Here is a 72089-nt window from a genome sequence, read left to right as displayed (position 1 = left end):
TGTAGCTGAGGCCCTGGTCCGAGGAGCTGCTTTTTGAGTGAATGCAGAGGGAATTTATGCAGGCAGGAAAGAGACAACAATACAGGTCAGAAAAATAAAGATGAGAAGGCAGGAAAGAAAAATGCAAGCCACACCTGAATCACAAAATGGAAGGTTAGAAATAGATTCCTAGTCCTGGTCTGCACAACAAACCTCCCCCGAGGCAATCATTTAATTCTTCCAATTTCATTTTTCTCACTGGTGTACAACTTGCCTAATAGGAACTCGATGAACAACTTACTGTTCCTCAAAGTACGCTGAAGCTACAAAGTACTTATTAATAAAGATGAGACTGCAATATACCGAAGGAGGACAGAAAAGAGCAAGAGAAGAGAAATTTAAAAGAATAATTAGAATAACGTGGAAAAGCTTTTCAGATGACTGGAGCTATGGTGCAGCAATAAAAGAAAAGCCAGCTAAAATAGATTCGAGAAAATGTGACAGCAAAATCCTCCCAGCCAAAACTGTCCACCAGAAATGACCACTAACAGGTTTGTAGATAACCCATTTGCAACCTTTTGGTCTTTATTACTCATAATAAATGGTAACTTTCCTAACCCTAATTTATTTTCAAGAACAGCAGATTAGTATGAGGGGAAGACTATCAGAATTTACTATCTGAATTTTCCAGATAATAATCTCTGCTTGTGTTAAATTGTCACTGAAAGAGGAGCAGAAAAGGAACCACAATCATTTGCTTTTAACCCTGTTGGGAGTATATAGAAACTAACAGATAGGTGCTAGAATACTGTATCTTCATAACATCTGTTTTTTTCTTTGCAAATAAATCCAGTCAAATAAAAAAGTAACCTTATTTATTTCACCCTACAGAATTATCTGCATATAGAATTATTCAAGATAAGGGGAAAATTATTGGTTGTCTATCTAGCAAGTTAAATCCGATTAAAATACTGTATTTTAAGCAGATCTGTTCCTACACACATTTATTTCAGGGGAATTTAATTCACTTTGAGAGGGAATTAAGCTAAAAGAACAAGACTTGCTGAACTCTCGGTGACAGTCTCCAGATGAGGCTATGCTCTGTCTTACGATTACTTTTCAAATTTGCCTAGGCCTTAAAAGTCACCTTCCTTTGCCTAATGCTGCACACACAACACTCACTTGCTGAGGCCATTTACAGGGCTGTTTATTCAGTTCCTGCCAACCCCTATATAGGTGTGGCATGTATTAAAGTCCTCAAGTTTAAATATGTATACATACACGTGCATACATACATATACACACACAGCTTCCTGTATTTTACCATGAAAAATACAACACAATCTAAAATCCATACTCCTACACTCAAACTTAAATTAAATTTAAAAGGAAAACAGCAAATATTTCACATTGTAACTTCCTCTGATGTTGCGAGGTAAGAGATGTTGAAAGGAACAGTACTGCCTGTGTTAAAGAAAAAAAAAAAAAACTGAAATCTGTGGAAAACAACAAAAAAGATATACCGGCCATTATCCAAGTCAATGTCTGTTGCCAACAGGGGCATAGCGCTCATCAGCCCTACACAAAGGTCTGCTGCGTTATGTGTGTGACATCTTGCAGGTGCTGTGATGTTCTGTACTCAGCTGGTCAGCACTGCATTGCCTGGAAAATAGAACTCCAGTCTGTTCTCAGGCCAGGGAAGAAAAGCTGTTCTGATCAGACCCAATGGCAGAGGCGTGACAGACTTGGACATTTTCAATGGTGGCATAAGAACTAACTTTCAAATATGACTTTCAGCAGCAGTTTTACCCCCAAATGAAGTGAAACAGAACAGAAAAATAAAAAAGAAAAAAAGAAAAAACACAATAAACAAAATCATAAAAAAGTAATTTTGAGCTTGAATACAACTGTACTCTAGAAAATATCAATGCATTATGAATGAATCAAAAGCAAGTGAAGGATGTACAACACAGCTGTTAGTCCTTCCAAAGAGCAGGGAATTGCTGCCAGTCACCACCACCGACCATGGGCCTGGCAGCATCGTGCTCGCATGCCACCACCAGTGCCCCCAGTCTCCCTCCGTCTCTTACAAGCACGTGGCTTGTCCATTAGCTGGGGAATGTGTGTGTGTCTGTCCATATCTATATATCTGCATCCATCTACACCTTTTTATGTATGCACACACTCACTCTCTTGTAATGACAGCCTGCCGCTCAGAAGGGCTGTGCCTGACGGCTGGATTAGCCATGCTCTGTACAACTTTCCACGGATGATCCCTGAAATGTTTGCTGCTGTCATGGTCCCAAAGTCTACGTTCATCAGGACTTTAATTTATTTGGTTTATGGTGTACACCTCTGCAATGTATTACATAGAGATACTACCCCCTGAACGAAAGACACCTTTTGCAAACAACAGTTTCAAATTAATTCAACCCCCCCCACACACACCTTTTTTCCCCTAATACCTGCAGAAGTAGGACAAGGTAGCACCTTCAATCTTTTTATTTTAAGAATTATTTCTGAGAGCATTTTTCTTCCTTCACATAGCCATGAAACTTTGGGACCCTGCAGCACAGCATAATTTATTCTAAAAATAAGTAAGCTTCACAAAATAAACCAAACCACGTAAGAACACCCATGGTGAGCTATGAGCACATTACAAAAAGCGCAAAGGGACCACGTGGAACACAGCAGCTCTAGAGTATTCTGGGCACATTTTTATCCTTACTAAGCAGATAAAAGATGACTCTCAGTTTTTAAATCTCTAAAGGATGAAAAGAAATTCATCTTGGATTAGGGTGAACACCATGTATGAAGAGACAGACAACAGATTTCTCTGTGAAAGTCATTTTTCTCATGAAATTATTCTGGCTGTTCTGTGGGTTCTTGTTAACTTTTATGATTCACAACTGCTTTAAACACTTGCATTATTAACCTGTGGGATCAGTAAGAAGGAATTTACAACTTCCCCTTCGGCAAGGAGAAAAAAAGGACCTACCAACATACACATAAAGGCTTTATGGGTTTTATATTTATTTATTTGCTTAGGTTAGGGGAGCATCCTCCTATGGGCAAAGCATGAAAAATTACCAGGTCAATCTTTAAGTAACATACAAGATAATGCAGACACTGTACCAGATGATAAAGTGAACATTGAACTGCTAAACTAAAAGCTAATCACATACCTTTTAAAATGCAACTGGACTGCAAACTCCATGTGTATCTTTGCCTGTGGATAAGAGGAAAATGTTATTTAGAATATAAATGCATTCCCTGAAGTGCAAGATGAAAGTGCCCAAACCTACTATTCCTGCAGCTGTGACCTCACTACAAGGTCACACAGTTTAAATGCCAATGTAAAGGGCTCATGATGCAGGTCCTGCCTCATTGATGCCATGTCCACAGGTTGAATGTGGAGTTCAGACTGTCATCTGACATCGAGAATGATTGTCTAAGGGTATTGAAAAATCTCATTTAGGGCTGATGCAGACAGAAGGAAGCTATACAATGGCTCTGTTTTATAGCTAAGCAAAGGATTTCCCTCAGAAGCTGTCAAGTCTGCTTCTTTTACAAGTACTAAATTCATATGGATTAAATTATTTTTATTTTCAATACAGAAAAGATGTTCCTGGACTTCCACGTTACAAGGAACTGATTAAACCCTTTGGATGGCAGCGTATGTGATAGTACAGCACACAGAGGCCAATTTAGAAACAGCCAAAGAACTCCAGGAAAAAATACCATTAAAAAGATCCCTAATCCCGGAATGTTTATCAGTATCATTTTAAATTCACAACTAGACATGGCAGAGAATAAGTAAGCATCTATGTATCATCATTTTCATCTATCATGGAAAGATTTCAGAGCCTGGAAGGAGGATTGTTTTTATTTTTTTCCTTTTCAGGAGTAGTATGTATGGCTAGTAGGTACTGAAGAGTACAAAATTCAACTACTTACAGAGGAGCTGCTGTACAAAGGGTTTGAGAACACTGATGACCTTGGGAAAACCACGTTGGCTAGTTTTTACAGCTAAGGGATGACTGCTTTTTGCTCACCGCCATGCAGAAATCTCACTGAACTTCCAGAAAAAGCAAACTTGCAAATATCCCATGTGTGATCCCACTGCACTTCTCCCCTTTTTTGCGTCTTGGTTTAAATCCGTAAGGAAAGAGGACAGATTGAAGACAAGTCTGCCTTGCTAGGATTGCATACAGAATAATTTCTTCAGCTACCAGTCCAGACCAGTGTCTGCTAGTGTCTTATCTAACTTAAAACAAAAAGGACTAAAAAGGTTAAAAAAAAAAAAAAAATCCTGGAAAGAAAAAAAAAAAAAAGCGAGTATTGCTACAGTTCTGGTAGATTGCTTCCCCTGTAGCTAGAAAAGTTCTGTTAGAGAGAGTCCAAAGGAGGTCATGAGGAGGACCAGAGGGCTGAAGCCCTATGAAGACAGGCTGAGGGAGCTGGGGCTGTTCAGCCTGGAGAAGAGAAGGCCCCAGGGAGACCTCACAGCAGCCTGCCAGTGCCTGAAAGCAGCTGAAGGAAAGCTGGGGAGGGACTCTTTGGCAGGGGTGTGGTGATAGGACAAGAGTAATGGCTTCCATCCAGAAGAAGGTGGATTTAGATTAGACATCAGGAAGAAATTCTTCACTCAGAGGGCAGTGAGGCCCAGGCCCAGGCCACCCAGAGGAGCTGTGGCTGCCCCATCCCTGACAGTGCCCAAGGCCAGGCTGGATGGGGCTGGGGCAGCCTGGGCTGGTGGGAGGTGTCCCTGTCCATGGCAGGGGGTTGGGGCTGGGGGGGCTTTGTGGTCCCTTCCAACCCAAACCATTCTGTGATTCTGCATTACCATTCTTTCCTACACATCAGATACCTGGAACGCACGCACCTCTTTTTGCTCTAACACTGTGAGTAGGCTCAGATAATATTTCAGACTGTTATTATTATAGAACCTTATTCCTGCAGCTGTTTATACACCATTACAGTTAGCATTCCCAGTCAGCTTGGCCAGGAGGAGGACAAGAAAAGAAGCAGGCTTTCACGTTAGTCTTGGTATCCTAACCACAGCTAATCAGCTCAGGTATGTTATCACCTGAGATGATCCCATTTGCAAAGCTCTAGTATCACGGTCTTTGGATCCCTCAAGTTTCCTTCCTTTTGTTTCTTTCTATGCATTAAAAAATACTCATCCAAAAAATTCTACTTTCTTTCGTTTAAGAAAGCCAGACCTTCTCATCTTCTCTGCAAAACTTTCCTATTTGCTCATCCCTTCAGTCTTTTAGCCTAAAGGGAGCAAAAAAACAGTGTGGTGAGGAAAATACTTCAGTCCTGCCCTGACAAGAGAGCAAGTGCAGACAGACTTGAAAAGCCTTAGTGCAGCAACAGGCTCCTTCACAGCTCTGTGTAGGAACTGCAAAGTAAACAGGGAATCAAAAAGCATTTTCCTCTTATCTCAAAACAGTAAGCGATACCAGCTGCTCCTCTTTGCAAAAGCAGTGAATGAATTTCCATTTCTGATGGTCTTCGGGGTTGTCAGCCACACTCTTGCTCCTTGGAGAAGTAGGTGACACTATTCTGTTGCACAGAGATGGGAGGATTGACCTTAGTCTATCTGTTTAGATATGAACCTTAACTGCTCAGTTTGACATTGGTTTATATAAATCATATTTTTTGCCTCCCATACTGACCTAAATCCTGCAATGTTTGGTTTACAAACATGCCAGGGGGAAACTGGTTTTGCCCTTGCCCTATATTTCCCTTTCTTTTCCTAGTTTAACATCTCTAATATATTTCCTTTTTTACCCTTATTATAAAAACTACTTTTTCAAGTAAAATAGTTTAATCATTTGCTGGAATTTATAAGCTTGGTGTATGTGCGTGTGTCATATAACACTGTTTAAAAGGTCAGCATTGAATTAATTTAATTTTACTAAATAATTTGTTTTTCAAAAACATCTAAAATGTTGCTGCTTTGATTAATGTTTATAAGACTATTTTTTAAATAAAAATTCAGGCTGACAAAGAAAACTTTTATTGCTGCAGTTCACTATTTATAAAATAAAGAAAAAGTCACTTACCTCTTCTGACATTCATTTTCATTCCACTGGCTTTTGTTCCCATCAGACTATTCCCTCCGCACACCTGCTCTCTATCTCCATTTGTCTGATTAATTATCCTCAATTCTTCTCCACAGGCTTTGACAACCTCCTCTTCCTTCTCCAGCTTCATACTATTTTTTTATGTGTGTGGTTTGTATGCCTTAAATCTCCACCCTAGATATACTGTCTCCTCTCAAAATGGAACATAACACAGAAGCCACCAATAAACAGCCTTACATAAAGTAACAATAAATAGCAGAACATCTTGGCTATATACCAATTTTTGGAGAATTTATAAATTAAGCAGTTGTGAGACTAGAGGCTGGCTGATGGGTTTAGGTTTCTATGTGATACGTAGTCCCATGGACAAACAGCCATCATAATCAAAGAGGTCTTTAAGACTGCATTATACATACTATCTCCTTTTAGGTAATGCAGTTAGAAATATTCATTGTTTCAGAATCTAATACAAAGGCTAAGCAGTATTTTCTGTACCTGGAAGTATCACAGAGGTGCTTCTCACTTTATTTTTTTTTTACATATCAGAGCTGCCTGGTGGTGTATGCTATAATTAATTCTTACCAGAATTTCCATAATTATTCTTCTCTTGCCCTGCTTTCAGTTTGTTCAATCTTGCTGAAAAATCCTGCTGTTAAACAAAAATATACCTGTGCTTCATCATTCACGTAGCATTTATTATGTAAAGTTTTATTAGTCAATTTTTATTAGTAAACAGTTTCAAAGCAGATGCATAATCTTCACTGAGTGTCTGAGTGTTTCTTGGGAAGCGTAAGAGATGGTCCACCATTGAAAGTGCATCTGTGGTACCTAGTTTTGTTTTCAGTGTCCTTCTCTGCCCAGAAATCAAGTAACCTTTCCAAGTCTTTCAGTTCTGTACTCTAAAAGGTCAACAAACTCTTGAGTATTTTTGAAATCAGAGCAGTCTCACTATTCTGTCTTCACTTTCACATCGGACTGACATGGGTTTGAGCGTGAGTCTGGCATCAGTATTTTAGAAACTGCTCAGAGAGTATGTTTGGCAGCACACAGAGCCAGAACTGTAACAGGCGTTACTCACCTGCGTGAGACACCGTTTGTCCTCGTTGTCAAAGAGGGGGAGAAGAGAAGGTAGGAAAATACTTACCAGTAACATTACACAGTCATTCATAAGCAATAGCATAGTCTTACGTTCTCACCAGCAATCATTTTCTTTCACACACATCTAAACCAACCTGCACTTACAAGATGCCAATTTGATTCTTTTGCCCTGGGGGTTTTGGCTATCTTTATAACTGATCCATCCTTTACATGTAACAGAGAGAATCAAGTCATATACAGAGGTATGGGGAGGTGTGGGTGTCCTGACAAAGATCTGGCCTCACACGTCCCACCTCCAGGTTGTTTCCCCCTCCCCCCCAGGCACGTTATTACTGTCTATGAGTCATTTCATTAATCTGGAGAGAAGGCTAGAAAACAAGTGAATAAACACCCTGCTTCACAACCTTCTGTCTGCACTGTTTACTTCTTTGCTAATGAATGAACAGCTAAAAAACAGAATTATCCTAATTGGGGACATTCAAAGGGACATTATCTCCTCTTTGTCAGTAGCTGCTGCCTGGGTTGGCCAGTAATTACACTACATAGTCAGAAGATAATCTCAAAATGTTCACTTCCAATAACAGTGTAAAGATGACAAAATCCAGGAAAGCAGTGGGAAGTAAAATTCAGGCTCTTAGTCAAAAAAGAGAGCACAGGAGTCTTTTACGTGGCTACACCTTTCCTATAAAAAATGATTTAAAAAAGCAACATGAGAAGCACCAGACACCTCTGATGCCAGACACAGGACCCTGTCTCCAACAGTGCAAGGTCAGAACTCTTCCATGCACCGCGCTGGAACTGAGCACAGGCTCCGAGTTTCGCAGTTCCCTTTGCGCATGGATAGGGCTCTTCATTTATCACAAATAAGGCAGGCAAGTGTCCGAAACGTCCTACTCCCCCCTTTATAAATTTTACAGCTGTCAGAGTGATCCTATCTCTGGTGACACAAATAAAGATAGAAGATGAAGGACTAAATGAGAAACAAATTACTGTAGCCTCAGTTTTGCCCTCCAGTGCAGGAAACACAGGAACTCAAGGTCTAACTTCTGCCATCACTGAAGCCTGGGCTTACCTCCCCTTGCAGCACTAGAGTTGCTGAGTCTGACACTGCTGCAGGAACAGACATAGATGAACTGATGCTCAGTGCAGCCCATACTTTGTCCCACCTCCTTTTGGATTCGCATTTCTTGCCTCCCATGAAAGCGTATAAGGAGTTACACCTTAGGACTGTTATTTGAAACACTGTAAGATATTTAATAAATCCCTGTCAACTTTCAAGGATAGAAATATTGCACAGTTTCTTCATAAACAGTATTTAGTGCCTACAGAAAGCATTCTAAATAACATTCAGGTTACTATGAACGATTTTTAAAATAAAGCATGACAGCAAGTCTGCTTTGTGCATTTTACGTACATTTTCCCCTCTGTCGTTACATACACTCAGATTTTGGAATTTAGTCTAGCATTTATCCTTCTGCATTTCAGTGCATAGTGGAACACACTCCTCTCTGATCTCTTTTCAAAGAGAATCTATTAATTTCTATATCAAGGAGGGCTGATGTTCATCTCCTGAGCTGAACATACAGTCCAGCAGAAAAATAAATTAATCACTTGGCCATTATTTGATGACTTCGTTTCCTGCTTCCATCATACAACAGGACAGCAGCTTGTATGTATCTCTGTCACGTGAGGTATTTTTGCAATGACTGTTCACATATGAGATTTTCTCTGCCAACTGTCATACAAATGGAGGTGACTGCCTAAAATATGTCTGAACACTTGTTAGAGAGGCTGACATGTACCTCCCTGTGTCTCTCTAGGTGAGACCATGTTATCCATGCTGCCTGGGATGGACAGAAAGACTGGACATCATTGGTCTATGGCATTGCCACAACACATTGGCTTGTGTTGCCTTGGCTCCTTGATCCTTATGAAGATGGGCAGGCAGCCCCCAGGGCTGGTCCAAGCCCTGAAAGCAAACATGCTGGCATCTCTGTGGCTGGCAGTGGTGCAGATCAAGAGTTAATATTTCACAGGGCTCTTCAATAACTTCTGACACACAAATCATCGCAACGCTAGGGTTGAGCAAATAAAATAGGTTTACAGAGAGTTAGGGAAAGGCTATCTCAATAGAACTCAGTCTTATAAACCTAACTGAATCAAGAACCACAGGAACAAACACAAGTTTGCTCCAGAATCCCAGTTAAAACTGGCCAGCCAAATGCTAACCACCCCACCACAGTCTGTTTTCCCCCTTGTTTGCCACACAGAGCAGAGGACACGTGGGGAGGGCTGTCAGTAACCCTGGCTGGAGGAGCATGTCCACACATCACTGCGAGTGCAAGAGGTCCAGCCCTCAGGGCAGGCATACTGCGTGCTCCTACTCACCATTAATGCTACAGGACAGGCTCTCATCGTGTGCTAATCCTTCTTTCCTACAACACGTGTACTGGGACGTGCTATGCCAGGCAGCTTCTCACAAAACTGAAGTTTCCTACAGCACTGAAGTACAGGTACTGAGCCACACATACAGACAACTAATTCTGTGTCCTTTCAGATGTCCTTCCACACCTCATTTACATGTGTAGAACAACACAGGCAGTTCCAGCCAGAGCTCTCCCCACTGCTCCTCTCCTCATCTTTGGATGAAGCAATGTCCAGTGGCAGATGGGAAAGAGATGTCAGGGACAAGAAACTGCTGCATTTACTGGCAGCGAGAACCGTATTTTAACAATGCTGCGCGATGGAAAAAAAGTGAACCTGACAATGAAAGTTCAGACTGAATTTTTAGGAGCTTTGTACATCTACACATGTACAAATATATATTTGATTTGTACTTCTAAATTGAAATCATTTGGGCCACAATACTTGAAATACTTTCATGTGCGTTTAACTTTAGGACATATAACTTCAAAGATGTAAGCATACAAAATCAACCTTGACATGGAAATCTGTGGCAAACAAACAGAAGACCAGCATGTCTTAAAAAAAAAAATCACTTTGGCAGAACAGTATTTGTGATTAATAGAAATTTGAATTAAATTTCTTCTTTCATGTATGCAGTAGTTAATTCTAATAAAGCAAGCTCAAGGCCTTCAGTTGCCTGGACAGGACTAATTAGATTTGTCCACATTATTACTTCAACATATTCCATCATACATAACCACAAATATCAACTTTCTTTTTAAGCTTTCAGTGGAAATAATTTTCTCAAGTTGTAAACAAAATCTACCCCGAAGGGAGACACACAGTTTCAGGAATCCTACAAAGCAAAGTTTCAGGCTCAAAAAAATGCTTTAAAATTAATTTGTGTAGTACAAAAACAAATGAACAAAACTAAAACCAACCAACCGAACAAAAAACCCACCTCCACCATCTAAGTTTCATATAGAAATGAAACAACTCTATTAGACTGAAGTTATGTGAAGAAGGTTTGAGCAGGTGTGTGTGTGGCTAGACATGCTCTGAAAGCAAGCAATATTAACAAACTAATCTCTTATTATTACTGAGATCCTGTTAGCCAGGCATATAATTGACATAACTTGAGATGAAATGGCCTCAAGTGACGCCTTATGACATGGAGTCATGGACTTCTGGAGTTAATGACTGCTAACCAGAAAGCTGTTCCAGGATCCTTGAGGAACAGCTTAGAAACTGACTCTGTGCAAGAATGACAAATTAATTGAGAAAACATTTGATAGCTCTACCTAGTGCCAGCTAAGGTTAGAGCTAGATGCAGAGAATCTATTACGAAACAAGGAGGCAGCCGTAGCTGAGTCACTTTATATCAGGAAATTCAATTCCTTCCTACTCCTCAGATTTTAAATATCCTATAGCAAAAAGCTCTATAGGATTTTTTTTTTAAGGTATAGAGAAGAAACCAAAATACTGCAGTCAAGTCTCTCTAAAGGAAGTACCCATGACTTCCAAAATGCATAAAATATATCCAACAAAATTAAGAAGAATAAAAACAAGGGATTTAAAATTAAGATAGCTAGACTGCCCCATTTTGCTCTTTGTGGTTAAATGAAGTATTACACACAAAGACTTAAATGTCAGGAGGAGGAAATAAGTATTTCTGCTTTAAGTGGCTACTTCTCAGTGAGATAATGTATGACCAACACCAAGAGATTTAAGAACAATGGTTCTGTGACCCAGGACACTAGAATGGTGCTTTACAGAGCTGACTGAAAAAGTTTAAATCCCATGGGAAATGGGATTTGAAATGAACAGAATTTCCTACGAAATTAAAATGTTTATTCCAAATAAAGCTGAGGTTAAAACATCCTGTACAGGAACTGAAAAGGCTGCTGGCACTACTTGCACCCTGACATCCACTACAGCACTGTGGGTGTGAGAAACAGTGATGGAAGGAGCACATCGACCTCTGCAGGAATTCTCAGCGAGGGGAGTGTGGCACAGCTGCATGCCACACCATGATGGAAGGGAATTCTATGACCCTGAAGGAAGACCAGCATCCTTTTGGGTTACCTCTAAAGTAGGAGCCCATAGATATTGTAGAGTGTACCCACAGCCCACTTGCAAACTGGAAGAAAACGTACTCAGTTTGAGTTGGGGTCATTTCTTTGGTGAAGTCTTCTATTATCTTCCAACAGAGGGATACTTTTCCCACTACTGTCCAGTGCTTGGGACTTTGCTCCTTGCCATTTTACATACAATGTAGATTCTTATTTCCTGCTAGGTAATGGGATTCCTTCAAAATCTTCCAATACTTTACAGTACCACAAAAAGTTCCCAAGCAAGAGAAGAGGTGGTAGAACTGTATTTGAGCCAAAAAGGAAAAAAAACACTGCATCATGGAACCTGTTAACCTTCAGACAACTACTTAGAATTTTTACTCAAGACAAAAGCCAAACACACAGTGATAGTGTGAAAGACAGAAAGACACAAATCTCTGAAAGCAAAAAAAGAAAGCTTACCTCATGTTGACATGCTTTCTGCAAGCAGATAAGGCACTCACTCAGGCAACTTTGGGAGAGCAGAACTTAATCTGCAAAGCATGTTCCTTCAGTTATCAGTTGCTCTAAAAGGAGAGCCATTTATTTGGTATACTAACAGCATTTGCCCAAATGTCTCACTCATCAAACCAAGTCTTGCTTTGAACTACCTCAATAAATAAATAAATAAATAATCTGTATTGTATATTTATATTTTTCTGAAATTTCTGTTTCTGAATTCAGGAATTGCTCTGGGCTGGAGCAACAGCTAGTATCCTAACTAGAATTTCCTTGATCATTACTTAAGCAGTAGCATTTTTATTTTAAAAACCTCAGTCCTCCTCCCCCACCAGTATTTCTCTTCTAACACATTCCATTCTAATTTTAGTCTTTTGAGAAGTTTCTTTTCCAGATCAACCCACTCTTTTTCACATTTAAATAATTTTCAGTTTTTCAAAAGAGCTCAGCTTTAGCAGGTGTTTCAGTAGCTAAGCAATAAGAAATGTCTCTTGAGAATATCTTCCATGTTTCCCAAATAGATTAGCCTGGAAATTTCAGGAGAACAACATTGGGCAAAATATCCATTCCATTTAACTCCAAAACCAGATTAAAATTCTTAAGATGAAAAAAGCAAAAAGACATCCCGCAAAAGAAGCACTCATGCTCTCTGTTAACAAATAAAGAAGGTGTGATATGAACATCTAACACTAGCAATACCAGTAATTAACGTGAATGCAATATAATTCAAAAGAAACAAGTTTTGAAGTTTAAAATGGAAGAAAATTATTAAACTTCTTTCTGATTTATTCAGCTTCAGTGCAGTCCCAGGATCAATAATGCTACAGGGTTTGCAACCATAGACCAAGGAAGTACATTCCAGTGGCTAAAGGAAAAAAACACAGCACTTTACTAGTAATTTGGGCCTGTAGACTCACACAGCTAAAACATGTTTATTATCATATCTTGAAGTTGAACTGAAGCAAGATCAAGATACCTGTATACTACCTTCAAGAACCTCCTTAGACTAAAGACAGTCTGGCCCTTTGTATCACCTCCAGCTATTTGAAGGATGCATTTTTACACTTTTGATTCTTGGAAGCTAAAAATGCTGCAGCACACTTCAGCAATTGCTTCTCTGCAGTCTCAAGCAGTACAGAGAAACCCACTGACAATGATGCCTCTGTGCCTTTACGCAGTAAGAGCAGGCCTATGAGATCTTAGCATCTGAATATTGAAAGAAAGTTAATGCTAGGCATCACTTACAGATTTATCAATATAGGTGTTCATCTGCAGTCACAGGGTTATTTTTGCTGAGCTTCCACATTTCCCTAGAGTACAGAAACATCCTCCTCCTTCTGTGGTAAACCAGGTTCTAATAAAAAGTTGAATCTATCCTGTTATGTCAGTATAGAAGTAGCACCTGCAGTAAAAAAATCAGTTGGAGTATTATACATCAGTAGACGTTTCCTATCTTATTCTTCAACATAACTTATAATTCCCATTTCTACTCCCTTTACCTCATTAAATTCATCTAACCACCCAGACCAAAATAATTCCTATTTTAAAGCTGTACTTAATACTCAAAAAGACTTTCTTTAACCAGTGAAAAGAATTGAGAGAAATATTTCTTCAGCAAATGTTATTATCTAGGATTGTTTTAGCCCCACTTTTCACAATGTGAGACATGTTTAAGTATGTACCTAAAGTAAACTTGACAGCTTGCAAGGTTTTTTATAAAATATTGTTTTCTTTGAGGTTTAGAGGATGTATTATCTATCTTCCAAGTCTGCTTCCAATTAGGCTTTCTAGCAGAGAATAAACTATGTTCATTCCCAACTATGCCAACTCCACTACTAGGGGCAGCCAGGTGAAGAGGGGAAATACTAGAACCTAGGGAAGAAAAAAAAAAAAGAGAATCCTGATATTTCCTGGTATTTTCACACACACACAGAAGCTCACCTCAAAACATGTACTTCTGGAAGAAAGGACTACCCCCCCATATACAATAATTCCCTGTCTGCCTGGACTTTTTCCTTGTGGTTTGTTAGTGAGCATGAAAGGGTGCTGGTGAATGAACCCGGGTGTGGGGGTCTGTCCTCAAGGACAAGTTTTCCTCCATTAAGTACAGAGAACTTCCCATGGCTGGCTTCAACCTCTGGCTGAGATGCAAATACATCAGAGCAGCCGGACATCGCTTAACAGCCCTTAAACACAGGTTTAAAGTTTTATGTGTCCTTATGATTACATTTAAATATTTAAAAGCCTCAGTTCTCTCCTCCTCACTAAACCTTCCTTTTTTTCTCAAAAGCTCTTTTGTCTAAACATGGACCAAACAAAGTCTGAATTGAAAAGAGGACAGGAAATTAGATCAAACTGGGTATGTAGCATTCTCATTATCCCTCCCGTCAGACAAGTCAGAAGCAGTTACATAATTGGGCCTCTAGACTCTAGGCAATGAAGTGTTAAGAGAGAAAAGCAATCCCAGGACAACATGCTGGGCTTGGGCAAATAGAAAACATACAAGTAGGCCAAGAGCTTCCCATTAATGTTAGCTTTTAATTGTACCGTGTCAAGAAAGGTTCATCATATGGCACGTGTGGCCAGAAAGGTTAGAAAGCATGTAGTAAAAGAAATGGAAGAGGGAATAATTTTATCCACGCTCTCAGATGCGCTTGTGCACACATCAGAGGGAGCGAGAGGACGTGTGTGAGAGCAGCACAGTGTGCGGAAGTACAGGAGGCAGCGGCCCATAAGCAATGACTATGAAAAGGATTGGGGGTGGGGAATCCGTGCACGTCCCTTTTTCAGCTTCTGCTGTAAAAAAAAATAAATAGACCTTTTAATCCGCGTTTTCCTTGAAGCCCACTCTATTGACCATTCATTTCTCTCCCTTCCCAGCTCTTTACCTCCTCTATATGGCTGATGAATATGCAAATGAATAATCAGTTTTATAATAGCCTATCCTTTCTAAAAACAGGCCATAAATTCGGACCCCAAGAAGGCCGCTCTAAAGAGACTATTATACTACATGGCTGGGGGAAGAGGCAAGCCCCAGATACCACCACGAGCACACCAGAGCTCTTTATGTCTGTGAATGCAGCTAGAAGACGGGCTCCTCAGAGCAGAGCCGCAGCCAGAAAGGGGAATCTCCTCATGGGCTCACGGCCCGCCTGCCGGGAGCTCTCTGGTACCCCAGAGCCCGGCATCCTGCCCCTGTTCTTGGGGGGCTCTGAGGGAGGCCGGGGGCAGCAGGTGGCGCCTCGGAGCCGGGCCCGCTCCTCAGCGTGCCCAGGCCTCGCTTGGGTGTTTTCGGCCAGAGCAGGTCCCTGGCACGTTTTCGCCCAGTTCTGTCGATTAGGACATGGTTAAAACACGCTGGGAGCTTTACAGAAGGCAGCCGTGCCACCAGCGGATTCTGCTGTGGGACAGCAGTGAGGGCTCTACACGTCGCACATCGGCTGCCTCCCGGCTCCCAGTTTCTTCTGCAAAGAGAGCCCAAATGCAGTACAGTGCTTGCATATGCTTTCGTGGTCAGCATTTTGAGGCCCTCCTCAGGTTCCCCTGGGCTTTACAGTACTCCTGGATGTTGTCATTGCAGGGCAGAATGCAAGAGCTATTAGTCCCAATTTAATGAGGCGGTGGAGTCCTACTGTACAGGGAGTGACAGCTGAAGGTGCTGTGCCCAAGTCCCTCAGTCCCTCACTCCAGCTGCTGAACTGCAGTGTGGTAAAGTTTGGAATCCCACAGGAACTAATCAGGCCCTAATGTGCATTACAGTTCCCCATGGGAAACTGTTCAGGAACAGACATGTCTTCAAGCTGTAAATAAGCAAGAAGGCACCGGCAGGAAGCAGAGAGCTCAAGCTTTGGGCAAGATGGGGAAAAAAAACTTGGGTTACAATAATTTCAATACCATTCTGCCCAAGGCAGCCAGAACCCAACTGCATTTTACATAGATTGCCCTACTAACCTGGATAGAAGGCACCAGTATCACCCTGATGTGGCACAGAGATGGCAAGGCAGACATGCAGACAAGGCAGATGTAGCATCCTCTAAAATTTGGATAAAGGGTCAGAGATTTGGATCTGCTGCTGAACTCTGCTGCTGAACTCTGGGCACATCACAGCTCCCTGTTGCATTATAATTTACAGGAGGTGAATAATATTTGCCTAACTCTTAGGAGTAATATGATAAAAAAAAAAATCAATATGTACAGGACATGCTATAATCATGAAGATACCTAGATAAACATAAAACATTTTAAAAATACATCTTTGCAGAGATTAAAATTTAGAAAAACCCTTGGAATAATAAAAAAAAATGCTTAAAATTAGGTAGCCTTTGAAAGTAGGCATCATTGAACATTTCCTTCTCCCCTTTCCCATCACCTCAAACACAGACAAACTTTGCAAAGCAATATGAACTCTGCAGTATCAAGTAAAACAGGGTTGACAAGAGGAAGGAATGTTGGAACATGATTTATTAAAATCAGTTTATAAAACCCTAGGACCAGTTAACAAAGAATAGAGTACTCATCCAATGCTTTGAAGATGGGAACAGGACTCTCCAGAAAAGGTCTGAATCATCAGACATATATTTGTTGGAGGTAACACGATTTATGTGGCAGTCAGATCTGAAGTTTCAGATCCTCTCTGGATGGAGCCTTGTTTTCCCTCATCTTTTAAGCTGCTTCTTAGTTTATTAACACAACAGCACTGTGTATGCCTACCACAAAGTAGTTTTTGCTTGTGTCACTGGAAGCACATAATTTTCATTCTAAACTTTGTTAATACTTTCACAAACATTTGCTTTACCTCAACTTAAAATATATATATATATATATATTTATATATATAATACAGTGGGAGAAAATACTTTGATTACAAAGTAAAACAAATTAGCAAACCAAGGCTAAAATACCATAAAACAAGAATTAGAATAGGAAAAAAAAAAAAAAGTGGATATCCTTATAGGTAGTTTCCCTTAGGTGGTGGAAATCTTTGGATCCAGAAACACTGTCAAAACACCACAGATAAAGTTGCAATCTTTCCCTCCTTGCTCCCCAGAAACAAACCAACCCCAACACCCCAAAATCTGATACGTTCAGCATGTCTCAGGCACAGGATCTTGAGGTAATTACCAGAAGGGATGCTGGCAGACAGCGGAGTCCACACAGAAAACATGCACTTGCCATTTCTTCCTGAATTTCAGAAGTCTCTCTTCTAGAGCAGTCTCTCATACATAATTGCACGTCCAGTTGTACAACCTAGACATTGTAGATCCAAGAGGAGCAGCAATATTCTCTGCAGGATACTTTTGACTAATTAAATCCTAATTAAAACTCCTTGCATGAAGTACTGTTTAAATTAAGAACATTACTAGAGTGGAATCTGACAGTGGCGTAGACATAACATAACGGTTATGTTTATAAAATGAACATGTTTTTAAATGAGAAACCACGACAAAGCCAAATCTTCACATAGGACTACATGAAGGACTTTGTGAAAATGGAAATGTACGGGTGTTTTTTCCTAAAACAGGAATAACTGCTTACTACTTAGGTGATATTCTGTAACCACAGGAGGTAAGTTTGGAAACACTGACTATTCTTACCTATTCTAGGATGGAAACACTGGCCACATGCATCCAAAGTAGACCTGCACCTGCGCTACTCGTATAAAGAGCAGTGACATTCGTCTCCTTTTTCAGTACTCACGTTTGAACTCCTAAAACACTCCAAGCAGAACACTTGACATTTTTATATTCCCTAGCTTAAAATGATAGCAGAAGTCACTCTTCTACATGGCTATCAAAGCCTCAGTGCGGTAGTATGTATGCTGTGACTGTTTCCTGTTCTCTCCACTCCTCCAACACACTTAAAGCCAAAACAAAACCTGATAACATTTCTGGTATTGCTACACCTTCCCTAGCGATATGCAACCGAATCATGTCATAAATTAGCCTTTAAAAGCAAAGCCCTGATTCAAGTTACAAAAATGTAATCTTTCCCTCTGCTCCCTCTTTGCAGGATAACTTCTTTGCAGTCTATGTGCATTCATGGTACTCAGTCAACTGAGTTGATTGTACTCATTTTAAATTGTTCCTTTTAACGCTTTTACCCTCCACCCACAGGTCCTCCGCTTCTCTTCTCATTGATTATTGCACCCTGGGGCTGCAGAAGAGGTGCTTGCCTGCTTCTGCTTCTTACGGCGTTTGTTCAGAAGGCGGTTGTTGGATGTTTTCAAGTCTTTAATTTTCACCTGATCATAGTCCACTCTCATGGTAGCCAAAGCGCTGGTCATCTCCTCCTGGAAACCAAGCAATTAATTTATTGAACACCCCAAGGCAGAGAGAGCACAGCCATCCCACACTAGTGCCAGGTGATTAATGTACAGAAAAGAACCCTCTGTTATGCTACAGCCAGGAATAGTCAAGCCCTTTCTGCTGCAGTGGACTATGACTAAAGGCTTCGTTCTACTCAGGGATTCATTCAGGAGGAACTATTCACAGCGTTTCACATGTGGGCAACACAGGACCACACTCCTCTGGCCCGATTTCCACCATGTCCCTGTGCCCAGCATTTCTTACTGTCTGGCTCTGGGCCTTCACCAGCAGCTAAATCTGGGCTTCTTGTAACAGAGTGAGAGCACTGTTTTTCTTGCTCTGTCACCAAGCTAGGTTAGCAGGAAGTAGAATAAAGAGTCCACACAAAGTTATGTAAAAGTGTGCACTTCAAATTCACATGCTTCCTTAGTTTGAATTAGCGTTTAAGTTCAGACAAATCTTAAACTTTTTAATAAGGCTGTGAGTGAACATCTGCTTAGGTCAATGGATGCCTGTGCATTTAGTTCAGGAAAGGAAAAAGGATTAAATATTATGGGAATGCTAGCGGCCCAAGGGAATACCTCTGGGACAAGTGTAAGAAGCTCTCAGAAACATGGAAATGAAGAAGGCTAAGTGAAAATAGATATCTGATTCCTTTGACTTGGAAGGTGCATGTTGCCTAGGTCCTGTCAAATTTTATCTTAACATAGTTTAACAGCTGCGACTGCACATTGGTAATTTAAATAAAACGAGTGATTAGTAGAATACCTTAAAGGAATGTTGCAATTATCAAAATGCCAAGGATTATAAGTGCACAAAGTTCAGAACTAATTGTGAAAAAATATGCCAACCTGATAAAGGCCAGCAGGAAAGAGTTAAGGCTTGCAAATAACTTTTAGTCTGCCCTATAGTTTCACTTTGCAGGAAGCATTCAACTGTCATCAATACAACGAGTAGGTGAGGCACTTGGTTAGATTAAGGGAAAGACAGGTACATTTTTCTTTTTTCCTCCTCCTTACTAAAACTGTCACAACAAGACAAGGCTAAGGTTATTTAATGTTGTTTTATTATACAAGAACAGAGTAGAAAAACAGAATGCAGCTCACCTCCCTCTCCATCCTGTCCCCCTTAATTTTCAACATATCCTTTACTTCACCATAACAAACTCCAAACTCCCTCAAGACTGTCCGTTCTCCTCTGTGCTACATACAGAGGCTCAGCAGGTAGCATCATCAATACCTTTGACCATAAACATTTAGTTTGTTGATACTTTGCACAGCTGTAAGACTGTCAGATGAAGCTCAGATAGCATTTTTCTTTTTTAAACAGTTATCGTATACACTACTGTTTTAACCAGGACTGTTTAAGCTTAACGCGGTTGTTTACAAAAAACAGCCATAATCTCCATGGACATAAGCATCCACAAAGAAAAGAGCTCATCTAATCTCTTATGTGATTGACTTCAAGAAATCTGAACTACAGTTGACTCACTTTAACTTCATCCCAGTGGTCTTTATCCTCTTGCAGGACCCGTGCAGTATGGAGCGGAGTTGGTGGCACTGCCATTGATCTCTGAGAAAAGGGAAAAATACCAAAAGTAGTGTTCTGAAAAATCAGCTTTGGAAAGTGACTGTTTGCTCTTCTGTGTGTATGGAGGGCATAAAGCTTTATCTATCTTCCTTCAGTGGCCCCCATTATTCATGCTTCCTATCACTCCATAAACCAGTGCATAAAAGCTGTCCTGTGTAGAGAAGGACTACAGTCCCTGTACAACAGTATCTTTAAAGAAGAAAAGGAGAGAGAAATCAATGCTGAATTTACTTCACTCTGCTCCCTTCCAGTCCAACCAATATCCCTGGGTTAGATAATTTTTTACGAACACTTTAGATTTTTAACAATTGTCATTTCACTGTTCGTTAATCATTGTTTCAAAGTAGTTATTTTGACCTTTTTCTTCTAGGAATTTGCAGTAGGAGAAATTTTCTTGGAAATACGTTAACTGAAATTACCAGTTCATCAGATCATAAATGTGCTCAGAAGAAGGAAGTGTACTATTTTTCAGAGTAAAGACTGATTCAATATTCTGGCACAGTTCAGAAGACGGGAGTGCATTGCTCAAGACGCTCTTCGACATAAAATTGAGATCTACGTTCACCTGACATGAAAGATTGGTAGATATTTTAAATTAGAGTAAGGTACAATTTCTAAAGCACAGTTCCCTAGCTAAATTCAGCAAGAAATGTATTTCTTGCCAGTCCATAAGCCAAACCATAATTTCATTCCGATAGTCTACATTCCTTATGTTTTCTATCCAAACTTGTTGTCTACTGCTGTGGCATCCTAGACTGGAGGTAGCTGCCTGCCAGCAGAGTCTAAGGAGATCTCTGTATATGTCACTGTAACAAACATTACTTTGGAAGCAGTGCTTATACTCCACTAAGCTAACAGCACCACTGTACCAAGTTCTGCAGCAGTTACAGAAGGGGAAGCAGAACTCACGACTCCCACCTCCTCTGGAAAAGTACCCCAGCTTTATCAGGTACAGACGGGAAAAGGGAAATGGAAAGGTAGCAGACTAGCTCTTGTGGCGTCCCTGAGCAGGTGCTGAAGGTACACTACTAGCTGCTGTCAGCTACTTCTTATTGAATAAATGGTAGCTACAAGCTAACTAGAGGATTATGTTCTTCACCTGAACTGACACTTTTTGCATAAGCTACAGTATTATAAACAATGAAGGACACATATTTTGCACAGGCCTCAACTAAAAGGAAAAAAAATAGAGAAACACAAAGACTCTGCTTCTTATGAGAGGCATCTCCCTACTCATGTTCCTACTTAGGGTTACAGGAAAAGAAAAGGAAGAACACCGACATTAGCTGTGCTGGTCTTTCCCTCTCTGGCCCTCTGCCTCATGGGAACAATAGGTTCAGCAGAAAAAATGCTCATCTGCTGCTCCTAGTGCATTCTTCCACGATTCTAGCACAGCTCTTGGGTGCAGCAGTCTATAGACCTTGTCTTTAATCTCCACCTCATTAATTGGTTATATGAATATTTCAAGTAACATGTGTTGCTGTAGGTGGTAGCTTCCTTAGATATTAGGCACTCGTTCTGTGAAATTCATTGCCTGCTGACTTCTGGAACACCTCCTTTTCTTTGGTCTTCAAACACTTAAGCTAGAGGTATTTACTCTGAACAGCAATTACATTTTTATTCAGTTAAAAAAAAACACTTAGGAACATTGCCTAGGTTCTGTTCCAGTTTTACAGACTCTTAGTAACCTTAATTTCTCAGCTTCCACAACTCTAAATGAAGATACCTAACTCCTTCAGCAGGATGTTATAAAGCTATGTTACTGGATGATTCTAGGGGCTTTCAGATCTTCAAGCAGGCATTATAGAAATGCTGACTATTAGTCATGCCTCTGTTTCTGCCCCTTCTTCTGAGAAACAGCATAGAAAAAAGCACAGAGAAAGCATTATGGGAGAACAGAGCATTCTACAGTACAAGTGATTTTGTTCCTGGCCAATGATGTTTTGGGCAGTAAGAAACAACACAGGTCCTCTTTTCAGGCACAAATGTGAGAAGTATAAGCTATTATTTTGAGTGAAACCTAGAGCAGAGATGATATTCTGAAACAGCCTGATAACCCATAGGATTCTTGTCTCTTCTTTGAAATATTGCATTATGAACTGGTCCTCACCCTCCAACCCCCACTTTATTTACTTATTTATTTATTTAGAAGGAAAAGGAAACTCAGCCAAGTTGCAGAATGAAACCTGAACTGGGACCATTAATAGCTCTGTGTACCACCTTATCTGGTAATCTCTCACAGGGCACTAAGCCGAAACCCTTGCTCCTCTCCCAGGCGCTTCCAAACTCTGCCAAGGATGAGAATTCCCACTAAGCATAGGACTGTGTTCACACTAACACAGCTATGTACAATGGTGCCTGAGACCACTAATAATAGCTCTCTTTAAATCCTGCACTGATGAGGTAAGTACAGTTTATTTTTATATATTTTAAATGGAGTAACACATGCATGTGCTTCAGACAACAGCAACTGCCTGCTTTCAGAAGATATAGCTATATTCTGCTTAAAAGGATGCTACTGTGGGTGTCTCTCTTTGCGTGTCCTCTGGTAACACCAAGAAAAATTGTGGTTCTACAGGCAAATGCCTCTCTGTGAAGGGCACAGTAGGTTAATTAAGTTATTAGCTGTAATCATCATCTTTCTCTTGATGTACTACGTGGAGCTACACATTAAGTTCTGCATGCAGGAATTCATCTTGCTTCCTTGTAAAAAGCTATATGAAACTCACGTTAATCCAAGGGTGATTCATAAACTGAGAAACTGTCATCCTCTCTGTTGGGTCGGTCTTCAGTAAGTGGCGAATCAGTTGTTTGGCTGAAAAACAGGACCAACATGGTGTGTTGTAGTCTACTACTGTGCTCCCCCAAATCCTTGAGAACACAAAGACCTGCTGAATGAAGAAAGATAATTTTGCAGAACTCAGAACACCTAACTATTGCTGCTCCCAAGTTAAGAAGCCATGTATAGTGTGGGAGGTTATTTTGCTTAAAGAGGCAGAACATGAAAACATCCAAAACAAAAAAAGGCAAGAGGGAAAGATAAAGGACTGGAGATCCTACTTCAATCTACTGTGCTCTCTACTTCACAAACCCAACTGTTCTGAGAGCAAGAAATTGAGAAAAAGGGCAACACAGGAGCAGAAAGCTACCTGTCTAAAAGATGGCAACAAGCCTAGCTGAATGAATGCATGAATTGATGTTTTGAGGAGTAATAGAAGACAAAACCTAGCACAAGCCATGAAAACAAAGGCAATAAATTCTGACAACTGAGAGGCCACTAAAAGGACAAAAAAGTTAAAGAAATGGTTTACATAAACAAGCTTTGCAGCAGCTTTCTGTGAACATGGCATTGACCAAAGTGAGAAGTACTACGTAACTGAGATGAGAGATGATCAGAGTTTGAATGTGAGTTTCAGTAATGTGAATGGACAGGAAACACCACACCCAAGGGACATTATTCAGAAATACTTAAACATAACTTCCTGAGGAAAACACAGACAAAATTTTAAATAAGTTCTTTTAGCAACACTGTATGACAGACGACTAAATGTTTCTAAGGAGATGCAACAGATAAAAGTTTTGACTTTAGTTTGATGGAGGCCACAAAGGAGGTGTACAGTAAAGATTACCTGGAGTCTAAAATCTACGAGGTAAACAAACAAAATAATAAAAATAAGAAATAAAAAAAAAAAAAAAAAAAAGAGGAAACCATGAACAGAGTCCATTAAGATGATTAGATGATTATAGGAAACTAGTGGGAAATTCAGAGGTAGTCTCCATAGATGATGCAATGAAGAAACGATCAGAAAAGGGAAACCATGACAGAACAGTAGGGAGGAGTAGGAGGGCAAAAAGAGGCAAATTACTGACACTGTCTGGTCAGCCTGAAAGAATGCCCATTAGCTACCTAACCTTAGCAGGTTCAAAGGTAGAGGGCATCTATCTTCACCCAGGCAAGCATATGGAAACCCTACACATTTTCAAAGTGAATGTTCTCTGATCAAGCTCCCCTAGGATTCTAATAACTGCTGTAAAATACGAACAAGTCTAAAGAGTGACTCATCATTAAGCCAGACACCCATAACTAAAACATCTTTCTTACTAATGTGAAGTAGTTCACGCTGTATACACAGCCATGGGATCCAATGAGGGGTTACAATACCACAGATTACAGTGCTATCCAATGGTAATTTGTTACTGCTTTAGCAGCAGACCATAACGGGATATTAAAAGTAGCAACATAAAGGGCTTGTTAGATGAAGATGTGCTCAGAGATTGCTGACCCTTCACTCTAAGACAATGTGCAGATGAGACTTACGGGTTATGAGACTGTCAAAATAACAGAGAATCAAAACCATCCACTTTCAGGACACTGGTTTGAGCCCATCCAGGTCACAGCTGAGCAGCAGCAGCTTTTGGTCAATGACTGATACAAAGCAAATTGTTGACCTTCATTTAAGTGGTGGCTGGCAAGTTTCCTTATCACAAAAAGCTAGAATGAAAAGTTGCCATCCTTGCTGGCTGTATCACCAGGCAGGGCAAAGACTGAATGAGTTCTTAAAAGAGTTTGCCTTTCTTCCAACTCAGCTTGCATTGCAGCTGCCCTGACAGTCTCCTTTCTCATGATTAAATACTTTTGTTTCTTGAGGGTTTAATCCGGGCTTTCACTAGCACTTGTTGGAATTTGAAAGAAAGTTTTCAGTAGTTATTTGCTTTCTATAGCACTTAGCTTGCTGGCTAGTATCCGAGTTCCCATTCCTTCTCTGTATCACCTTACAACAAAAGTAAAAAATAGAAATAAACATCAAATCAGGATTTTAAAAATAGTCTTACGTAAACACTCCTTCACTGTACAACACCATGCACATATTTATCAGAAACACTGAGCATTGGTACCTTCTTCTGATACTTCAGCCCATTCTGGATTAGGAAACCCATACTGCCCCATCCGAATTCTTCTCTTCATCCCTGGAGAAATAGCTTGTCCGGTGTTTGAGTAGAATGGAGGGAAGCCACACAGGCTGTAAGAATGGACAAAATAAGTCTTACAACTAGAAAAAAACTTTAATCTCTTAAGAAGCCCCATGAAAGCTTATACACTTCCGGAGGTTGCATGATCCTAATGATTAATTACTTTTAAGTGCAGATTTAATAAATTTGGCCTTTTTCTGTTGATATGTACTCTTTTCAAATACTTACAGAATATACGTGATGACACCCAGAGACCACATGTCACATGATTTGTCATACTTCTCAGGACCAAGGACTTCTGGAGCTGAAGAAGAAAGAAAAACCAGAAATTAACAGAGAAACAGATATTTTCTCTCATTTTCATCACCTTTTAAGTAGCAGCACACTTCAATAACAAATATGGGAAGCATTAACAAAGCAAAACAAAACAAAAAATACACCATGACTCACTGCAGGAACTGCGTGGTATTTTCTATTGACAAGTTCCTAAATGCATCTCTGTAGCTTTAAAGAGGAGGAATGGAGCTGGCAAAATGCCCTATACTCTTCACCTTAGTGTCTGCTCAAGAGAGTACTAAGATTGCAGAAAAGCAGAAGGAGCTATAGCTAAATGTGTACAGGGAGACACAGTACTAAAAGAGGCCTCAACATATGTTCTAGAAAGCAGAACAGAAAGGACCTACTTGAGCTGTGATAAAATTTTGAACAGTACCTAGGTGGAGTGTCTTTGGCTTTCCTAACTACAGAGCACTGTATTTTTCTTTGGCCTCCAGAGCACTCTATTTTTCATTAAGTAACAAAATTTTACAGAGATACTTTTAAAGGGGATATTCATTGGGACATGCGATCTGGCATGGAGCTTGATTCTGTAAGGAAATGGCTCTATAAACAAATGAGCAATCCTGCTGGTTTAAAGAAAAAGGTGTTGAGAAGGGAAATGTCACCCTGTTTATGTACAAATATAAAGGCAGAAAAACATATATGCGAAAATTCTTTAATATTTTATCACTAATCCCAGTTTAAGAAAACAGAGAAGAAAGCATCAGGAAAAAATATTGCTATCATAGGTTTCTGCTAACAAATGAGTAACAGTATCTTTCATCACAAAAAAAATAACGTAACACCTACATAGATGAAGGGGAAAGAAAATTAAGCCCTTTTTCCTCCAAAGAAATTCCAAGCACAGACTGCCTTGGTCATACCATATGGTGAATGACTATTAACTCAATGACTGAAAAGGACACACTTTAAAGAGTGCACAGAGGACAGTCTAATGTGGCATTCATTACACAGTGCTCTGTCACTGGACAAAATGCAGGCAAAAATTCAGCTGTGATTAAGTCACTTTGGTCCTTTATTATTAATTCATCCATTTGCCATCTTTAAGAAGCCTTACAGCTGAGAAAATACTCTCCTTGTTTTTTTATTGCATTAGTTAAGGTATGGGAAGTTTTTCAAGGAAACACCCAAATAATTATGAAGCTGAGTTCAAGTTGTGGCTTTTATTGCATCATCCAGAGGAAACATAAGGTTTACTTTGGTGTAATCAGAAGCAACACGTTCTCTCTCCTTGATCCTCACTTGCATCCTCTGTTAAGGCTGTTTCCTCTGCAACCCAGGAAGAAAGCAGGAGGAATGGTCTGGAACCAGACTAGGTTTTGGGTTGGGGTAGATCTTATTTTAAATTCTGCAGGCTCCCTCTTTGCATTGTATCCACAAGAGAGGATTTGCCATCCATTCCTACAGCCCATGGACTCTCTATAATGGGAGGGATAAGAAACACAGATGAAACGCATCTTGGATAACTCACCCACATAGTAAGGAGTGTAACAAGGGGTCTGCAGTGCATTTTGTACAGTGGTTTCTTTGGCAAAGCCGAAGTCAGTGAGTTTGAGTACAGCATCCTTCTCTTTAGATGTGTAAAGCAAGTTTTCAGGCTGAAAGACCACAGGGAGAAAGGATAAGCAGAGCAATGAAGAGAAGTCTTTAACAAGATGTACAGTCAAACCATTCCTGCTTGCCTGGATCACCACCAGCATCTCAGTCCTCTCTCACAGTCTATCACACCACACAGAAAGTTCCCTCCCAACAGGCAAGCAGCTTTACTCAGACTAGGGATCAACATCCTTCTCTGCATGGTATTTGTGAGAGTACATGGTGAGGCTCCCATCAGATCCAATGGGCATTGAGTCTGGGTTCCTGAACCTCTTTCTAGTTCACTGCACTTACTAGGATTGTTCCATCTGACCAGCACCATTTGACGTGATGGTACTCTGTAAAACTTCAGGTAGCTGAAGGCTTTCTCGATCCCCTCATCCAGATCATCGATGAAGATATTAAAGAGGACCGGCCCCAGTACCGAGCCCTGGGGGACGCCACTAGTGACCGGCCTCCAACTGGATTTGACTCCATTCACCATGACTCTCTGGGCCCAGCTATCCAGCCAGTTTTTAACCCAACGAAGTGTACGCCAGTCCAAGCCAAGAGCATCTAGTTTCTTGAGGAGAATGCTGTGGGAAACGGTGTCAAAAGCCTTACTGAAATCAAAGTAGACCACATCCACAGCCTTTCCCTCATCCACTGAGCACGTCACTTTGTCACAGAAGGAGATCAGGTTCATCAAGCAGGACCTGCCTTTCATAAACCCATGCTGACTGGGCCTGATCGCCTGGTTGCCTGTCCTGCAAATGCTGCGTGATGGCTCTCAAGATAATCTGCTCCATGAGCTTCCCTGGCACTGAGGTCAAACTAACAGGCCTATAGCTTCCCGGGTCTACCTTCCAGCCCTTCTCGTAGATGGGCGTCACATTGTCCCACATACCTTCACAAGGCTCTTCAGAAACAGAATTTGCACAGAGAAGGTACAAGTTCTCGTGCACAGCATGGGCAACAGCACATTCCCAGAATCTGCAAGCAATTGGACTTGTTTTCTGGTTTCTCATTCATAAGGAATCTATGTACTATTTAATGCTAATACTTAGGGACATCTAGAAGAAGGAAGGGATTGAAAGAAAATGGAATCGAGTACCTATTGAATAATTTGTACCATTTTTAAGTTAGTTCGCTGAGCATAGCTTGTAGGGAGCACTTGGGGCTAAGCAATTCATTTTCTGTGCTGTTTATAGGCAATGGCAAATAGCTCCACAAAAGCGAACAGATTTGTTTTGTCTCTCAGCTGTTCAGCCATTCTCCAGTTCCTACCTCAGGACCATCTCCAGCCCCCAAACGTACTCCTCAGTGACACCACTCAATGTCAGTTCTCCCTCCAGATAAATACACAGAAGCATCCACAGAAACTTCATACACTCAAAGTTGTGGAATCAAGCAGGTGCCTCGGTGCATCACTGCATGGCCTGCTCTTTAGCACACTGCATCTCACACTGCCCTATTGCTGTGCTAGGAATTCCTTGGTGCAGCTATCTTGTCTTTGCTTATGCTGTGTGCTTTACTGAATACAAACAAAACACAATACTATATATATAAAACACAATACCTCATCAAAACTCTACAAGATTTAGGTACAGGCTTTAGTGAGTAAAACACTGTTCCACATGGCAATAACTGAGAAATTCCAATTTTTCCAAATACTTACAAACACTATTAACATGGGTCGGATACAAGGAATTGCATTATTCCTCCCATATATGCAGTTTCTCCTGTTTCTGAAGCACCCCCAACCACCTTTTTTTTTTTTTTTTAATACAAGTATGGTTCTGAAAACAAGTAATAACTGTTAAAGACTGTAGGTAGAGGTGTAGTACCTAGTGTAAGTTTACTTCAGGCAGTGTTATTTTCTTGTTAACTAACTGGATTCCAAGTTGGTAGTACCCATTCAGTTAGCCATCTGATTATCACCTCAATTCTTCTGCATTCTTTACACAACTGGAAGGCATTAGCACACATGAATATTTTGACCTTGGACTAGATGTGAGCTAGTTGTGTACAAATCCCTGCTCACACACTGGCAAAGGAATAGGAACACTTTGATCATCTGATTGCACTCCTAGTTCTAATTTAAACCAACACTACCCGTTAATTTTTCTGCTTTACACTCTTTTCTTCTTGACCACACACCTTCAGGCCTCACCTTGACGTCTCTATGGGCAATGTTCATTGAATGAAGATACTGGATGGCTGTTCCGATGTCTCTCATTATTTCAGAGGCCTCTATAAATACAATTTTAGAGAAAGGTCACATTAACATTCCCACTGTAACTCAGGGACATGCTTGGGAATGCTTATGACTTACAAACAGCTTGCTGGAATACAGGGCTAGCGTCAAGACTAGAAAATCTAAAATTAGCCCTAACAGCTGTGTTTTGGTTTTGCGGGCAACCATACCCCCCAATTCCCTGGCTGCTCAGCCCTCCTCCTGAGCATGCACAGCAATTGAACAGTTGAGACTTCTGCTTTTTATGAGCTTATAAATTTGTGCTTAAATTTGCTCACCAGAAAAGCAGCAAGAGCAGAGCAGGTATGCAAGCAATGTGCAAGACTGTGGAGAAAGGACTCCCAGCCAGGACATATCTCCAGCAGTCCAGTACATGACCTTGGTTATCTTAGACAGAAGCTTAACCTGCAGCTTCTAGTTCCGGAGTAATGGGACAGCTTTTGTAATTTTAGGACAGGTCACACCTTGTTCCTCATTGTCTTTAGAAGTTTTTCCTCAGAAGAAACAAAGTCAACAGTTCTATTCTAAAAAGCCTAGACTACCTGCTATAAAACAAGAGGTTTCCAAAATTTAACATGTACCCCAGTGGTAAATTCTTGGTGGTGGTGAGCTGCCTTGCAAGAGCAGTACTCAAGATCTGGACGAATGCAGGTACACAGGGAGAGGTTTCAGAGCAGGGAGGAGGTTACATTCTCATTGTAGCAAGTGAGCATTGTATTACATCTTCACTAACGGGGAAACAAAGAGCAGCTTTAACCTGCTGCTCTTTTCTGCATAGGTGAAAACCTCAGCTGCAGTAGAAGAGAGAAATTGTTGTACTGTAACCTAGAATTGAGATTGAAATTATGCAGTCTTAGGCAAAAACAATCAGAAAAGCAGAAACAATCATCTCCTTCACAGAAAGCCTTGTACAACCTCCTCCTTCCTGGCCCAGGCCAAGAACCATGGCTCCTAACGGAGAGTTGTGGCAGATATATGACGGGCCAGCAGAGATGAAGAATCACGTGGAACAGGGCTCATTTATCTCAAGAATGAATAAAAGTATATTTCTATTTTAACACTCCCAAATGGTTTCTGAGTAAGTATGGAGAATGTTATACAATGGTATTTAATGCATGTTTTTAGCATAGCAGAATCACTAAGGACAATTGAAACAGTTTCCTCTCTGGAATCTTTTGTTTTAGGGAGAAACAAATAAAGCACCTGAAAATGTTCATTCTCCTACACAATTCTCCTACCACTTTAAAGGATTCATCTGAGGCCAGGAAACACAGGATCAAGGAAAACCTAGCCTCTATATCAGACTTAGAAAACACAGTAATTTACAAGCTCAGGTATACATTTTTCCTCTTCAAATCATTTTGTCAGGATGCTAGTTACATACACTAATGTTTTCCCTCTTGAGCAGAAATAACCTCCTCTGTTGTGAATGGGCAAGGAGAACGACAGTCAAGCACACCTGTGGTACTCTGCAAATAATAAATAGCAATGACAATAAAAATGGTGAGACTATTCTATTACAAGCTCTGTCACTGACTCATAGCAGGTCTTTAAGCATGCACACGGTCCCTATTACAGATGAGCAGGCTTGTTTACCGTGTGGCTAATAACACTTCCTTTCAAGTAGTACTTTAAAACCCTTGAGTAAGAAATGTTTCATCAAACGTGATTTGCTCATTATATTCATCCCCTCACAGTATAGCTGTGCACAGGGACATTACTTGAGGGACAGCCAGAAGAAAAATCACAGTAGGAACTGAGCTGATGTTGTGGTCTGGCAGGAGACCAGGGACAAGAGTAATAGAGGCTGTGGTGGTTCATAAATGAAGAAGCTGAGTGGCTTTGTACAAGGAATTTTCCTCTAAGCTTCCATATCATGCCTAAACTTGGCACAGTCAGCTAACTCCTCATTTACAGGAACCTTTAAAAGTAATTGTTTACTACAGTGTTGGATACAGAGTTAAAAAGCATAAACAAACATACAAAAAAATAAAGCCAAAGAAAAAATCCTGTAAGAGAGAGCTAAGCAAGGGGACAAAGAAAAGGAGAAGCGATCTGTCAAACTTTAATTTTAAACTTGTGATTTTTCACCTCTCTCGGTGAAAGCTTGATCTCCTCTCTCCTGGATCCTGCTAAACAGCTCTCCTCCCTCCAAGCTGAAACAAAGAACACACACACAAAAACAAGAAAACAACTTACATGAGCAAGAAAGACCAAATTAACACCTGACTGTGCATCTGTGAACCATGGCAGGAATGGATTAGAAAAGATTACAGACCGCCTCCTATGCCAATGCTTCCTAAACATCACACTTGTTTGAATCAATGCACAAAACCATTGTGATACAGAATAAGTAGAAAACAAAACAAAACCAAGGAGTTTTGATGCTTGCAATTTAATGCACACTGACATAAGGAACATGACATGCACAGTTGGGAAGTCAGATACCCAGGCACAGGGAGGCTGACAGTAACCTTGTTTTGTGTAAGGGTTAAAGATGAAAAAAAAGAAAGGAGGAAGCAAAGATACCAAAAATGATTATTCATTCATCTCCAGTGAAGACTCTAGTTGTGGTTACAGATCACGGAGAGAGTAGGAGAAGTTGTAGTCAAAACAGTAGCAAAAACAATCCTGTTAGACCATTGGAGTTGCATGTGAAGTCCAATCACAGACAAAGTGCATCATATTTGTAGAGACGTATCTTTCAAGATTGTATTAATTGCTCAGCTTTCCTCAGGATATTTGCAAAGGAGTACAAGGAAAATTTATATTATGCTTAAGGTTCCCCATTCTTCCATTATACAAGTTGAGTGGAGCAGCTATACATTTACCTACCAGTTCTAAAAAGACAACAAAAGGTTTGCTGTGCAAACTAAACTTGTGCTGCTAAGGAAGCTCTCTTCATTCTTACGTAAGCCAACATATTCTCCCTACTCCCTCCACCCCCTCAAAGAGCAATGCTTGGTGGGAGGCTGCTGCTGGTCCATACCATTCCATGACAATGAGGAGGCATCTCTTTCCATGATGTATGTTCTCATAAACATCCAGGATGTGGACAATATGTGGACACCCTGAGGCCCGCCAGTGATATTCTACTTCCTGACGAGCTTTTGGGTTGTCATACAGGAGCTGTAAAGAAATAGGAGAAAGCAACGTCATCACTTTGCATCATTTGACTTTAATTTGGTACCTACATGCAACTAGCCTTCGAGTTCAAAGATGATGACAAGTGCTACTCGGAGCGCATTCTCCAGCCAAAGGATGCCAACCGATCACAGGACTTTTACCAGCTCTTAACTGCCCCACTTCCTAGGCTGAAGAATACAGAAGGTCTCTTGAAGCTGGATGGACCCTGAGTGGCAGCAGGGAGAGATTTTGAGGCTGAGATGGATACAGACCCATCTCATCTCTCTCTGGACGCAGAACTGCAGGTTTTTGCTACTTGTTTGCAGCACTTGCACTGCAGTCAGATGGAGAAAAAGGTGTGTAAAGGGAACTCCTGCAAGGAAAGCAGAAACCTTGTGCAGCCAGGTGGAGATGGAGCAGAGCGGAGCTGGAGCCTCCCACTTTCTGGATGAAACGGAAACTTGTTCAGCAAGTAGGAAAAAATGAGTGTACCATAACTGTAAAAAAGAAAGGGAAGTTCAGGAGGGAGGCAGAGCCTCCTTCCCATAGCTTTGGTTTATAGACTACAAGGTCCACGAGAACATGAAACTAAGTATCCTATGAAAATCCCATCTCCCTTTTGGAGGGAAAAAAAATGTGCTGGGAGAAGATGCAGCCTCAGGACACACCCACTCAGATCAAGAAAAAATTGCCCTAAGCTAGGGAAAGTAATCCTGTCTTCAATTCAGGATTAATTCCTGTCTGGAGCAAAAGTGATTTCCTCTTTATGACCAGTTTTCCTATGCTCAGTTGCCTCCCAGCTTTTGCCTTAAGGATGCCTTTCAGGACATCTCCTTTCAGTGGACCAAGGACAATTAAGCACACCCGTGCATGCCTAAGGGTTAAAGCCTTAGTAGGTAATAGCATTGAGAGGCTGCATGAGATCTTCTTCCACAGAAAAGCATCTCTGGTCCTCTCACTCAGTTCTCTCTGCCAAGGGCAATTACGCTCCCACCTGCCAGGTGCTAGGAGAAAGGGCTTCTAGGTGTGATGCAAATCCTTAAAGTGCAGTGAGATACAAAACAATACGAACTTTCATGCTGACTCTGAATGTGCTTCTTAAGCACTACGCAGATTGCTCACCACATCAGGGTCAGAACGAGACCTTTGACTACGTAGGTCAGTGACCTCGCTCTGTCACATATAAGGTCAGGTTATTTTAAAGGTGTTAATCTCTAGAAGAGAGAGCAGAGCTCATCTTTCCCGAGCCTGGAACCTCATACACAAGGAACGTGTCCCTTCCCATTTGAAGGACTGTGCTGCATCAGACTCTGCAGCCGAGCTTTTGTGCAGTGGCAGCACATCACTGAATCATGCCTTTTCTTCTCTGCCCATTCTCAGTCTCATCTCTCTAGACATCCATAACGCTTGGTGAGAAGCTCTTTACTGCACATTTATATGGATCCCACACAATACGGCTGTGATCTGAGTTTGGTACTTCATACAGAATTGTAATGATGGAGCAGCAACAAAACCGATGCCATATAAAGCACCATCAAAAGCATTGAAAAAGAAATAAAAAACAAGGGAAGAGCAATCACCTCTGATCTGTTCACCTCAGAAAAGGACTACAACTGTGCAGGAACTGTTTTCAAACAGGCAAACAAAACCAGCCACTTCTGCACTATTAGGCTTTAGCCTGGAGCTCTTCTCACTCATGCTTGCTATCAGGTCCCAGTCAAAACACAACCTCACGATAATTGCTGAAAACAAGTATTAACACCTAACCTGTCATTAGGGACCTGTGAATCAGCCCAGGAAAATGAGATTGCTTCTCCATCCGATTGCCACGTTTCCCAAGGCTCAAACGATGTCACAGGCATCTCTTTGGCTATAGGAAAAAGCATGATTTAAAGGTCGGAGGAAGGAGGTCACAAACTGTACTTTCTGTATTGACTCCAACTGAGGCAATCTGCATCATTGGGCAAAAAAGCTTATTCTTCTTCGCTGCTTCCACAAAGCAGACATGACAGCACCGCAGGGAAGGCCTGCGACCCCTCACAAAATGCTGGGGAAGCACTGGGAGACCACTGGACAGAACAAGAGGCTTCTCCTCTCTTCTAGGCCGGGAACAGGATAAGAGTTGCTCTGCTGAGCATCTGTTTTTGTGCTTTTGGGAAGTGCAGAGTGACTGTGGGAGGCACGAAGCTGCCTGAGCAGGGCGGGCAGGAGCCTCAGCACCACGACTGCCCTGGGGTCCCCTCAGCTCCGCTCCGCAGGCGCGGTGGCCCCAGCACGATGCCTGATTTTGAGCACTGCAAGGAGCTCTCGCCAAGTTCACTGTCCTCACAGCCAGCCTACTTCTTCCACAGCTGTGTTGTGCACCCAGAGCACACCCCTTGGAGATCACTCACCATCTGCCTCTTCCTTCCTCTCCCAGCCTGGCGATGGCCTCATTTCCAACACAAGTAACTTCCTAAAAAAAAAGAGGTGGCTCCAGTTTGGACAAAGAGCCCATTAGCAAGTCCAAGAGCACTTGCTTCACTTCTTTCAGCCAGCAGCCCATTCAGCAGCTTTTCCTTCACAGCCACTGTGTTCTAGTTCAGTAGGACTGTCTATCAGCATTTTCCTCTCTGCCCTTCTGAGTTTGGGCTGTTGCCTAGAGGTCTCTTCAAAAGTTCATTAAATTACGTGTGCAACAATAAAGCCCAAACACCCTCGGGATTAACCAGGCTATTCAGAAAAGCATTACGGGGCTTACTGCTTGGATATTACTGGATTAGTGTCACTTCTGAGCAGAACTCTGCAAAAATCCTCTCACTTTTCCCGTGCTATTAATTAGACATAACCATTACCTTTACTAATGTTAACTGCACTATAAGCTTTGTACCTGTGCTTGCACAGTGTGCAGAGATGGTTTCATGTCTGTATTGAGTGCTTATGAAAATTATTTCACTCAATTCTCACTCTTTGAAGAGCTTCTACAAAGCATTTTGATACATAGCACACTGCAGCTTCTCTTCTCTGACTCTACCAGCAAGTTTCCTATGCTCCATAGTGCCAAGCTCAAATGTACTCATGTCAAGATGACACCTGGAGAAGCAGAGAAAGGAAAATGCAAAAATGAAGAGCAGATACTCAAAAAAGTGATACAAACCAAGCAACATCTGATGTATCAATCAACCACTAACCTTTGAATTTCTCCTTCTGAGCCTTAAAAATAAATGAAATCTTACATCTAAAATTGGAAACCATAAGCTATACCTTTTCTGAAGTCTCAGAGTTGAAGACAAACTCTAAAATGAAAGCCAAGCAGGGTTAAAGGCACCAATTTCTACTAAATTTAGATGATGATGATTTAGAAAGTCTGGAATTCTAGCTCTATGCTACAATACTACAGAGGTAATCATCAACAAACCCAGAGTTTCAGAAAGTTTTCCAGCCCTGCTGGTCCATGCCATGGTTGGAGCAAAGAGCAGCTTTACAGAGCAGTACCAGCTCAAGGAGCCTCCAGTCATCCCCCTAAGTTCCCAGGCAGTTCAGCTGAGTCACAGCTTGTCACGACAGGCTGTGGGCAGGATGATGAACCAACCTAATTCCAAATCAAGGCAAACCCCCCAGACATGCCCCAGCTCCCAGATTGTTCATCCAGTGCACAGCAGCTTCTACATAACAGAGCGGGGATGCCCACGTCCAAGGATGGGCAGCACAGCTTGGAGCAGGAGCTGCACAGCACAAAACCGTTCCTGCTGGAGCTCGGCATTACTGACCCGCTGTCTGCAAGAAGCGGATGAAGCCAATATTAAAATTTCTTCACTGGGAGATCACCAAAACCACAGGCTGATGGAAGGCAAGGGAGAACGAGAGCTCTAGAGGGAACTTGTCCAGGAAAAGCCAGCAAGTGAAGGGAAGCGCCCCATGGTGTGCTCCAGCAGTCTGTGGGGACCAGCGGGGACTGGTGGGCACTCTGGGATGCCCTGCCCAGCCAGGACCTTACAGTGGGGATTCCTCAAACCGTGAAGTTGTACCTACAAAACAAAATCACTTTTGAACCACAGCTTGGAAGGCCAGCCCTAGGTAATTTTTCCCTGTGTGGAATTTCTTGACGGGGGAGAAAAGAAAAAAACAGAGACAGAAAAGTGGCACAATATCTCTTCATTGCTTTTCCATTGATTTGGTGTTGTGGGAGCAAGGAAGGATAGCAGGAACCCTCGTACCTTAATAGCCTGATCTACACAGGGAACAGCCTTCTAAGGACTCCCGAGAGCAGCAAGTGATTTTCTGGATGCTGCCACTGTACCAGCAGAGAGAGAAGATATCCATGGGCACCTGCATGAAACAGGCTGAGGACAGGAAGCAATGACATATTGGTGACTTTCTCTTAAATATGCACCAGCAGATTAGGCAGAAATTTTACTATTACACCTGCTCTCTGTTCCCTACACAGGGGACTAAGACCCTTACATGTATCTTTTTACGTATTTTAAATTTCAGCCACTTCTCCTGGTTCCAAACAGTTGTGATGCTTGAATTAAACCACACATGCGCCACACATTCTGTGCTTAAGCAGCACCTTTTACTCACTTGCAACAACTCCAGAATCTGAACTCCTTCAAAAGATGATCTGTTTTATAACCTCCACTCTCTGCTTTTCTCACAGAAAGGATGACCATTATTAACAGGAATGGGATGGGAAGAAACTTTCAGCCTTTGGGATCCTCAAGAGGGAATAGGGATCTGTATGTATTTAACTACAGCTGTATTTTTCTAGCTGGGTGAAGAAAGTTTCTGCTCAGGCATAAGGGGGCAAACGTCTAACTTCTTTTACTTTCTTTCCTCTTTGCATGTTGCTGTTATAAAAAATGCTGAACCCTACAAATAAGCCCTGGAATTTAAATTCACGCCGATGCACAGAAGCTATACCATTTGCTGCAGAGCAGCTCTTCCAGTCATTCTTTATTTGAGAGGGGTTGATGGCAAAAGGAAGCTTGGATAATGTTTCTTTCATCTCTTCCCACCCCTATGCTATGAATTAAAAAAAAAAAAAAAAAGAGTTATCACTATGGCTTTGGATGTTTTGTCTTTTATTATGTCCTGATTTTTTGCATTACATCTATTAATTCAATGTTAATCTTTACCTGTTTTCAGATCTCTCTGTAAGGGATAAAGCCATCCTTTGTGTTAGGACGCAGAAGGAATTGAAATTATCTACTTTTTCTTCTCTATGCATCAGCACTGCCAGTCAGTCAAGCTGCAGCGAGGAGCTCGTGTCTGTTTGCAATGGCAGCCCAGCAAGCAGGGAAATGCACAAATGCAAATCTCAAACAAAGCAACGATTCCTTTTCTTAAAATAATAAAAAACGCCTCACACATTTCTGCTAGAATTATTTGGTGCTGAAGCATCGGTCTGCAGACAAGGAATAAAACCAGGGAAGGCAAAGGTCGCGGGTCATCACCAAACCTTCCTGCTTTTATTCCAAATCCAGTTTAGGCTACGGGAAATTAAATCTGCTTGGAGGCTTCGCTGAGGCAGAGCTGTCCAAGGGCCGCTCAGCTGCCATGAAGTGGCGCCCACTTGGTGCCTGGGGGGATGATCAGGCACAGGGGTGTTTTTCCCTTGCTCAGAGCAGAGCAGGGCCAGGCAGGGCCGTTTTGCACCACGTGTGACCGTGGCATCTCATCTTTCCACTCAGCCTAGTGAGTACCAGGGGTTTGGTGCCGGTGCTGAGGGTCCCTTCTCTGCCCACCTCCTCTCCAAACCTCCAGGCTCTACTCCGTTCTTCGGATCCTTTGCCACAGCTCTTTGGTGTCCTGCCAGCACGAGCGAGAAGGGAGGGGACAGAGGGCTGCTTGCGTGCACTGCCAGAGGCACGCTCCGAAGCCGGCCTCCTGCTGACATGCAATGCTGCAAGTTTCTTCAACACGCATTTTAAGAGGAAATTAGGAGGGAAGGCTGGGATGTACAAAAATAAAAAGCACAAGGTAACGGAGGGGTTTGCTCTTTGTAAGAGCTCGCACACTGGACACGCAGCAAACAGGCAGAAGAACTCAGCTCTCGCAGCACTCCTGCTCCTCCGTCCCCAGAGAGCACAGGCTGTATAAATATCAGTTTGCTCCAAGCCTCTCTCCTGCAGTGAATCAACTAGGTCTCTCAGAAAACAACTTCGGTGTGGTTTTGAATTTTATTTATTGCAGCGGTATTCAAATCACAACCAGGCCCTCAGTAATAGGGCTCCACAACCTGAGGTAAATACACCAGACATACCACTCTTAATTCTCTAATTACATATGCACCCAGCCATTCACTCTGCAAAGGTCAACTGCCTTTGTTCATAAACATTCGTGGGGATGTGGCAAACACAACTGAAATGGCAAAGCAGTGGGCCGGGATACATTTCAAAGGTATCTCCATGCATGTCTGAGGTTAGCATAAAAGGGGGGCACATAAAATTGCCTAAGTATCGCTTGACAACATTCCTTCATTAAGGAAACAAGCCAAAAATGCCCATAAAGAAAAGCCACTGCTCTGCCAAATAATCTGATAATATCAAATTCATCTATCTGAGCTGCAGTGCCCAAAGTACACAGCTGTACATTCATACTACCGGGTACATAGATTTAAGCAGAAAGCATGCTGTGTTTTCCTACAACCATAGGACTACTTTGCATTTTAATATTGCACTTGCTCTGCAGTGTGGACAGAAACATAATTCTTACTGGCACCTTAAGATTCTGGTTACTCTCAGCTGTGACAGGCTACAAACCAGCTACATGGGGCTTCTGCATTATTCAAAATACCACAACCGTATTTTTAAAGAAAAATAAATCGCCAATTGCTACTAACATGCTGTTACCAGACAAGAACACCCTAAAATGCCTGCTCGTACAAGAAGGCCTGGAGATCAGCTCCTCTCTGTACCTTCTTATGACAATTTCTACGAAAGAACACCTGCAGACTGCAGTCTTCAATACCTGAAGTCAGTAGTCAGCATCTGCCTAAAGCCCCTTCTGAGAGACACACTACAAAATGCCCTTTCTTTCTATTGATTCTTTAACACGCACATTGGGACCATCGGAGAAAAAACAGCGTTGGGAAGCTCTCTAGTGGTCTTTCCACCCTTCCCTTCGCACCTCTTCCTCAAGCAACAGGCAGGATCAGAGGATGGAGAGGCAAACCACGGCGTTCGTGTTCACGCTCTTCTTCAATGTCTGGTCTCTGGACTGCAGGGACCTTGCCATGGCTTTGCTCTGTGCTGAGCAGCTCTTCACCACCAGCCAGCCGCTGTCTGTCCTTGGAGCAGGGCTCCAGCCCCACACACGCTGTGCAGGGTGTGCTGGCTGCGCCCCCAAACACGGGATGCTCAGCTTGACGTGACGGCGTCGCTCTGCCTGGAGCACACCCCGGGCACCAGCACAGCGCCAAATTGCCCAGAGCCTCTTATCGCATGAACACCTACCACATCTGGGGACTGTGGTTAAAATGAGATGTGTAGCTCTACCATCACTTTGACTCTCCCTAAATTTCTGAGTTAAAGAAAAGGAAATTAAAATCCGTCCTGAAAATGACGACACTTTTCACTTTATAGTTCCACTCTAGGGCCCGGTATAAGGTTTGCCTCTGGAGGGAAAAAGAACTAAAAAATAAATAAATAAAAAAGTCCTCAACAAGAGCTTCACTTCATTCCCACCAGCTATGAGTGCGTCAATTCTGATAAGGATTCAGGTGGCTTGGCCTTGATAATTCATGTATCTCAGTCCTTGGCTGGTCATGAGTAATAGAGCCTGTGCATGCGTGAAACTTCACTGTTTCAGCAAACTCCAGCTACACAAAATGCCGTGGCATCTCCTCAGAAGTGCAGGTGATCATAAGCCCTTGGAAATTTCCCTCTGCTTTGACTTAAACTACTCACAGAACATTAAAACAAATTCAAGGCTATAATCTTGATCTTCTAGATGTCTAAGACCTCCACTCTCTGACCATGCACTGTGAATGAGACGTGCCCTACCACAGAGAAGGCCTACCTGAGCCCGAGACGGGTTGCCACAATGGTGGCCATCACAAAACTCGCCCACTTCCTTTTCAAGCACCAGTTTTATTTCCTTAGCTTTGCCTTTCTCCTGAGCAGTGACTGTAATACAGCAATACTCCCAAAAACATATAGGCACTTTGCACAACCATGCAGGACACAGCAGAAAGCACAGTCCAAACAACAACAAAAGTTCAGAGAAGATCGAGGTTTGATGTTTCCTTTCTTAGTCTTCCCGCTAATAAATGGTATCAAAATTAACACAGAAGTGATAATACTGAACAAGACAGAAGCAGGAAATAGCAACGTATTTAATCTGATTAAGCATGGTTAACAGTAGCTCCAAGAGGAGCTTGTGCTGCCCCTCAGCCTTTCCCCATTTCTTGCACGTGTGACTACGGTCACGGAGATTAACTCCCCGGCAGGACCTGACATCCCCTCCCCACACACTGAGGCTCTCTGAGGCGTGTGCTGGCTTCATGCTGTGGACGCTTTCCATGTGTCTGACTTTTCACCCTGCAGTGCACCCAGCCCCTTCCAACTGCCCACCTTTACGACTCCCCCACTCTCAGCTGCGGGGATCTCTTCTCCAGCCCCACCGTTTGGCAGAGAAATCACAACGATCCTCCCGCCCTCCCATACTGCTGCCTGCACACCTGAATGCCCTTTGGGTCAACTTCCCCTCACTTTCATGTGAATTTAGAGCTGTCATCCATATAAAGCTTGGCAATGTGCCATCCCAGGCCAGTTCTTTCATACACTGCTGCTCTTCCCCCCTCTTTCACAATTCCTTTCTCTACACCCACACCTGTGCTTTGTCACATCACCTGCCAGGCCAAGCAGTGTCTCTCTCTTCTGTCACGCCTCCTAAGTATTTCTAAACCACCCTACATCAACACAAGAACCCAGAAATAAATGAGGAGCTCTTAAATTTTCCTATTCCATAGGGTTCATCTACTTCTTTCAAGCGTTACCCCAGGGGGACACTTGCTATGTCCCAGACATCGACAGCAATGGCAGTAACCACCTCACCCCCCTCACGGATGAGGTACTGAGATTTCATCCAGTCCTAGGGAACCCAACTGGAATAGCTCCAGCCTGAGTAATGCCAAATGCTTACTCCTGAAAGCCATCCCCTGTGGGGACTTGACTTGTCTTCAAAAATAAAGCTCTAAAACCTTCAGCAAGGACATCAGTAAGACTTCTCTACTGCTTCAAATTGCTGCTGTATATGTTTTCACGCTCACATTTGTGCAAGCTATGCTGTTGGCATTTTCAAGCAAAGATCTATATCTGTTTCTAAGTCATAACTCAGTGGGTAGCTCAGAGGCTGATGGTTTAAATGTGCATCAGGCAAGAAGAGCCCTGGAACTGCTTATTGTGTAGAGCAAAGATATGACAGAGTGGTGTGACTGACTGGAAACAACACTGGCAGTATTCAGAAGGGGCTAGAAATGCAAAGGAAGCCATTAGGAGAAAGAGTAAAGTAAATTCCTCTCCAAAGACTTCTTATGCTTATTTTGTCTGAACATATATTCTAAAGCCAAGCGAACTATTAAATAGGAAGGAAATAAACTGGGGGAAGGGGGAATTCAACAGATGGAGTCAACATAAGCAAGTACCGGTGCAGTAAAATGCTATTTATGTTGCAGTTCCTTGATTCATTTTGCTCACTGCACTACGGTGCCCATCCAGGGTCACTGCTCTGCTCACCAGCGCAGCGCCCAAGCCCGGCCCCCCAGCTCCCCCTGAGCCCCCCAGCACCTGAAGCATCTGGTGCTGAGGCACGTGGGCTGCTGGGGAATGCGGGCTTCTTGGGGCACAATGCAGGGGAACCACCCGATACACCTAACAGTCCTGCCCCAGAAGGCGTCTTCTCCAGAAACCTTCAAGAACTCCACATGAGCTGCCCCTCACCCCCTTCACAGAATCATTCAGGTTGGAGAAGACCTCCAGGATCATCTGGTCCAACCATCCCCCTACTACCAATGTCACCCATGTCCCCAAGCACCACGTCCAACCTTGCCTTGAACACCCCCAGGGACGGTGACTCCACCTCCCTGGGCAACCCGTCCCAATGCCTGACTGCTCTTTCTGAGCAGAAATGTCTCCTCATCTCCAACCTGAACCTCCCCTGGCACAACTTGAGGCCATTCCCTCTGGTCCTATCACTGGTTACCTGCTAGAAGAGGCCGACCCCCAGCTCCCCACCCCTTCCTTTCAGGGAGCTGCAGAGAGCAATGAGGTCTGCCCTGAGCCTCCTCTTCTCCAGCCCAAACACCCCCAGGTCCCTCAGCCGCTCCCCACAGGACTTGTGTCCCAGGCCCTGCAGCAGCTTCGCAGCCCTGCTCTGGACACGCTCCAGGGCCTCGATGTCCTTCTGGGAGTGAGGGGCCCAAAGCTGAACCCAGCACTCGAGGCACGGCCTCACCAGAGCAGAGCCCAGGGGGACGATCACCTCCCTGCTGTGCTGGCTGCACTACTCCTGACACAGCCAGGATGCCCTTGGCCTTCTTGGCCACCTGGGCACACTGCTGGCTTGTGTCCAGGTGAGCATCACCCAGCACCCCCAGATCCTGTTCCTCTGCACAGCTTTCCAGCCACTCTGCCCCCAGCCTGTAGCGCTGCATGGGGTTGTTGTGGCCAAAGTGCAGGACCCGGCACTTTGCAAGCAGCAACCCCCGGGGTGCACCCTCAGCACCTGGCGAGTCCCTGCTCCCAGCCCCCCCGAGCACACAGTCTTTATTCCCCCTGAGCTCCAGGCAGCAGGGTTTTTGGTTTGGTGGTTTTGCTGCCCATTTTATTTCTATTTTTAGCCCATTTTTAGCCTTACACCAGGATGTGTGAGAGGCAGGAGAAGAGGTCTCCAGCCCTAAAATCCACTATCTGCTTCTTTTTTGGATGCTAGAGGAAAACTGCTCTGTATCCCCTGTACCCAGATGACAGGAAAGCAGTCAGACACTGCAAAGGGAGAAAAGAACAGCTTAAATGGAGGTTTTTTGTTTGTTTGTTTGTTTGTTTCCCAAACCGAGAGCATTTCCTTTACATTTCTGAATAGATCTCCTCTCCTCTCCTGGGTAGTGCTGGCTGCCTCATGACTATACATGCAAGAGGCAGAGGAGGAGGACCCCACCAATATTTGGAAGTTTAAGGTTTTGATGCCTCCGATAAAGCACCATCACACTGCATGGGGCTCAGAACATTTGGGATTTAGCAAAAGTACTGCTGAACAAAGATCACTGCAGGAACTTCAATCCTTTCCACCTTTCCAAGCTGGAAGGCATATCCCTTTCCTTCTTGTACGATGCTGTCCTTTCCCCCCCTCTCCCTGCAACTGTAGCTGCTCGGGGCGCACTGCAATGCTGGCTCATTTCCACAAGCCAATATACCTGGAAGAGACAGATTTGGCTTCAGGGACGGGTGGGAGAAAGCTGGGGCAATGGAGAAAAGGGACCTGGAAGATCTTCCTGGCTTAAAGTCACCTGCCTGATTCCAGCCAGCATTAGTAGTGTGGAAGCAGCTGCCTGCTGAAAGCGTTAATGACTTTCAAGGCGATGATTCCACAGAAGCGATGTGCCATCCGGTATCATTCTCCTAGACATGACGCAGCAGGGAACCAGGGAAACACACCCGCACTAAAGCCGTGCTAACAGCAAAACAGATTGTCTGAGCAGTGCGGCTGCTGGTCTCTGACCGAACGCTTCACAGCAGGCAGCGGCACGGGGAGAAGGCGCTCGGCCGTGATGCTCTTCCCATCAGCCGGGAAGGCAGTTCCCCAAATGGAGACAGCAAGGGTATGAGAAATCTGCAGATTTTGGACATCAGACAACACTCCAGAAAACCTGGAGCATACCTGCCTACTGTGCAGGATTTTGTCTAAGACCTGTCAGGTGCTGGCAATTTCAACTTTCATGTGTTAATCCTCCTCCAAAACACTCAGGTGTTTATTCACTTTCAGCCACTCACTACTCTTCCAAGCAGTGGCACCACTGAATGCCTTTTGAAACCAACTCTCGGTTTGTCTTCACCATTTGACGTGTCATGAGATGAAGAGGTGGGATTATTTCTCCAAGGTCACTGGCACATTTGTGACTAATGGGAATTACAAGGGCTTCTTACAACCATCTCTCAAGAGCAACCCAGCATCCCTCCTGCTGCAAGCTGCTTGGGCTCTGCTCTGTTTTGGGTGACAGAAGATCTGGCGAAAGAATGTCAAGAAAGTGATACACGGTTCTGATCACACAATTACACAGCACAAGCTCAACCAGGTCCAATGCAATCACGTTCAAAACACTTAATACTAAATAGTATCAACCACTGCAGGATCAGGAGGCATTTCTCAAACCATAATGCACTAAACTTCAAACTCCTGAAGCCTCGGTTTCTTCTTAGCGGCTGACTATTCTAAACCAAGAAGCTGCGACTCTGAACATGGAGAGGGGGGTACATTGCCAGAATTCATAATTACCCATCGCTAGCTGCATCTTTGGCTGCAAAATTAGAACTATTTTAGTCAAAACTAAAAGTCTCCATGGAAGATATACGACAGATTGGTACAAAAGCTTCCTTAGGTCCTGGACAGAACTGCTGTTCAGGAAGAGCCCCTGCTTTTACAAATCAGATACCAACATCTATTAAGCCTAGGTGCAGACATCCACTTTCTGATTCTTGCCCTGCCTGAATTAAATTGGTGTCTCTCACTTCACTGCCTGAGTCCTTGCAGCTGCCACAGACAGGGCTCTTGGCTTGTCCACAGTGTGCTGAGGTCCTCTCGGTTTTTACTACTAAAACATGAATTAGCAAAGCAGGGACAGAGCCCTGAGTTTCTCAGACCCCAGCTGAGTGTGGGAAGCAAGCACTGTCTGGTCTGGGATGGGCATGGCTACTCTCCTTCTCAGGAGGAGCTTTAAAAGTCCCCAGGCATTTCTAAATGCTGGGAATATAAATGCTCATATTTGACAAAGTTTTCACGCAAAATTCCACTTGCTGTTCAGCTCTAAGGGAGATATTTCTAAAAACAGTTACCACAAAAGAAAGGAAAAGGTGAACTTTAGCCAGAAAACCTCCTCAGGGGTGCACACAGTCATTACACAACAGGGTGAGGGGGGGGGGTCAGAAGAGAGCTTGAGAAAACAAGACACCCCAAAGACCAGTTTCATGAGCACTGGGATTACTGGCAAGCCGCACACCAGGACCCTCATAGCGTCCCTGGGGAATGCCATGCGACAGCTGCACTTCCCTTCTAAAACATGAGAGCGCTACCAGAAAATGTTATTGCCCATTTCCCAAAGGACTGCTACATAAATACTGTGCCTGTTTGGTTCATTTACCCCCGTGAGCTTCAGGTCAGGAGAACGTAAGAACCTGGGGCTTCGGGTATGAAGGTGGAGCCCTTTCATAACTCTGCAACAAGCTTGCTGAGGCAAGTTCTAATAAAGGGGTTTTCAGCCTCTGCAGCAGACAGAAAAATTCTCTCGCCTTTTGAGAAAGATGGAATTAGGCTTGGCTGCAGCAGCATGACTGAAGTCTGTATGTTTTCTCAAATAAGTAAGTGCATGTTTGTCATGACCCCAATTCTGCCTACACCACAATGGTACCAAAAAATAAAAAAGCGAGCAGCCTTATCGATGGGTTCGGTATAGCGAAAGAGATCCATGCTCGCCCACGTTACAAATCTGACTAAACATTAGGGAGCATACAGGTTCATATTTGAATTAAGCAATTATTTATGGAAGATAAACTAAACCAAATCCAATCCAAGAGTGTGCATCAAATGAAACGAACAACAGAGCCACGAATCCCCCGTTGTTTTGCAATACATGCAACAGCTTTGTTCTCCAGTACATACACCCACCCAGTTGGCTTAGATATTTTGCAGAAGGTATCAAAAGCAACAAATACCTGTCAGAAGCCAAAGGGAGAAACACATTTAAATCCCAGGATCCAGCAGTGCGCTCTGGCACTTTGAAGAAGAACTTTAAAGGTTTGTTCTGCACAGACACCGCATCATTTAAAGACCACAGATTTCTAGATGACAAATAGTCTGTAGCTGTGTAGATTCCTGCAGTAGTCCTCAGCCCAGATTTCATCTAGGCCACATAGGATAACATCATCTCCTTCGACTAGGTAAGCCTTCAAAAAAAAAAAAACACCACCCAAAACCAAACCGACAAAAAGCTCCCCAGACACTATCACCCAGTCAGTAGCTCCATTCCTTTTCCTATCTTTGCCAATCTCTCTGCTGTTAGCCTGTGAATGCTGCTACCAGATTTCCTTATTATCAAGCACCTATTGTCCTCAGTGTACGTTTCATATTTATTGCACCTTTAGCTCAGACATCCTGTCTCTCAGTAATTATTAGTTGGGTAAATTTAGCACAGAAGCTCACCGTGGCAGCCCTACCGACATGACAGAAAGCAGACCCCACACACAGTCCTGCCGCTGCCCTCCCTCCATCCCAGCCCGTGGCAGGCCTGACGCTGCACAGCCCACCCCACCTCTCCTGCAAGGCCCTAATATGGGCTCCTTTCACTGTTCGGACCACGCGAGTTCAAGATTTTTCCGACACTATTAATATCCTTTTACATAGCTAAGCTGTCAAAACCATGCCACTGAAAATCAAAAGGGAATACCCAGCCCATACAGCTAATGTTTTCTCCGGGATGACCTGCAGCATTACGTGCACCCAGGGGCTCCTGTAACAAACCGCAGGCAGCGCCACGACCTGCAGTTCTGATGCAGTACAGAAAATGAGGAAACTTCTGCAAAACAAAGCGAAGAAAAAGGAATGAAAGCAGAATCCACCACTTTGCACATTCCCGACCAAAAATTAGCAGTAAGGCAGCAGAGGCGCAGCTTGCAGCTTTCAGTGAAAAGGCCTCAGTGAAAGAGCAGAAGAATGGTGAAGCTTTATTGGAAGTGATTGATAGCAGAAGTAAAAATAACCCTGCCACCAATTAAATCTCCGAGAGTAGTTATTGAGAGCTGTTGTACGATCCAGACTTTACATGTTGTGTGGACTGCAAGTGACCCGCGACTGAAGGCCCTGGGAAATGCCTGACAGATCACACCACGGATTTTTTGGCTGAATAATTTACATATATTGCCTATACGAAGTGTTGCAGCACAGTTAAGAGGTTAGGCTCTTACCATTAAGAGAATGGACTCAGGTTCTCAGATTGTTTCCTAGGTCTGGCACAGACTTCTTTTGGGACAAAACCCTCTTTGGATGTCATTTTCCTCATGTTTTACTGTGGCACTGTGCTTTCAGCACAAATTGTTTGAAAAGCCCTAACACAGAGATGACAAGAGGCTATAATAAATGCTGATAAATTCTGTGCATACAGCATAACTTAGTAATTTCATCATTCTATTGTTTCTCTAAATTGTTTTCTCTTTGAACCATTTAATACCTCATCAATAAAACTGTAATAAACAAAACGTTGCAGATAGACTACTGGTTCTTTTTCATCTTGTTCATCTTGTTCTTGCTATCAACAGACCTCTGTAATACTTAAAAACAAAACGTGATTTAAATTGTCATTTTAGACATTTTAACATTAATGAATTCTAGGATTAAGGCTGCTTGAGTTACTTCAATATTGCTTCCTTTGCACGTATGCATTAAATGCCTTATTATACACTACTCCTCCCTCCTCAACTTCATCCTTACAACACGCAGAGCACAGCCTGGACTCAGTTGGGATGCAAGTAAGGATCGAAGAGTGATGGGGACTGCTGTCTGTAGCCTCTCCCACCTCCTCTGCATTTTACATAGAAACTGGAAGGTGCAATATAAGAGAGGCAGGAGCTCGGAAAGAGAAAGGTCTTGTGGTTACCACGGCAGAATGCTACTCTTAAAATATGTATTCTGCTCCTGTCCCTTTCTGATGTCTCACACAATGCTCAGAAAGTCATCCAAGCCAAACAGGTAGTCACTAACTGCCAGCACCTCGTTTCTAACCAGTCTGAGTTGCAGTCTCATTTGCAAAAGCATCGGGAAGTCCCAGTTGCAGCAGAGTTCGGCTCGAAGCTGAGGTACAACCTGCTACTAAGTACTCCGAGGAGGAGCAGAAAAGAAACCCCAACCTCAAACTGCTGCTTTAGGAAGGAGTTCAAGTGTCTGTGGAAGAGACTGTCTAGTGGTTTGGATTTGTTTCTTTTCCACCAGCAAACCAATCCTGAAAATACCAAACCCTTTTATGTATCCTCGCTTTGCTATCCCCCATGACCTACCCACAGGGCTAAAGCCCACGTCTGCTGCAAGACCTCTGCCAGTTAGCCAGAACAGTAGCAACAATGACATAGCACATAAAGGCAGGGATAAACAAGGCTTAAAGCATTTTACACCAGTGGCTTTCCCAGCTACTCAGTGATGGGACAGAAGCCACGGGACATGAAGGTTCTGGGTCGCAGTCCAGCCTGCAGGGGTGAGCACTGTGCCAGGTGGCCTCCTAGTGATCTCCTGCAAAACCCAGCCCCCTGCTGGTCCCGTCTCTGCCTCAATCCTACTGTCCTCTCCTACCAAGCTTCACTGCCCAGAGACCTCTTCTGGTACCCAGCCTCGACCCCCTCCGCTCCCCATCCCACACTTACTTCTCCCACCTCTGCCCCCAGCCCGCCCTGGAGTCAGCTGTCACAACCAAACACATCCTGGCTCACCATTCGAGATGTGGGATTTGGCTGAACTTGGAATGATTAAAGGTGACAGGGCAAGACAGTCCTAGACGAAAATTCATCCCTCGATAAACCTCAAATCCAAGTAACATGCAGATTGCTACAAATGTAATTTGTATTTTATGTAGGCATTTTTTTTTCTTCTAGTCTTATTATTGGAAATGGTTGAACAATTTGTGCCAAAACATCTCCTGCAAAACTATTTCTGCACAGGAAATTTGAACCTTCAAGCCTGGCAGAGTATTATGATGAGAGAGAGAGAGAGAGAGAGAGAGAGAGAGAGAGAGAGAGAGCACGTAGATCAAGGCCATCTCACCAGGAAGCTGAGCTCGGAGCCCTGCCTACAGAGGCGTGCTTCGTCCAGCCAAATTCTGCATCTTTCCAGAGGCACAGCATAATCCCCCAGGTCAGCACTGACCTGACCAGATCATCATTCTTCCTGAGTTCTATGTTTTTTTTCCCCTTTTTACACAAGATTTATGACATTAGTCACAGTCCTGATGTCTTCGCTGAGATAAACCCTTCTCTTCACTTAACAGATATTTAGCCTGAGCAAAGACACTGACTTGGTTGGTTATTTTTGCCTCATTCTTCAATTAACTCTGATACCGCCTGAGAAGCTAATGACATCAGGAAAGTAATTGGTATTTTATCTGAGATCCCTCTTCCTGATGCTGTCCTCAAATCATGTATATTTAGCTTTCATCATCGCTCACCCTTGCAAACACTAATTATCCAGAACGCTCTACTCTTGGAACAATTCAGATAGCTGATGTTTTCCTGTCCTCCTCGATCCGTGGTATCTCCGTCACTCGATGCTGCAATTCGCAGGGTGCAGATGGTGCTCGCATCCACACACTCAGTAGTTGCAACACCAGCACTATTCAGCAGCGAATGAGATGAACCCTCATGCACCAAATATAACTGAGGGTGGCCAAGTGCAGCTGCACAGAAAGTTCTTTAACTTTTGACATGCTGCCGTGCTGCCATTAATTAATCCCCCAAAGGAGTAACCCTGTACCCAAGTATCAGTTGCATCAATCTTAGTATTTTATTTCTGCCTGTTTCTCCCACCTTCTCCAGAGCTACATCTTCTTCCTTTTGATTGCATAGCAACATATTTACTACTTTGCTCTGTTACTATTCTGTATCTTTTCCTTCTACTTGACATTAACAAAAAACAAAGGAATCAAAGAGGTGACACAACCTCCAGCATATTTTACTTTACCATTTGCTTTAACTTCATTATCTGCTTTGTTCGAGTTCATTTTCTAGGAACTTTGTTGAAGTTCCCTATTTTTCCTGGAACACTGGGTGTAGTAAAGACCAAAATGCTTGACGAAAAAACTTTCCCACTCAATAATCACAACTAGGCATTATCTGTATTTCACCATTATATCACACAACTTTGTGCCACTATACTGCTTTTTAAAAACTATGTATAATTTTCTACCATTCCAGTTTTGGTTTGTATTAATTAAATAGACAAATCAATAATTCTTAGACTCATTTATCTGATTGCTCTCCTCTTTCAGCAATGGTTATTATCTCTGTGTCTTTCAATTCTGGTACATTTAGTTGTTTTTATTTTCCTCAGTTCCACCGGGCAATGCTAGATCATTTGCATGCCTTATTTCTTTGTCGTACAAAGTCTATGGATAAGTAATCTGCTGCCTCCTAGTCTTCTGTTTCAAACTAACAATAAAATGGGTGAAGTTAGAAGACATTTATTTCACGCTTCTTTACTTTTGGGGCAATTAACAACAAATTACAATTTAAATAAACCTAGTCAAGCTAAAGATGTCTGAGAAGATTCCACGTGAGGCTTGTTATAATACCTGCGTCTTGCTGCAGGAGCCCCCGGATTAACAGCAGCAGGGAAGGGAAGCAGGCTGATGCACGATGCATTGAAGCAGCTCCTGGAGCAGCCAAGCTTCCTGGAAGGCAGTGCTAACAGTTGGCTCATGTTTTCAAGCAGCTAGCTACAGGCATCATATAAATTGGTACTGCTAGCGCAGAACGAAGTGCTGTAACATCAGGTTATAGGATACTGCAGCTTTTGATACCTGTATTTAATTTCAGGGTAGAGCCCTCACGCTAAGAGCTGGAGCCGGTCACATCCTTACCACCCGTGGGGACAGAGCTCGAGCTTACCTGCTCCCCCCTCTGGCTCACGTCGCCAGAGAGGCCACCTGGAGGTGGTAAGGGAGATGCTGTCCCAGAGATCTGACTATGCCTTAAGGAAAAAATCAGATTAATGAAGAGCACGCACACTGAAATAACAGATACAGAAGTCCCGGAGGATTCTCTTGTTCTCGTGCACTCAGTCTGCCCCTCAGAGGGAGTCGTGCTGGGGCGGTGACTGCGTGCTGTATCCCCCAGCAGCTCTGCAGGCAGGCAGCAATGCACACACATACCTGCAGTGCAGCCTGGGAGGCAGTGGGCACAGGACTCTCTTTCCCAATGCCCTTCAAGCCTGCAAATTGCCTGTAAAAGTATTTCAGCCAAAGAGCAGAAGTACTGGGCAAAGCTGCCCCACAGCTCCTCCAAGTTTCTCATCGGAGCATTTAAATCAAATAAAACAGCTATGGAAACTTCAGTATATTCTGCTGAGTAAAAGCCTCACGTATCCGATTTTTTCTCCTCAGACACTTGGCAAATTTAAGTTGTAAACTATAAATCTTTGTGGATATAAATGTTAGAATTGGAACGTATGCTTCATGGGTCTGATGTTAAATTGCAGAAACCTGGGTTACTGTGGGGTGCCCAGCAGCCCAAATGCAGAACAGTTCTGCTGAATCTCAGAAGCAGCATGCCATCTATTTCGGGACTTTCTCCTATATCCCTGATTTATATTATGCACATGAGCCTGATGACTTCCTGGAAATGGCAATGCTTACTGACTTCTATTTTCATAGCCAGTGAGAAAATAGATGTAAGGCCAAAACTGAATTCCTAATTCAAGCCAGACTCCAACAGATTTTTCAGAAAAAAGGCAGAAAGGAATCTTAATATTTTTTAGTTACTTATCCTACCAGTTTGACTTTGTTATGTATTTGTGGTTAGTAACCATCCTCTAGTGGCTACACTTCCCATTAATTAATGTTTATTTGTCCCAATTTTTACAAATTTGGACTCTTGTGATCACACAAATACACAGTCAAACATGCAAAAAAGGCCAGAATAACATATTTTATTTTGAGCCTGCAAGCTCTATGATTTCAAAAAAAAAAAAAAGGAGACATGCAAATCAAATACCAGAGCCTACATTTCTATATAACTAATGTAAAACAAACAAACACAAGAATCTTTAAAAACCATCTAATTGAAGAGCTTATCAACTGTAAGGAGAAAGCAGGGTACAGAGATGATATGGATACCAGATACCTGGCCTCAGAAGAAGTTCAATTGCAAACGTTTGTTCTATTTTGAAAGCATTTTACTTCTTCCTTCAATGTATGTCTTATTAAAGGAAAAAGTAGATACTGAAAACCTCAAATTTAGTGGTTTGGAAAAAGATCAACAAGAAATTTAATCATACTTCACAAACTGAGTTTCTATTTATTGAATAATACATGGATCTTAGAGGAAAAAAAGGGAAAGATAGCAAAGAGGGATGTCTCACAGATTAATAAAAATTATATGAAGGGAAAGTAATGAAATAGAAGTTTAGGGGTAGTAGGGAAAATTGACATTTACTGACATTTAGCAGTTAAAATGTAATCCTTCCAGAAAATGAATATGGGGGTGGCAGGGAAGAGAATCAACTTCTGCCCTGATTACACAGGAAAAGAAAAAAAAAAAATTAAATTAAAAAGCATGGAATGAACTGAATGGAAGAACAAAGCTGTGGTTATCTGTGGATGAAGTTCTCCCAGGCATGGAGAGGGATGACAGAGGTCCCTAGAATATGGAGTTTGGCCCTCCCAGGCACATCCCCTACAAAACAAAGAGTCAGCTACCAACCATCCATGGTGACCGCTCCTACTGAACTAGAAGAGAGATCATTGTGCCTAATGTCTCAGAAGCAATATTTAGCAACCAATACACAATAATACAAAGCTCAGGATCTGTATAGGATTTATTATTATTATTATTATTTTTTTTTTTTTTTACTAAGAAGTTTTACGAATTAAGTCATTTCTAAAAGCAAAGAGAAAAAGAAAATCCCCACAGGTTTGGTTGCAGGGACACCAGCCACCCTGGGCAGATGCAGGCTGAAACGTGAAACATCAGCAGAGATTTCTGCAGCAAAACATATGCAGTAATCTAAAGATTGACTACAGTGCAAAAGTATAAGGTATCAAGATGAAAAACTTGCTGATTTAAATCGTGGTTTGAAAGCATGAATTAACTTTATTCAAAAATAAGAGTTAACTTTAATCAAGATAAGTGTTATCTGAAGGCTTGAACAGTACAGCCTGATTTCTCAGCAGGGTCACCCCATCAGAAAAGTCGTGCCTCCTTTGCATTGCTTCGAGTTAAGTAGTTGAAATAGAAGGAACTCTACTCTGCTAAACTCTTTTGTAGAACTGATGTACTAGGGAGCTTTGAAAGATATCATCCTTCAGAGAAAATGAGGAACCTTTGGGTAATAAGAAGTAACCATAAAACAGAACCTTAATTCACATTAATAATATATTAGCAGGGCTCATCTCAACCAAAGAAAATAAGCAAACAACGCTCTTGTGCACATAATGAAGGGAGTAACGACATGCAGTTGTCTACTGGTAATCCTCTGCACAGTAGGGAACCAAGTTAAAGCAGAACACATTACTGTTATTCATTTTTTCAATATAAAACAGTGCAATATTCCTCTGTGATGTAGTTGGGGTGCCATGCGCACGTAAGAAGTTAGAGACTAGCAGTGACATTAACAACTCCCCTGGCCCCAGCTGAGGCCATCCCTATTCTAACTTGCTCAAATGCAGGCCACTAGATCGGTTTCAGAAGAGAGCAATGACCCTTTTGGACTAGGCAAGTCAGAGCATCCTTAAGAAACAGAGCTGAAGAAATCACACTTTGGAACACGCATGACTTGCGTTAGAAAATGGTTGTTCAGCACACACTACAAAGTCACAGTGCGCTGAATGGGCTTCAATGTTCAAGTTTGAAATGTCTGCACGAACAGAAAAATAGAACACAAACCTCTTCACAACCTTCAATGCTTGTGATAGATGCGAAAGATGATGTGAAAAACTCCAGCATCGTGGGTGTTTTCCCATCCTCCGGTCTGAGGACTGCCATGCTGCCTGTTCTCACGCTGGCTCTACCTGCGCTCCAAGCTCGAACCCATCTCTTACTCCCAAATTGCCCTCCTGTGAAACACACTCCTTTGCTTGTGGGATGCAGGCAAAATCCTGCTTTTGTTTGTAAATGGAGCAGTCCTACAGTCCTACATGGTTATTAGCTCATATTGCCAAAGTCAAGACTGCCATAGATGCCAACTACCAGTTTGGAATATTTTGATTTAACAAAAAATTATTATTGCTGTGTTGGACCAACACTTTGAGAACTTTCTCCAGATTTCCCCTGTGAGACTTGGCTTTTGTGCACAAACATACAACACTGCAATCATTCACCCTCCCTCACACCTCCACAACAGTGATTCAGACAGCAGAGAGGTGGGAAAGACTCAGAATTAATTGCTCTTGTATGAAGCCTTTTATCAATAATGCATATTGCTGTTTTCTCCTCCTCCCTACTGCAGTAAGAGGTTAGTTTTTGCAGATCTTGAGTGCAATGCCCCATTTTTCAACGGTAACAGGCACACGGCCCCAGCTCAAGTCAAGGCAGTCACACTCACCTGCCAAAATAGAGGCGTGCCTGGCAATCAGGGTTTCTGAAGTGTGACTGGAACTAAAAGCCACTCTCACACTCCCTCCACCTTCAAGAGGCCTTTAATCACAGCATCTCAGCATCAGGAAAAAGCTATTACAGAGCTGAGGGACTGGAGGAAAATTCCACTTGATGCCAATCAACCAGAACTGAAACTGCTTCTAAATTAATTAACCTTTCCTCATCCACCACTCTCACTTTATCGGTCTGTTTCCCTGTACTCTGGTGCTGGAAATCCTGTGAGAAGTCACTTTGTTGGGTTCCAGACAAAGACAGTCACCTGGAAACCCACCCGACTAATCCTGATAGGCCTGGTAAAATATCTAATTCCAGTAGACAAGGCACTAGAAGCTGAACAAAGTCTAAAGTTTTTGCCCTTTGTAGGAATGACTTGTGCACAACAAGCTCCACCACAGAGCCAGTTACTTGGTAAGGAAAGTAACAGAAATAAAGAACAAGAATACAACTAGCTACCAAAAGCAGGTTGCACTTCTATTCTAAATTGCAGCTTAGTCTTTAAAAGCCATTAATAGGAACCCCAAATTTGAACTGAAACCATATCAGCTTTTGGATACATGCTTTCATCATGTATTTGAGCCTGTTTAAAGCATTAACTTCCAATTTCTTTGAAGTTTCAGCTTCTGGTTAAATGGAACGAACTGTCTTCAGCAATTGCTTTTTACTGTAATTTCTATTAAAGGTGAAAATAAGCAGCAGAAAATGCCTGAAAAAAAGTTCCAGCAGCATTATATTGTTTGCATTTCCACGGGCCAACACACCGATAGAAGTGTTCTCCTGCCCTGACCTTCACAAGAGGAAAAAAAAAAAAAGGATTTGAATATGAATAGGCATTGTGAAAATGTATTGCACTGTACATTTACACCCTAGTTTAGACAAGAACAACTTGTCCAGGAAGACACACCCTACATGAAACTATTATGCAAGTGAATGGCATTATTCAGAGCTGAGGCCAAATCTCCACCTCCCTCTCCTTGGACAGGAGGACACCGTACACCTACAGCAGCAACGCACTTAGCACGAGATGAGCAGTAAGATGCCTTCTCAAGCTCAGAGCTTCTTTACTTATCTGATGGCTTTGTAATTACAAGTTGTAGCACAAGGATCTAGAAGACCATGGCTGGATTTGTGCAGTGTATTGACACTGTGGGTTTCTTCTTCCCGTTTGCAATGCTCAGAGAAGCACTGTTTTCTCTCAAATTCGTCACAGTGCCACTATCTCTCAGTTCCTGGGGCAATGAATTTCTATGTATGAGAAAACACCTTCAAACAATGCAATTTCTCAAGGCAACAGAAATGCTTAGTTACTGTCCTAAGGGGATGGCTGCCTCAGGAGACCATGAGTCCTTCCACTGGAGCAGCTTTTCCTTTGGTTTCACATCACCGGGCGAGGTAAAAGGACAGACCATTCTTCACGTTCATCATTCATCAGCAGACATTAAATGTAAGCCAAAAAGACCGATGTGCTACTCTCCCCACAAACATCCCGCTGCAGGTTTTGCGTGTACGTGAGCACTCTTCTGGTCACAGGAAAGGAGAAAGGGCCTGAAAGAACAGGAAGCCTCCAAGCAACCAAGCCCCGTCCCCTGCCTAGGCGTCAAACTTTGACCGTAAATCGGTTGGAAGGGGAAGAGCAGAAGAAAATGAAGGGCTTTTCCTCCTCACAAAGACGATGGAGAAGGGGCCTGCGCCGCAGCAGCGAGGCCGGGAACGCGCGGGGCCTCCCCGCCTGCCTCACAGCGCGGCGGGGACATCCCTGGCAGTGACGGCCCCGTTGCTGAGGAAACCAGGCTGATTTCCACAAAGCCACGCTGGCTGAAAGCAACAGTGGGAATGGGAGGAGAGCCCCAAGGGGAATTCATCCACAGCAGCCAAAAAATATGATTTTGGTTAAAAATCAAGCGAGGGAAGAGTGCTTATTGCTCACCCTTGGAACAAGAAGGACGCTGTGGTGGCTACAGCTGTACCGGCAGCGGGGTCCTGTGGCAGTGCAAGGGGGATTTTAAGGCCCCTGCATCCCCGAAACACGGTCGGTTTGATCCAAAGCAGGCCACAGGCCTTCGCTGGTCCTATGCAGAAGGCAGGTGTGCGAGGCAGCTGCTCCCCATCCAGATTTTAACCACTCTCCCTTGAGAACAAAAACCAAAACGCAAATCCGACCCCCAGCAAAATAGAAACCGACTGCGGTTACAAATCACTACCCCGGTGCTTTCATAAGGGCTGACAGCTGATTCACACCTAGGCAAACTACTCGCCCCAGCCAAAATTTCCCCACACAAGAAAGTTCAGTGGATGTAGAGCATGAGTCACTCCATACCCTGCCGCTTCCAAAGAGTTTATGTATTTTAGAAATGCTGTTCACACAAACAAAAGAGTTTTTCTGAGCCCTCCCCTTACACCTGGCTTAATAAATCCATCCTCAACCCCAGCTGCCTCAGGCCCAGGGGGCTGCCTCAGGGCTTTGCTTGGAGGGCCAGTGTACTGGAGAGGACCCGAGACAAAATCATCCTGGGAAAAAGCCCATGGAGAAGAGCCAGAGCTTGAACTGGCAAGATTTAAGATCTGTGAGCTGTGCAGCTTTAATAAGATTGGCTCCTTGGCCCGAACTTCTGAAATTGCTCGTAGAGATAGTACATTTAGAGTGGTTTGGTTTGTTTCTTTTTTATGTTCAGCAAACCAACATTTCTAGTGGGAAACTTAATTTTAATACTTACTTTTCCTGTTAAAATAGGTCACGGAAGCTTCTGTGCAAAATGCCGTGTACTGTAAGGATTCAGGAACGAGGAGGCCCCACGTAATTTACATGCTGAGCAAGAATTCTCTCCCCCTTCACTCCTGGGGTATTAAAGTGCTGGAGCATTATACCTTAATCTCATTTAGGGAGCTTTGAATCATCTTAAATACTTAGGAAGTCTGTGTAAAATACCCCAATCCACACAATTTCTACGCTCTCATCCAGACAGACCCCACCAGCAGCGCACTCTGGCGAGGACCGACTGTTCTCACGGCCTTGCACATACTGAACAGAGCCCCCTGCCCATCTCCACCACCGGCCACATCTGAGTATTACTGGCAATCCTTAATCTGGCATTCAAAGGAAATATTTGACATGGAAAATTCCACAACAAGGAAACATACGCACATCATCTGAGAAACAGGAACTTTTTCAGCGTTGAGCAAATAGTAGCTACAAAAGCATTTGGGGATGCAACATGGTATATATGATTATGTAAATAAATAAATGTTTTACTTTTTAAGCTGCTGTATACAGTGAATTGATTAGCGCAAAAGAGTCTTCGTGTGCACAAGACTCATTTAATAGATTTCTTAGTTTCACATTGGCTCTTCTCCCAATGACAGTGGCAGCCTCCTTCATGCTTCCCATGAATTTAACACAGCATGAAGATAATCTCTTTTTTTTTCCTGTTGAGATTTAACTGGTAGCAGGCTACCATGACAAGTCACTTATTTGCAGACAAGACTGCTCTTATACAGGGTGCTACTGCATATGGACAAAAATGCACTAAGGAAAAAAAAACAAAGATGCGCATAAACCATGGTACCCAGGTGCAGCCTTGATTCTTCTGCAATTATAGAAGATGTTATCAGTTTTTTCCAGTCTGAGCATCTTTCTCCATGGTATTACTACAAGTAAATGAGGCTGAAGTCACTTGACTAGTAGATGAACTTTAAAATTCCTCCTTATCATTCTCTTGCACTTAAACTAATTTGCAAAATCCAGTTATTTGGAATAAAAGTCCCAACTAGCATGAATCAGCAAGGTTTTCCTTTAGTCAAACGGAACAGGAGGATTTAGACTCTACAGGGAGGAGGGAAAGAAAAAGAGAAGGGTCCTCTAGTCTAAAGAGGGTGTCTGCCAATAAGCTGCATCTGACCCCGCACAAACTGCCTGTAAGCACGTTCCTCATGGTTGAAATAAGACACAAACCTGTAACACTTTGAGATCTTTGACTCTGGGCAAAGACAGGGGAACACACCTTGATCTGTCAGAGCTTTGCTGCTACACAAGTCAGGGTACAACTTGTGCCAGCTTGCTTAGTCAACTGGAAGAGAACATAGCTGCAAAGTTGCAGCTACATGGTATGTTTTGTGAGATTATTTAAGGGTTTTACAGCATTTACCTTTCTGTTTGCACTTTATGAACTGCTATTGAACCTAATATATATTCACTACACATAGTTTTATTATTACAGACCAAGAATATCTTATTTTTTATTTTTTTAATTACTTGCTATATTTCAAATAAGGAGAAAGACCAGTCAAGAATATCAGATCATCAAAGTAAATTGATGAAGTCCACCTTTTTTTAATTAACTAGTCCAACTGACACTCTGGAAAGTGCCATTCTGGCCCAAATACGTACAAAGTGCTGAAAGACTCAGGTCTTGAATGACTCACTGGTTTAAAAACAATTCTTGTAGCAGCAGAAATGACCCACTTTTTAATTGACTGGATGTTATTTTAGGTATTTTGTGCATGTTTACGTAATCCCTACCAAGATTGGCACTGAAGGATAAAATTCAAGGACCAGTCTCATGCTATCCATATTTTAGGTACTCCTCCATACACTGGGGGCTGCCATTTGACTGGAACTTTTCTGAACTCATATTCATTTTACAATGTTTCTGGCTTTGATCTACCAACACATAGCTCCTGGAGTTTATTACTCATACTCAGCTGTGTTACTGACACTGAATTTACTGTAGCATGAGATAAACCAGTATAAATAGGCTGCAGGAAACGTGGTAGGTAAGAGGGAACTACAGAATATTTCACTTAAAGTACTAATTTCCTCCTGAAACACACAGTCACTTCAGTAAAGCAAGAGCTCCTTCATCCTGCACAAAACCTAACCAACAATTACACTTGGTTCCCCTGAATTCCCAGCACAGCTGTAGCTTAGCACAACATTATTCTTCCTTGCTCTGAAATGTTGAAATGTTTGGTTCCTGATCTGGCATAATTTTCTTCTCTTCTAAAAATGCAATCTATAGCATCCAAGATGCTTGTTAACATTTCCTGTTCTACAATCAATCATCAGCCTAAAATAACCTTCACTTTCTCTATATGCATTGCCTGCAGTGTATTTTAAAAGTACCAGCCATCTAGATAACTTGCAAAACAGACCATTTGACTGTACAGTCTCCTGTTTGTGAGCAACCCTGATCTGACTTCAGGGTATACTAACTGAAAACAGACTATCCAGCGATTAGCTTAGGTGATGTAGTATTATTTAACTTAATCAGAAACATGAAAATTGAGTGAGAGGCAAAAACACAGCTCACAAAACTAAATGAAATCAAGGACTATCTTTCTCCTCAGTGATTCCACTCTGGAAAGCAGAACCACATTCTCTACATAGTCCTATGTGTGGTTTCCAAGATCCATTACAGGTAATGATTTCTTGCAAAATTTCTCTATTACCTGCTTCCTCTTGAGTACAAAGTTATGCTAATACTCCTGTGGATTATAGTAGAGACTCCTACTCTATTATTATCATTTATATCATTCACCAAAAGTACCTTAAAGCTAAAAGAAAAGGAGCCTGTTCATTTTAGTGTTTGCTTTTTCTTTTGTTTAATGACTGGGCTTCACCTGTTTGTCTTCAAATCAGCAAATCACGTACCCATTGATAGCATTCAGCAGCACAGGACATTTTCCATGAGGCAGGTCACTGCTTAACTCACTATTTGTTCTAGAGGATAAGACCTGTGTACGAGCAGGCCCATTCATATCTACTCTACCTTAATCTGAAAGTCTCAGAATGACTGGAAGACAGACACAGTAAATGGCATGCACGCACTGTGCTTAGGGAAGAAGCAACTTGTGTAACTACAATACTGTTATTCATGTGAGTTTTCATATCAAAAGTATCAAACTACTCATAAAACAATGCACTTTGTTTTCCTGAAGTTCCATCTTTGTTTTGCTGCTATGCCTGAACTGACCTTCATTTTCTTCTGGAAAGAAGCAACATCTGTTTACTGAAGCTGAAGAGAATGCCAACATGTAACGCTTCTTACATCCTGAAACATCCTGAAAACCGCAGAAGCAGAAAAACGCCAACAACCCAGCAAAAGAATGGTCTCTAGCTCCCATTTCTTGATCCCACCGTTCTGAGCTCTTTCTACCATCTTTCGCAAAAATAAGGTAGGCCAAATGCATTGAAACATTATTTTGACAGCACTTAGCAGGAATTTGTTCAAATAAAGAAAAAACGAGGGAAGAGAAAATGAAAGAACAAAGAGCTGGATTTTTTTTCCATGGGAAGACAAGGCCAGGAGCCCACATTTACCCTCACAGGTAGTCAGCTGTTCCTGTTTCCTCTCCCTGAAGAGGGAGGAGTGGGGAAAAACAGCACAGAACACTCAGGCTGATGACACTGGTAAAGAAGCAGGAGTTAAATTTTAGCCCCCAAAGGTAAAGTGAACAGAAGAGGGCAGGCTGGTAAAGAAAAGATAAAAATAGAAGTGACTTGACTTCACTTGACTGCTATTTCTGGATCAAATACAGAAAGAGATACGAGTTTTTCTATTTGCAAGGAAGAGATGGACCAAAACACAGTCGCCTTCTGGAAGGCCAGTCCCACAGACCAGTTTTGTTTATGCTTCTACCCTTCTAAATCCCAGTGTTCTCCCTATTTGCAAACACTGCTGTTCAGCCAAAATGTCATTATGTGTCTGAGTAAACAGATTAGGTTTTCTGTAGCAGGACAGCAATGTGTGTGGCATTTCAATCTAACAGAAACAAAGCTGACAACACATTTTTAAAGCGTGTAGCAAATCATAATGCCAAGCAGAGTAAGCTAAGCCACGTAATACTTTAGGAAAATAACCAAAGCCCCGCAGCATCTCTGGGAGGATGTCTTGTGTTTTACCACTCTAAAATGATTAGTGAAATTCTAACTAGTTCCAATTACAGACACGGACTAAAGAAGACAGCAGGACCTCCCAGTTACAGCATGTAGATCTCGACTGACACATGGCTCTGGAGATGAACGTCTCTGCCTATTTGAGCCCTTTCCTCTTGAGTACCTCAGTTAAAATTCCTTCCATTGAATAATTTCTATCCAGATCCTGGCTGTGATGGCTTTGTTCCCATACAAAAAAAAACAAAACAAAACAAAAAAACCTGCAGGCAGAAAGCAGCGCCATCTGCCAAGTCAGAAGCTTCTTTAATGGACAAGCTTGGTGTGCAGGGGAACAGACTATCACACTTCATCTTCAGCAGCAGGAGTGATGTTCTTCTTTTCCTGGGAGCAGGTTACAGGGAGCACATTCACACTTGAAGTATCTGTCCACAAATATACACAGATATCAATGGATACTGCACAAGCAAACCTCCAAGAAAAAAAATATGCATCTAGCAGCCCTAAGTTTTTTTCTGCTCAGCTTGCAAATCAATCTTTACATTTCTCTTTACCTGTCAGACCAGGGTTTTCTTTTGTGACAGCTTCAACAGCCTCCACTTTCTATTCCTGCAAGTGAATGATAACCCAGACATCGCACCTAAGAAGTGTGAGCGATTGCAAGGCTGAAACACCAAGGCCCTACTGTCCCTACACAGAGCTGTGCACTGCAGTTGTCTCTCAACAGATTTTTTTTCCAAAGTTTCCTGTGTGTTGTTTTTTTTTTTTTTTTCATGGTGATTTGTTCTGAAGTTCGACCTGGAGCAGGTTCTGGACTTGCATGAGAAACAACGGGAAACTTCTCTGAACATTTTCATCCTTGCAAATATCTTCAGGGCTAGGAAAAAGACCTTTCTATTCTTGCCAATTAACCAAGCACTGTTTTTATCCTTCCTTGTTGGGTAATCTTCTCATTAGACCATTTTTGGAGAGAATAGCAGATTCTCTCTGGGCTGCTGGCAATTTTGCTTAATTGCATATTTAACTTTTTATTCAGCACTTAAACTCATAACAATGAGGAATACATACACACAAGCAGCGAAGTATTATCTGCCATTTAAGCTCTCTAGAGCTCTCATAAACATCTTCATATTTCTGTCCATTTTGGAAGACAGGAGCACACGTTCCACAGCTGGGGGAACAACACCCATACGTAACACAATTTCAGTGATATATTAACCATCACTGACAAAACTCCAGTTTGGCAATGGCAAACTTCAGTCTTCAACATATTTTAAGAGTTCTGAAAAAAATTGGCCAAGTCACTCAATGCTAAACAGAAGCTGATGTCAGAGGATCTACTACAGGTTCCTCCTCCCCATCTGGCAGAGGACATTCTGTCATGGCACAGCAATTTCAGTTCTCCTCTCCCCCTGCACAGCTCTCAGCACTGAATTAAAACGTTTTACAGATGCTACTATCCAAAGGAATGTATTTCCCCTTGGAGAGCTACAAAATTTGTTCTGGAGCACACCTGATGCCACTGGATTGTGCTCTCAAACGGCAACTTCTATTTTAAAATGCTTCCATAAAACCTCTGAAGTATGAATGCATATAATATGTCCCCAGCATCTGAGGGAATGAGCCATGCTGGAGATGGTTTATAGTGATTTGGACAATGACCAGAGATCCCAAGAAGTCCAGCACACGTGGTCCATGTGGCAGAAGTCTGTATGGCCTGCCCCATCATCACACACCAGCACGCTGGCAGCAATGAATTGGAGAGCTGGGATGGGACCAACAGTGGATGTTGTGTCCAGCCAGCCTCAGCAATATGAAGAAAATCTCTCTGCCCCACTACGGGTCTGCATCTCGGTCGTAGAGAAATTGTCCCAACAGGTCCAGCACCGTGAAGAACATATGCCTTCCTCCTCACCCGGATGGAGCAGTATCTCGTCCATTAAGAGTCAGCATTTTCCTGCTCGAGGGAGAGAGTACCAGGGGTCCATAACGCATGGTTGTATCTGCATGACCATGGCGAAGACATGAGGAAGCAGGATGGTGAAACCTATTTTAACCCTAGCAGCTCGGGTACGTGAACTGCAAGGAAATACAGCAGCCAAAAGGTGTTCTCCTAGGAAAACTGCTGCTATAATTTCTGCTAGAACTTCAATACAAACTGGAGTCAAAGGCAGCCAAGCTACTGACATCACTAATGCATTTTTCTCCATCCCTTTGGCAGCAGACTGCAGGCCGGTTTGCTCTCGCTTGGAGGGGCGTCCAGTCCACCTGGAATCAACTGCTCCAGGGATGGAAACACCGCCCTGCCATTCGCCACGGACTGATCCAGACAGGGAAGCGTTCCCAAACACCTGCAATACGTCAGTGACATCATCGTGTGGAGCAACAGAGCAGAAGGTTTTTGAGAAAGGGCTATTCCGCACCCTGTGATGTCACACTCAGCAATAAAAGGTGGGAAAGGGGAAGGAGACGGGGGGGGCTCTCATTAGGAAGACATCTGTCCTCCCACACAACTGCTATGAGTATTGAAACCCTGCTTCCTAGGATGTGGCCAAAAATTGCTTGTTGATGAGAAGTAGAGGACTCTTTTCTCTCTGTGCATCCATGCAGCCTTTGCTTGTTTTTTTCCCTTCTTCTTTTTCCCTTTAATTAATGTATCCTTATCTCAACTCATGAGCCTTTTTTTTCTTTCCAGCATACTTTCTTCTCTTCCTCTTCTTCTGAGGAAGGGTAGTGAGAAAGCGGTGGTGGTAGAATTCAGCTGCCCAGCAAGGTAAAATCACCACAATAGCAAACCTGCTAAACCCTTCAGAAATAGCAGAACAGTTTCCATATTAACTTGAAGGAATACTATCCTTCATCACAGTATGCTAAGTATGGAAATTAATGTTGATAGCCCTTCAAGTTAACTCACTTGTCCATGAATATTTTAGCAGAAGGATCTGATTAATGGATCACACTTCAGAGTAGCAAAACCCAACGCTCCCCTGGGCAGGTGTGAAACCCCAGTACTTCCCAGGCTGTTTGCCAAAACTTCCAGTTTCCCTGATGATAAACCTTTGTGAGTCAGCTACGTGTAGATGATACACAAACAGTGATAAAAAAAAAATGAGAGTGCTGGAAACACGCACATTAATCAGCATGCTACTGTATTATAACCTTTTCTATTTCACCTATTAAAATTATTTTTAATATACAAAGCTACCAGGTACTTCCAGCCTCCTGCATCAGAGTGCAAGAAATCTGCTGGGCATGGCAATTCTAGCTCGATAAAGGGAAGAGCACATCCAGACTCCAGCAGGCCTTCTGGCAGCCCAGTAACAGATTTGTCCTGCTGGCAGCAAATGTGAACATGAGGTTTATGAAGCAGAAGGGTACCCAAAAGTCTTCTAAATATCCTAACTAATCACATCAACTTCAGCAAGAACTCAGTAACATTTCTTAAAACATTCTCATGACAATTACTTTGACTGGTTTTCATTTCTGCCATATATCCAAGCTGGTCCTCATTTGGGTTAGGTTTAAAAAAATATTATTTTTAATTTTTATCATGCAGTCTAAAATCATCAAGGAAGTCTTCAGGTTAAAAGCTGCAGAGCGAAAGGCAGGCGAGCTTAATGTTCTCTAATTAATGGCTACTGGTCCATTTATTTAAGTTATGCATATCATTATAAATTCCTTCTCATTTTCAGTTAACAGCTAAACGTACTTGCCAATACTGTTGTTATGTGTGTTTTCCCAGGTAATGCCCTTCTGGAATCAGATCACAAAGATAAAGAGGAGAGCAACAGAGTAAACTGGAAATGCCCCTTAAAAAGCCAAAAGAGATCCTCCTTCCAAAGTTGAATATTTGTGAGTCTGCCTCTACCAGCTTTGCATCTACAATTAATAGTGCCCTTCAAAAAATCTTCAAAGGGAGAAAAGCCTAAAGACCAACGAATATTTAAATACTTCCCAGTTGAGGCCTATTTCATTGCACAAGATCCAAAACAGTTGCATTCCCAAGTATTGCATAATATATTCCTTCAAAATCCAGCAAGCTTTCTCACAGAACAGAAACTCATGCAGAATTTTCTGGAAAAGACTCAGGTTTGGGCCACTGTGCTGTAAGCAATACAAACGTCCCTGCGTATTGGAGTTCTTCATGGAGCCCTCTTTGTGCAATGTGAGGAGCAGAACAAGTACCTTTTCTGGGGCTTTAGAAGTGAACCCTAGCCTCCAAAATATAAACAAGGGGGAAAAAAAAGAGCCTACATACCTTCAGAGCACATTTCTGCCCAGTCTCTTTGTTGAAACACTCCAGTACTTTGCCATTGATTCCTAACCCTAACACCCGTTTGGAGAGTTTGTAGTCGTCTGTAACTGCATGCTTTTTTATCTCTAGTTTGACATGGGCTGCTCCCCCAGGCAAGGATTTCACGATGGTCTTGCTCTCAACGTGGCTCTCTGGCTGGCCTTCCTGCTCGCTTTCATTTTGTTCCATATCAGGGACGAGTCTGAGGCTACCGAGACACCCTGTGGGTTATCCTCTGCCGGGTCCCTCCTGGTGATCAAACCAAATGCTTCAAATAGTCCATTGGCTCGCCATTTAGCCCTGAATAAAAATGGAAATGAGCTTCAGTAATAGCAGCGGAGGTGAACTGGGTGCCACCTAACCACTTTCTTCCCTAGCAAAGTGAGCGGGCACCCAGGAACCCAAAGGCGCGGGGAGGTTCCCCTCAGGGCACACACCCTTGCAGCCCAGCTGCCCCCACACAGGGCCACCATTCCCCACCACAACTCGCTGCTTTCACTGCGCTGCCTGCCCCGAGGAGCTCGCTGCCACCCCGCCGCCTCCCCGTGCCCCGCAGGAGCCACGAGCAGGGCCTCGGGGCCGCCTCACCCCGCGGGGGGCCGGAGCCTTCAGCCCCGTGCTGTGGGGAGAAGGAGGAGGAGGAGGAGGAGGGCGGGATGGCGCTGAGGGGTAGCGAGGCGCAGGGGGCTGAGGGGGGGCTCGGAGGTCGTTACCTGCCCGTGGCGGCGCGGCCCCAGCCGAGGCTTCCCGGTGCGGAGTCCCGGAGGGCGGCGTCTGCCTGCGCCCGCCCCGGGCAGGTGCGCGCCGCCTCCCCGCACCCTGGGGCCGCTGAGGGGAGCCCGGCCCCGGGGGTGGAAGGGGGCAGCCCCCGGGGGGAGCCCCGGGAGGCAGCGGGGTGCGGGGTGCTCGGCAGCCGCCGCCGCCGCCTCGTCCCCGGGGAGGGCGAGGGGCAGGGGGGTGCTGAGCGGCGGGGGGGGAGGGGGGGAACCCTGAGGCAGCGGGGGGGAAGCGCCTGAGGCTGCCCGCGGGCGAGGCGCGGTGTGAAGGCCTCCTCCCCGGGAGGAGCGGGTTTAAAAATATATAAAAATAAGAAAATGAAATAATAAATGGAACAAGAAAAGGGCTGGGAGAGGCGCGGCTGCCTTCCCGCCTGCGGCCTTGTGCCGCAGCGCGCCCGTGCGGCCGCCCCGGGCTTGGAGCGGCCCCGGGGGGCCACACAGCCCGGTGCCCTCGGTGTTAAAAATACGTTAAAAATACGTTTTTGTCGCTTTACGTCACGGCCTCTGGAGGTCTTGCAGGCAGGAGAAAAATCATTACAAGCTCTAATGAGCGCTTTCTCCGAGCGCCACCCGGCCTCGGCCTCCCCTCCAGGCCTGCGGCCGAGCTCTGCGGGGCCCGGTGCCCCGTCCAGCTCAGCCCTTTGGGGCCGGTCACCCCCTGGGGACCGCGGCCGTTTCCATCCTCACCCTCCAAGGTTTGGCTTCCAGCCTTCTCGGGCTTCGCACCACCTCCAGCAGTGCAGTCTCAGGCACGTGCATAACCGCAGGCTGGCAGGCTGGAAGCCGTCAGTAACACCGTGCTGTAGTCTGCAGCTTGCTCCTACTTTACCTCCCACAGCTTCTGCCTCTGCTGCTTATTTGTCCTGGATGGTGCTTTCCTCCTCTTTGCAGTAGATAGCTGTGTGCACAGGCACTGGGGGCCAGACCCTTCAGAAAACACATCAGTCTCTCAGCTTGTAATTTCAGGACTATTCTCGCTCACGCTGATTTGTTGCTCCCGTTCACAGCCCACTTCTTACCGTCCCATGCAACTCCTACAGGGTCTATGGCTGACCAAAGCAAGCAGTCATTGCAGTGACTGGCGTGTTAAAGCCAGGGAAAACATTAGACGTGGGAAACTGCCAAAAATCCAAGCAGATGTCTACTGAGGGAGTTGCTGCTTTCTCACAGTGTCTGCAGCTAAGAATTTCATTAAGAAATTATGACTCCTCCTAACTATTTCAAGAATGAGCTGCTCCAAAATAAGATTTGCATGGAAAGAGAGGAGGAAAGATGAGGGGATAAGGCAGGGTTCTCCTGGTTGGGGGTAGCTGGTTCTACACATCTGTTAGGAAGCCTCCGGAGAAGGTTCCTTGGAAGAGTTCAACTGGCAGGATGAGACAGTTTTCATATCACTGCCTGAAGTGATGCATTCTTGAAAGCTACGCTTATCTGGGTTCACTACTCAATACTGTCTATATATGCTCTTAGCAAAGTTCACCATTCTGCCAGCAGACAGTAATAAGCTTAAACATAGCAAAGACCTTAAAAATCCCATGTGAATCATGGTTAATAAGGCCTTACACAAACCCTCTGCTAATTTCACCCTCCATAAACTTTGAAAAAGCCTTTGCAGCACAGCCCAAGTATCAAATAGCCTTGCAGTAGACAAGGATGACCACAGCTGAGGGAGAAAAAGCAAATACATCCCCTTGTTCTTTGTGTTCATTCTTCTATCTTGGATAGGTTGTCCGAGCACAAAGTGTATCTCTATTCCAAAGCAAAGGCAAAACACAAACACCAAACACAAAAACCTGGCCACGTGGGGCAGTCCAAAGGCAGTCTCTTTTAGGTGCTCCACCAGCGAGAGGTCTCTGCCGTAGTGACCTGGCGTGGTGTCTTGGTGTGACTGCCTCTGCAAATCCCTGTGGGAGCACCCACCTGCAAGCTCCTGCTTTTGTAAATCCCAGCTTTTGCAACCCACGCGCCGTTTGCAGAGAGCCGGGAACATTCATTTGTGCAATATCCTCCTCTTAAGCTGCTTAAGGTTTTATAATTTCTCCGACAAGCACGCTGAGGCCAGGCACATCCTGGAGCTAACAAGTGGGTTAACCATTTAACCCCAACACCTCTGACAACGTAAAGGCAGCAAGTGCGGCGCAGTCATCTTGGTGGCACTTGTCCCCCCGTCTGGCTCTGGGAGCATTTCACACAGCGCCTGCTTTCAAATGTCAGGCTTAGATCTCGCTGGGAATTACATTTCACAAGATCAAAAACTTACACTGCGGATCCTGCAGCTCCTCTTTGTGCTCATGGCAGGCTGAGCCGCGTTACAGTCCTTTGGAGATGCTGACAGAGGAAATGCTGACAGGCCCGCTGCAGCTTATTGTGCCGGGGGACATTTTTCATTCAGAAAGAAGTTTTTATTTATTTATTGATGTTTGCTTTTTGAAGTTTTTAAAAAAACAGTACTATTACATGATAAGAGCCCAATACGGCAAAAGTTCTTTCATCCTCTCAAAAATCCCTAAAACTGTAAATTAAATATTAATCCTGTTTTAACCAAAAATCCCCAACAGCAACATCACAAAACAACTTATTTCCAGAGATAATTTAGTAGCTCAGCTTCTCCTGCTTACCCGACACTAGAAGAGTAGTTTGTAAGAGGAAATTACCGCTCAGTAAAGCCTCGGTCTTGCAATAAGCTGTGGGGCAGCAGCCCCATGTCTCTAAGCTAATATGTTAACCCTGTGAAGCTTGGTATTTCAGCCAGCATGAGGTTTGGATATGCCATTCCTGTATCAATTTTATCAAGTCTTGAATATCACAGATACCTCGTCTAGACAAATAGAGTACTGTTGTTTAAATATGGAAGGTTAACTTTGGCTATCTCACTGGGTATTTTTCACTGCCCTTTTCCTGTGCTGTAGCAATTCAATAATAGCAGTATCTGGGATCGGAGCCATTTCAGACTGTCAAATATCCCATTTCTTAAAAAAATCAAAAAATAAAAGAATCTCAGTTTGTTGTCACATGGAGAGCTAGGAAATCTGAGGTCATCAAATCTTCTTTAGGAGATGGCATGTTTTGGAAGAATGATACTTGTCTGAATGCTAGAGTTATCTGAGTTTATTCAGAGACAAAAATGATTTGTATGGGGGCTAGTCCTTTGATAGCAATGTCTTGTGGAGATCAATATCAATGGCAATAAAGAAAATGCCACCATCAACTGAAAATATAGTGACTTGTTTTTTTTTTTTCTGAAACACTGCTTCCCCGGAGTAACAGCTGTATTTTTTTTCCCTGTGTTATGAAAAATCCACTCTCTGGGATGCATTATATAGATGTCACCGAAGAGAAAACGCTCTGTATTGTCAGGTTGAAGTGAGGACACAGCTTTGCCTGATTGGGAGGTTGCAGCAGCCTTATTAAATTTCTCAGGATGTTCTTCAAAAACTGCTGTGTCTGTGATATTAAAAGAAGGAAAGGAAAGCTCTATAGAACAATATTGTGATACGTGGGAGAAGAAAAGACACTTCTATATGATCTTTAGTTTAGTCTGTCACGTACACAGTGCTCTGGAACAGAGGCTATATACATGTTTTTTCCCCCCATCCTTCAGTTTTGTTCTGGCAGTGTCTGCCGCAGACTTATTGAAAAGAAGAAGAAAAATAAGACCAATAACAATAACAAACCAGAAACTGAAATAATTGCTATTACCCATAAAATTAGAAAAAAACATCAGTTTGGCTCCTTTCTCTCTGCTGCTGAGAAAAGACCAGGTTTACAGAGCTATTTCACAGGCAGTGACATTAACCTGATGCTTTGTGACCAGTAAACTAGAACAACTCCTTGTTCTCAGCACGCTTTGTTGTCACCTGAGCTTATAATATGCTTTCTAAGCAAAATTACAAACTCTAGCTATGAGCCAGCTGCTAGTGAAGGAAAAGGATGTCTCAATATGTCAAGGCATATGCAGGACAAAGAGGTGACCCGAGGCAGCCAGCACGGCTTCACCAAGGGCAAATCGTGGCTGACCACTCTGGTGGCCTTCTGTGATGGAGTGACTGCATCAGTCGGCAAGCTAACACCAACCAATGTCATCTGCCTGGACTTCTGCTAGGCCTCTGGTGTGGCCCCACATGACATCCTGGTCTCCAAATTGGAGAGAGATGGATTTTCTGGGTGGACCATTCAGTGAATAAGGAGTTGGCTTGAAGGTGGCACCCAGAGAGTGGTGTCAATGGCTCTGTGTCCAGGTGGAGGCTGATGAGTGGTGTCCCTCAGGGGCCTGTCCTGGGACCAGTGCTGTTTAATACCTTTACCAATGACATGGACAGTGGGACTGAGTGCACCCTCAGCATGTTTGCAGCTGACACCAAGCTGAGTGGTGTGGTTGATACACCAGAAGGAAGGGATGACATCCAAAGGGACCGGGACAAGCTTGAGAAGTGGGCCCGCATGAACCTAATGAGGTTCAACAAGGCCAAGTGCAAGGTGCTGCATCTGGGCTGGGTCAATCCCAGACAGGACAGACTGGGAGAAGAGCTCACGGAGAGCAGCCCTGCAGAGAAGGACTTGGGGGTTCTGGTGGATGAGAAGCTGGACATGAGCCAGCAGTGAGCACCTGCAGCCCAGAAGGGCAACTGCATCCCGGGCTGTGTCACAAGGAGCGGCCAGCAGGGGAGGGAGGTGATTGTCCCCCTCTGCTCTGCCCTCCTGAGGCCCCACCTGCAGTGCTGCGTCCAGGCCTGGGGCCCCCAGCACGAGAAGGATGTGGGGCTGTTAGAGCGGGTCCAGAGGAGGGCCACAAAGCTGATCAGAGGCTGGATCAGCTCTCCTGTGAAGAAAGGCTGAGAGAGCCAGGGATGTTCAGTCTGGAGAAGAGAAGACTTCATTGAGACCTCATTGCAACCCTTCAGTACTTGAAGGGGACTGAAAAAAAAGATGGGGAGCAACTCTTTGCTCAGTCGGATAATGACAGGACAAGGGGGAATGGTTTTAAACTGAAAGAGGGGAGATTTAGATTAGAGGATAGGAGGAAATTCTTCCCTCAGAGGGTGGTGAGCCACTGGCACAGGCTGCCCAGAGAAGCTGTGGGTGCCCCATCCCGGGAGGTGTCAAGGCCAGGGTGGAAGAGACCCTGAGCAACCTGATTTGGTGGGTGGCGTCCCTGCCTATGGCCAGGGGTTGGAACAATCTTTGAGGTCCCTCCCAACCCAAGCCGTTCTATGATTCTGTGAAGATCATCAGCCTCATACAATCTGCAGGATGTGTCCTAATACCTGCCTTAGTTCCT

At 43.3% G+C, this 72089-nt stretch overlaps 1 protein-coding gene across 2 annotated transcripts; it reads right to left on the bottom strand.

Annotated features, from left to right (window-relative positions):
• Positions 1 to 16591: 16591 nt before the first annotated feature.
• MAPKAPK3 (MAPK activated protein kinase 3) lies at positions 16592 to 67525 on the bottom strand. 2 transcript variants are annotated; one of them, XM_032194272.1, is made up of 11 exons: positions 67499 to 67525; positions 65997 to 66332; positions 32175 to 32314; positions 31277 to 31341; positions 29102 to 29181; positions 26825 to 26951; positions 25243 to 25318; positions 24940 to 25064; positions 22773 to 22858; positions 19945 to 20025; positions 16592 to 18437 (listed from the first exon to the last, which is right to left on the bottom strand). In XM_032194272.1, the coding sequence occupies exons 2-11, from the start codon at positions 66219 to 66221 to the stop codon at positions 18279 to 18281; spliced, it is 1164 nt and encodes a 387-aa protein (XP_032050163.1). In that variant the 5' UTR covers positions 66222 to 66332; positions 67499 to 67525; the 3' UTR covers positions 16592 to 18278. The 2 variants fall into 2 exon arrangements, with proteins under 2 accessions (XP_032050163.1, XP_032050161.1); XM_032194270.1 differs by lacking the exon at positions 67499 to 67525 and adding an exon at positions 66746 to 66823.
• Positions 67526 to 72089: the final 4564 nt, after the last annotated feature.

This window comes from Aythya fuligula, chromosome 10 (assembly GCF_009819795.1).
Source record: "Aythya fuligula isolate bAytFul2 chromosome 10, bAytFul2.pri, whole genome shotgun sequence".
NCBI lineage: Eukaryota > Metazoa > Chordata > Aves > Anseriformes > Anatidae > Aythya > Aythya fuligula.
The sequence above is the reverse complement of the archived record's forward strand: the minus strand, read 5'-3'. Positions and strand labels throughout refer to the sequence as shown.

Coding starts and splice junctions, on each gene's coding strand:
- MAPKAPK3 (XM_032194272.1), bottom strand. CDS start 66,221: ATGGAACAAAATGAAAGCGAGCAGGAAGGCCAGCCAGAGAGCCACGTT. Junction 32,315..65,996: donor GGCAGAAATGTGCTCTGAAG/GTATGTAGGCTC, acceptor ATTTCTTTACAG/CTCCTGTATGACAACCCAAA. Junction 22,859..24,939: donor GGCTGAAGTATCAGAAGAAG/GTACCAATGCTC, acceptor CCTGTTTTTCAG/CCAAACAACTGATTCGCCAC.